This window comes from Coffea arabica, chromosome 5c, assembly GCF_036785885.1.
Source record: "Coffea arabica cultivar ET-39 chromosome 5c, Coffea Arabica ET-39 HiFi, whole genome shotgun sequence".
NCBI lineage: Eukaryota > Viridiplantae > Streptophyta > Magnoliopsida > Gentianales > Rubiaceae > Coffea > Coffea arabica.
In genome coordinates this window covers 31446589-31518677 of record NC_092319.1, presented here as the reverse complement: position 1 = coordinate 31518677, position 72089 = coordinate 31446589, and the positions used below count along the sequence as shown (strand labels likewise).

The following is a 72089-nucleotide window of genomic DNA, read 5'->3' as shown; positions in this document are numbered from 1 at the left end:
GTCGGCTCTCAAGAGCCCTTATCCCTACTTGCCGTACTTGATCTCGTCTCATTGACCCTCCGTCAACGCTTAAGGAGTAACCAATACCGTAGACTCCACTTTCACCGATTCTTTCCACCTCACATACTCCTACCGGACCCGAACTCCAAACAGTTCAGAAATGGTAATACTCGAGTATACCGGAATCAAGAGTCTCATACTCAAGGATTCCACATAAACAGTTCCTATGGCTTGTCAATTTTCTCGACCAAGCCCTTGCCAACTCGATTCAATTGACCACCAATGGGGTTGAACTCAGTGATAACAGTAATGGTCGTTGGATAATCGTCCAAATGACCCCAATTCAAGTATATTCAAGTAGAATTCAATTAATGCAGTAAACAGTCAATAAGCCATAGAGCGCGAGAGTGATAAAGTACACCCTTGTCTCAAACAATTTCATTCATATACATAAGCATTCAAGTCATAAATTTCAAGTATAACCAAGCCATGAAGCAACAATCACGTGAGTAGTACACTCACCAAGCAAACACAGAGTGAAATCACAAATTTCTGCCCAATGAGCGCTCCGCGTCACCGGTACGTCCTAAAATATTCAATAAAATACAATGAGACTCGAATACGAGTCATAAATCGAATCCACGTACTACTAGAGTAAGACCAAATAGAACATATAAGTGCAAAATCAAGCCAGGACATGTGCGGAAATGAAGTTTAGGTTGGAAAATAAAAGACAGATTTGATGTTGCTTAGCAGAACGAACACAACTGAAGCTACACTTATCGAATTGAGGTGCAATTTACACTGTTTTGAAGCTAAGATAAAGGGCTACAACTTTGATGAACACCACTCAGTCCAGTTCGTAGTGTAGCTAGGTCAAAATTTCAATGTACCAAACCAGAATCGCACAAATAGGTTAGTTAACTGCATTACGGTTAAATGACCATAACTCAGGCTACCGAAGTCCAATTGGGACGTTTCTAGGGCTGTTAGAAAACTAAGACACAGCACTACAACTTTCATGTTTTGGCCAAAATCAAAATCAGTACGCATCAGGGGGAACGGTCACGGTCCGTTTGGATGAACTGCCAACCCTGTCCACCGGACTCTTACCTAGGGCAGTCTGGGTATTTCCGTCTTTTCATGGGCTACAGAGCTCGGATAGGGCTGAAATTTTAAAAACAACTATAAAACATTATTTCCTACAACTTTTATGTTTTAATCTAAGGCTAATTCAGACTTTTTCCTATCCAAACAGTATCGGACAGAACAGGGTTAACTGAAACCCTAATCTGGAATTTTCCGTATAAAGTGGAAATTTTCCACAAATAGCTACAATTTACGCACTATAGCTTCATTCTAGACCATTCTAAGCCATCATCCATAGCCAAACAATATTAAACATATAAATCAGAAAAATCAAGAATAAATATAAAAATTTACCAAGCTCCACCAAAAGGCACAAAATCTTACACAAAATCACCTCTATGACTACCACAAGCCACTAATTAAACATTATTGAGAACAAAAGAGAGGTTCCTTAGCTACTCACCTTATCAACTCAAGAAAGGAGCCAACTTGGTACCACTCTCTTCCAAACCACTTCACATCCAATCTCACTACCACTAAACTAAAGGTTTTTATGGAGGAATTTCAAATTTAATCGGTTGGATTGCTAGGTTGAGCAAGATTGAAAGCAAGAAAGTTGAGAGTTTTCTTTTCTTTTCTTTTCTCTTAGAGAGATTCGGCCACAAGAAGCTTGAAATGAGGATGATTTTGGGTCAATTTTAATTAATTAGTAAAGTTGGTACAAATGTCAAAATCCAACTTAAATCACAAAGTGACATTTGTCACTCTCATTAATGCAAAGCTATCCTTTTGTCTCTCACACACCCATCCATTTGGGTAATCTCTAATTATCTCTTAACACCTAATAAATTAAATCCGGTATACACAACTTAACCTAACTGGCCGAATTTTTACCGAATTTTCTGCACTAACGGGTCCCACATCCGGTATACACTCCTAAAACCTCATAAACTAATTTATACTAGAAAAGTAATTTAAAACCATATTTACCCATAAAAATCATTTAGAAATTTTTCCTAGTCAAGAAAATGTATAAAAGGTGTATAATTAAATAAAATAAAGCCTGAAAAATAAGAAAATTATAGGTTCTCACACTCTCTCCCCCTTAAAAGAATTTCGCCCTCGAAATTTTCTCACCTTGATTCACGAATAGTTCAGGGTATTTCTTTTGCATCTCTTTTTCCACCTCCCAGGTAACTTCCTCTACCCCATGGTTTCTCTACAAGATCTTCACCAACGGAATATGTTTGTTTCTCAACTCCTTAACTTTTCGGTCAAGCAACTGTACAGGTTTTTCTTCATAGGTGAGCGATTCATCTATTTCGATTTCCTCCACCTGTAAGATATGAGACGGGTCGGGATAGTACTTCTTAAGTATCGAGACATGGAAGACGTCGTGAATTCTGGATAGACTGGAGGGTAGTTCAAGACGATACGCTACTTTACCAACCCTTTGGAGAATCTTGAAAGGTCCAACGAACCTCGGTTGGAGCTTCTTTCCTCTATCCGTCGTGATGCTCCGTAACGGTGTGACCTTGAGGAAAACACGATCCCCAATTTTGAATTCCAAGTTTTTTCTTCGATTTTCCGCATAGCTCTTTTGCCGGTTTTGAGTTGTTTGGAGCTTTTGTCGTATCAACTTGACTTTTTCTCGGGGCTCTTCCATCCACGGAATAGCTGTTGGATCCAGGACTTTCCTCTCGCCGACTTCATCCTAATAGATTGGTGACCGGCACTTCCTCCTGTACAGCGCTTCGTATGGTGCCATTTGAATGGACAAATGGTAGCTATTATTATACGTAAACTCCACTAAGGTCATGTGTTGACCCCAATTACCGTCAAAATCCAGAATACAGGTCCTTAGCATATCCTCGAGAGTTTGAATTGTTCGCTCCGATTATCCATCCGTCTGAGGGTGATAGGTGGAGCTTAAGTTGAGTTTAGTCCCTAGAGCCTTTTGGAATTTCTGCCAAAATCTAGATATGAAGCGGGGATCTCTGTCTGAAACGATGCTCACAGGAACTCCATGCAGTCTTATGATCTCATCCATGTACACCTGAGTCAATTTCTCCATGAAGTATTTCGTGTTTACCGGCAAGAAATGGGCCAATTTGGTTAATCGATCGAGAATCACCCAAACGGCATCGTGTTCTCGTTGCATTCGCGGCAAACCTGAAACGAAATCCATTGTGATGTTTTCCCACTTCCACTCAGGTATCTCAAGAGGTTGTAATAACCCCGATGGTTTTTTGATGTTCCGCCTTAACCTGTTGGCAAACGAGATATTTTTGCACATATAGAGCTATCTCCTTTTTCATGTTATCCCACCAATATGCTCCTTTTAGATCCTGATACATCTTGCTACTACCCGGATGGATCGTGTATTTGGATGGATGAGCCTTCTCTAAGATCTCCGTCTTTAACATTTCATCTTTAGACACCACTACGCGGTTTCAGTATTTTAGAATACCCTCGGGACTAAAGTTGAAGTCGGCCGATTCCCCTTTTACAATCTTCTCTCCCCATTTTCGCACCATCAAATCCTCCTTTTGAGCTTCTTTAATTCGCTCCAGTAGGGTGGATGTTACCTTAATATTATGAAAAACCACCTTATGACTCCCAAGGCAAGGTTTTTACTCGCAAACGGATTCTAACAAATTCCACTCTTTGATCATTAACCCTGCTACTTGAATCTTGCGACTTAAGGCATTGGCCACCATGTTCATCTTCCCCGAATGATAGTTGATAGTGCAGTCGTAATCCTCTAAAAATTTCATCCACCGTCGCTGCCTCATATTCAATTCCTTTTGTGAAAAGAGGTACCTAAGGTTCTTGAGATCTGAGTAAACCTTGAAGGTCACCCCGTACAGGTAGTATCTCTACTTTTTCAGAGCGAAAACAACCGTGGCTAACTCAAGATCGTGAGTTGGATAGTTGTGCTCGTGGGGTTTCAACATCCTAGAGGCAAAAGATATCACATTCCGGTTCTGCATCAGGACATACCCCAGACCTTCCCGCGACACATCGGTATAAACAGTAAACCATCTACTCCATTAGGCAAGACTAGAACTGGCGCCATAGTTAATCTTTTCTTTAGCTCTTAAAAAGTCGCTTCGCATTTGGCATCCCACACAAACCGACCATGGATTTTCGTCAAGTCGGTTAAAGGACCGTCCAGTTTGAAAAAATCTTTAATAAAACGCCAGTAATATCCAGCCAACCCTAGAAAACTACGAATTTTCGTAGGATTTTCTGGCCGCTTCTAATTCGTCACAGCCTCTACTTTCTCTGAGTCAACCGAGACGTCCTTTTGGGAAATTACGTGCCCTAAGAAAAAAATTTTCTCCAACAAAAACTTGCACTTACTGAACTTGGAGTATAACCGATGCTCTCTTAGGGTTTGCAAAACGATTCTTAGGTGCTGTTCATGTTTCTCGTGAGTCTTGGAGCAGACCAAGATGTCCTCAATGAAAACAATGACAAATCGGTCCAAGTAGGGTTCAAAAATCCTATGCATTAGATCCATGAAAACGGCAGGGGCATTGGTCAGTCCAAAAGGCATAACTGCGAATTCGTAGTGCCCATATCTCGAATTGAAAGCAGTTTTCGAGATATCCTCTTTCCTAATCAACAACTGATAATATTCCTGGCGGAGATTCAATTTCGAAAAGATTACTGCTCCTTGCAACTGGTTGAACAACTCATCAATATGGGACAGTGGATACTTATTTTTAATCGTTACATTGTTTAGCCTCCGATAGTTTATACACATCCGCAGACTCCTATCCTTCTTCTTCACAAACAGTACAGGGGCTCCCCAAGGAGACCTACTCTCTTGGATGAACCCCCGCTTCAAAAGGTCTTGTAACTGTAATTTCAGCTCCTTAAGTTCGGCAGGGACCATCCGATACGGAGTTTTCGAGATGGGTGACGTTCCCGGTAACAGGTCGATTTTGAATTCGATCTCTCTTTCCAGAGGCAGAGCTACTAACTCATCAGGAAACACATCCGGATATTCCTTTACTATGTGCACATCCTCTACCTTCACTTTGTCGGTGGGGGTATTGATTAGAAAGGCTAAGAATTCTTGCGCCTTTCTACTTAGCAGTTTCCTAATCCGGATGCCCGAGATCAAGGCGGATGAGGCTAACTTGCCCCTTATATCTAACCTTAATGTTGCCTCACTAGAAATGCGGAATTGTACCACTTTCTTCTTACAATCTAGTTGGGCATTATACCTGGCTAACCAGTCCATGCCCAAGATCACGTCATACCCCTTAATGGACAAACTTATCAAATTTTTCAATAATCTCCTCTCTCCTATCCAAACCTCACAGTCCTTATAAACCAGGCTAATAATCAAACGATGATCCCCCGTAGGCGTACTAACTTCTAGGTCGTAAGGTAAACTAGCAGGTTTTATATCAATGCCACACATGAAATTGGGATTAACGAAGGAATAGGTGGCACCGGGATCTACTAAAACCTTTGCAAAGCGGTGGAATATAGGGATCGTACCTTCTACGATCTCGGAGGAATCTGGGACCTGCTGTGACTCTAGCGAGTACACTCGAGCCGCGACCTTGGGTTTCATCCCGTCTCCCTTAGCTGATCCAGTGTTGGTCCTCGGTGATTGTTGACTTCCCTTTCCATCTTGTTTTAAAATTGGGCATATGGCAAACTGATGGTCTGCGCTTCCGCAATGCAGACACTTTCCCTCCTTCTTCCAGCAGTTGTTCTCTGAGTGGTTTGGCTTTCCGCAATACCCACAGGGTCCACGGGAGGCCGAACCCGAACCTCTCTGGAAACCTCCTCCCTGGCCTCTCCCGGCTGGACCACCCCTAGACTGAGCCCCTCTGCCTACGCCCGACTGCCTTCTTCCTCCGGCTCCCTATCCGAACTTGGGAGGGGCACTTTTATTTCCCTGCCCTGAACTGCTCCCAGGAAAGTCTCGTTTCTTTGCTTGGAAGTTTCTTACCTGTAGCCTAGTGCTTTCTACCCGTTGAGCTTTCTCTACGGCCTTACTAAAAGCGTTAATCGGGGCCACCGGGAGGTCCTTTTGTATTTCCACGGTCAAGTTCTGGATAAAGTACCTTATCCGCCGTTGCTCGGTCATGATTAGCTCGGGAGCAAATTTGGATATGCGGGTGAACTGGCTCTCATACTTTGCTACGGACTGAGCCCCCTGACGAAGTCGAATAAATTTATCTTCCTTCCGTTCCTGAACTAGAGGAGGGAAGAATTTTGCGTTGAATTCTCGCATAAATTTCACCCAGGTCCCAGGCGTTTGCTCCCGTTCCCACTTTTGCATAATAACATTCCACCAGGAATGGGCAGCTCCTTCTAGCTGAAAAACGGCGAAGGTCACCCGCCTTTCCTCGGTGTAGTGCAGGGCAGCAAAAATATCTACCATTTTCTCTAACCACCTTTCGGTTACAACTGGATCGGGCCCCCCAATGAACTTTGGTGGGGCAAACTTCTGAAATCTCTCGAGAGCCTTGTTCTCGCTCTCCACGTGGTTGCCAGGGTTCCCAGGGTTGGGGTTAGGGTTTTGACCCTGTTAATGCACCATTTGGGCTAGTAAATTAGTCATTTGTTGCATAGCGGCAGCTATTTGGACATTAGGGTCAACCTTAGGTTCAGGGTTTGGTCCAAATGAGATTTCCCCAGCTTCCCTTTCCGACGTGGGTTGTCTACTCCCTCGTTCACGTCCCCGACCACTACGTGTCCCTTCCATAAAGTCTAATCGATCTAGGTAAACGTAGCTATATATAAAAAAAAAATAACAATACATGTAAGTAAGGAACCAAAGACTTTTCACAATAAAGCATATATACTTACAAAACAAAGTCAAACAAGTCATATATTAACAGTCAGTCAAGTACAAACAAAGACAGTCCATAAGGAAACGGCATCATCAAAAGTAATATATACATAGCTAGTCCAAACGTACAAAAACGACTAACTGAAGTTCTTTCCCTGGTCTACCATTCCCTATCCTTCCTATATACGGTAATCAAAACCATCCAAAATAACCTAAGGTAACGGCTTAGTCCATCGTCGGACTAGTGGGCCACCCCGACTGGGCGGGTTCATCTCCAACCCCCCCTCCCGTACATGAAGACTCGTTGCTCTCCTCCTCGACCAAAATCATCGCAAATGTACAAGATCCACTCGGCTCTAACCCTCGCTTTCCTAGCCCTCTTGACCATGGGCTCACGCGCCTCCCCAAGTTAGGCACAAAGGTCGTCTACTCTATCCTAACCCTCAACCACGTCGTACTCAAGTTCCTTGATTCGCTCAGCTTGCCTCTTGTTGGCTTCCCTCAGTTGGTTTACTTCAACCTTAAACCTAGCGTTATCTTTCGCCAACTCCTTTCTTTCCTCTACCACGGCTAACACGACTGCGTTGGGGTAGGCATAGGTGTGGCGGCACTCACAACGTCGAAAGCGGTTAGCCAGACTCCAACGTACGATGGTCCCTCTCGGCTGGATCTGGTACTTAATCATCGGAAGTACTCCGCGGGGGCGCTCACCAGCAGCGCTACCACTAGGCTCACTATGTCCGTCCATCCTACACCAAAAGCGCAGTTAAACTTAAGTTAACTACCCTTAAAGAAATAATCAAATATAATCCTCAAGTCGAGCATTTCTAACACGCCCAAGTTGATTCAAACCTAGACTCTGATACCACCTGTGGCAGCTCCACTTTCCCTTAAGGCGTACCAAAGGGGTTAGCAGACTGCCTGCCCAACTCTCGCCAGGACTAACGAGGCAGTTACATACAATCTAAAACGTTCCGAAAAGTAGTAGTGCGCTCAATCTATTCAAAATTTCAAAATGGCAAAACGAAAATCGAAACCGCCAATGAATAGTGGTTGCCACGTCATATAACTCAGAAAAATATTTCTAAACCCAATAGGATACATGAACAGGGTTAAACAGTGTTATACACATAAGTTTGTAATTTACAAAACAAAAAGAAGATAATTAGATCAAAGTACATTTAGGATTTTTCCAACTATCGAGGAGCTTTACAAAATTATATTAAAACTAGCTCAACTCGTGCTTCAAAACATCATAGTCCCCAAAAGTGAATCCCTGTAAGGAAAACAAAATTTAATGGAGTAAACTTTCGCCCAATGAGGTACCATCACCCAAGTAACGAAGTTCACATAAGCACAAAACTAGTCAATCCAAACACATCCAATAAGTGAGTCAATTAGCATTACGTTTCAATAAAAATATTTAAAAGGATACGGTCGGCTCTCAAGAGCCCTTATCCCTGCTTGCCGTACTTGATCTCGTCCCGTTGACTCTCCGTCAACGTTTAAGGAGTAACCAATACCGTATACTCCATTTTCACCGATTCCTTCCACCTCACATACCCCTATCAGGTCCGAACTCCAATCAGTTCAGATGATAATACTCGAGTATACCGGAATCAAGAGTCTCAGACTCAAGGATTCCACATAAACAGTCCCCATGGCTTGTCAATTTTCTCGACCAAGCCCTTGCCGGCTCGATTCAATTAACCACCAATAGGGTTGAGCTCAGTGATAACAATAATGGTCGTTGGATACTCGTCCAAACGACCTCAGTTCAAGTATATTCAAGTAGAATTCAATTAATGCAGTAAACAGTCACATAAGCCATAGAGCGCGAGAGTGATAAAGTGCACCTTCGTTTCAAACAATTTCATCCATATACATAAGCATTCAAGTCATAAATTTCAAGTATAACAAGCCATAAAGCAACAATCACGTGAGTAGTACACCCACCAAGCAAACATAGAGTGAAATCACAAATTTCTGCCCAACGAGCGCTCCGCGTCACCGGCACATCCTAAAACATTCAATAAAATACAATGAAACTCGAATACGAGTCATAAATCGAATCCACATACTATTAGAGTAAGACCAAATAGAACGTATAAGTGTAAAATCAAGCTAGGACATGTGCGGAAATGAAGTTTAGGTTGGAAAACAAAAGACAGATTTGACGTTGTTTAGCGGAACGAACACAACTGAAGCTACACTTATCAGATTGAGGTGCAATTTGCACCATTTCGAAACTAAGATAAAGGGCTACAACTTTTATGAAGACTACTTAGTCCAGTTCATAGTGTAGCTAGGTCAAAATTTCAATGTATCAAACCAGAATCGCACAAACAGGTTAGCTAACCGCATTACGGTTAAACGACCATAACTCAGGCTACCGAAGTCCAATTGGGCCGTTTCTAGGGCCGTTAGAAAGCTAAGACACAGCACTACAACTTTTATGTTTTGGCCAAATCAAACTCAGTATGCATCGGGGGCAATGGTCGCGGTCAGTTTGGGTGAACTGCCAACCCTGTCCACCGGACTCTTACCTAGGGCAGTCTGGCTATTTCCGTCTTTTCACAGGCTACCGAGCTCGGATTAGACTGAAATTTTATAAGCAACTATAAAATATTATTTCCTACAACTTTCATGTTTTAACCTAAGGCTAATTTGGCCCTCTTCCTATCCAAACAGTACCGGGCAGAACAGGGTTAATTGAAACCCTAATCTGAAATTTTCCGTATAAAGTGAAAATTTTCCACAAATAGCTACAATTAACGCACTATAGCTTCATTCTAGACCATTCTAAGCCATCATCCATGGCCAAACAATATTAAACATATAAATCAGAAAAATCAAGAATAAATATAAAAATTCACCAATCTCCACCAAAAGGCACAAAATCACTTCTATGACTACCACAAGCCACTAATTAAACATTATTGAGAACAAAAGAGAGGTTTCTTAGCTACTCACCTTACCAATTCAAGAAAGGAGCCCATTTGGTACCACTCTCTTCCAAACCACTTCACAACCAATCTCACTACCACTAAACTAAAGGTTTTTATGGAAGAATTTCAAGTTTAATCGATTGGATTGCTAGGTTGAGCAAGATTGAAAGCAAGAAAGTTAAGAGTTTTCTTTTCTTTTCTCTTAGAGAGAGTCGGCCACAAGAAGCTTGAAATGAGGATGATTTTGGGTCAATTTTAATTAATTGGTAAAGTTGATACAAAGATCAAAGTCCAACTTAAATCACAAAGTGACACTTGTCACTCTCATTAATACAAAGCTATCCTTTTGTCTCTCACATACCCATCCATTTGGGTAACCTCTAATTATCTCTTAACGCCTGGTAAATTAAACCCAGTATATACAACTTAATCTAACTGTCCAAATTTTTACCGAACTTTCCGCACTAGTAGGTCTCACGCCCGGTATACACTCCTAAAACCTCATAAACTAATTTATACTAGAAAAATAATTTAAAAACCATATTTATCCATAAAAATTATCTAGAAATTTTTCCTAGTCAAGAAAATGTATAAAAGGCGTATAATTAAATAAAATAAAGCCTAAAAATAAGAAAATTACGAGTTTTCACACTTGTTCCTTGATGTAACTGAAAAAGCATTGAGCAAAATTCCTGGGAATGTTAACATGATTATGCATATGAGATGTGAAATTCCGAGAAAAAATTGTATGATAGATGTTAATGATGACTATGGAAATTTGCACAGCAATCTAAACTAGTGATAAATTTGCGTCTCTGATATGGAAATTATCCCTGCTGATGAGAAGAATAGCTTAATGAATTCAACTGGTGTGAACAAGTGATACGAGACGCGAAAGCTACTTGGGATCTTAGAGGGCACGTTGACGACTTGACGGAGTCGAACCCAAACTTGGACCACTCAAGAACGGATTTAACAGTAGAGGACGCCACAATCAAGTGTATGTGCTTGATTGATAAGTCAAGGAAACCACCTAGGATCAACTCTAGGAAGTTCAAACTAGTTTTCACAAGCTAAAGGAATTTGCTTCAATGGAAGACGAAATTCTGGAATTTTATTAATAATATCGCAAAACTGAATGTAAACAATGACTTGGGGCTATTTATAGCCTTGTCTAACCCTAATAGAAGTTGGGAAATATTAAGGAAATTCGGCCAGCCCTTTGGGTCTCTCTTGGCCGAAAGCTAACCTACTAATTAATTAACTTAATGACTAACTAAAGTACTATTGGATCTAAGGACTACATGGCCGAAGCCAAACACAACAAGAGCTACTTAATCGAGACCCAATCCTCCCTTTGAGCCTTGATCACTTGCACCTTCAATTGTAAGCAATATCTTGGTAATCTTGCAAGGATCTTCCATGTTGATTCCTTCAATGGGCGGTTTCTCTTAGGCTTGGATGGCATGAACTAAGGCTTGAAGTGACTCCTTGAATCTCTTAACTCGTGCTCGTGTCACTGGGTCTTGAGGGACCTTCACGGGGTCTATTTGAACACCATGGGCCTCTTGCTCATTCGCATCATTCCCCTCCTTTTGAAAAGGATTTGTCCTCAAATCTTGGAAAAAAGTAGAACTCTATATTGGTGCGCTTATAGGATAGCAATGTGGGGACTAGATGAATGAGCACCGCCATGTCACATGTCACTTGGACAGCCTTATGATACTTTCGAACAATGACATTCTCCAAGACAAGAAACATCTTGTATAAAGCTTGTGATAATTCCAGGTTCCACTCCAAAGCTCTCTAATCAGCCTTTTGTCATGAATGGTTGAATTTGGACCTACATAATAAATCACACAATTAGCATTTGTAGGTATAAAATCACTTGACAGCTTACCATTCACATTCACAAGATAAGGATCTTCATAGTGATGCTCAATCAGGTTAGAAAAGTCTCGAATATGATTGCACAAAGTTACGAAATACATTGCAAGTTGTTGTTGGTATGGCCTATCTTGTACAAATGGAGCAAGATCGAGATAGGTAGCTTTTGTATCTTCAAATTGAAGAATAAATTTTGGTTGTAAGGAATCAGAATTTGGAACAATGAGGAAAGAATTATCACCAACGGAATAAGAAGGAAGTTTATAACAAGTTTCAAGTGTAGAAACTCCCTTTGAAACTTCATTCAAATCACCAACAAACAAATCAACTCTAAGTGAGAGATTGGTCACTTGTTGATAACAAAGAGATACCACACTTAAAGCACAAACTCCATGAAAGCTCTTCAATTCTCTAAAGGATGTAGGAATGGAGCACTTTAAGACCAAGGCAATTGCACTTTGCTTCACTTGCACAAAACAAGAAACACTAGATGATGCAAAGTTAAGATGGTTAGTACAATAAGAAGTCCCCTTCACATCCTTAGATTGTACAATAGATGTCGGCTTTCTCTCTTGTTTTTCCACTATGGCAGAATCATGCATGAAATTTTTCACACTCAACTCTTTTAAATGTTCATTATCTCTCTCTTTGACACTTTCCTCAACTTTTACTTTAAGTGCATGCTCACCACCATACTCAACTCGCTCTTTTTCAAGTTTTTGTTGGAGGAGTTGTTGATATGTCTCCCACACTCTACTAACTCCTTCATCTATGGATAATGTATTGACATGTTTTGTTGTCGAATGAACCTCCTCCCTTCTCCTTGAATATACTGACTTGGAAGAGGTAGGTTGGATGTTGGGGTGAAATTGTAGAGAACCCCTCCTCTTGACATCCTTATTCACCATTCGGTCAAGACGTCTATGAAGAGGCTCGAAAGTTTCATCCAGGCTCTGCTTGAATTCTTCCATCATGGCCTCCATGTGTAGTTTTAGGCCCATGGTTTGGTCTCCAATTCCACTTGATATGCTTAGGTATACCTACCAAAACAAACAAAACAACTACCTCTCTCCTTTTTTTTTTGTATACAATATATAGGTCACTCACGCTCGTGTTTCACTCAAGTGCATCACTCTCTAATAATCTCACCAACAATTCCTTAGGCTCGCTAGTTGCTCGGGTTGAACAAACTAGGAATCACCGTCAGGTTTGTTCTTGACTAGTCAACAAGTGACACAAGATAGTAGCAATGAATGGACAATAATGGATGACGTAAGATGGGACCTAAAACTCAGATTAGGACTGACTACGACTCAAAAGAAAGCAAGAAAGATGACTTCAAGGCTGAAATTTTGAAAATCCTAGTAGTACCCTACCCGACAACCAAAATTCTAGAATTTGTCGAGCTGCTGATCTTCAGTCTTTTGGTTAGATTTTTGGGGTATTTTGGGTGCTGTTTTGGTGTATGGGTCAGCCCTTAAATTGCAGTCCAATCAGATCACAAAGTGATGCTCAACCGATTTAACATTGCGGGCTGGTTTAGCGTGGCACAGTGTAGCGGTTGGCTTTTGGATTTTGGAAACGGAATTGGGTGTAAAGTGGGCTGTTTTAGGTCGGTTGGAGGGGAACTTGGGCCTTTAGCCGATGGGTTCTTGGCTGCTATTAATCCCAACAGAATTAGGATTAGTCGGAGTCAAGGTGGGACTTGGTGCACATTTAGGAAACTAGATCCAATATCTTTCTTCCCTTTTTTTTTCTTTCCTTTTTTCGTTTCTTTTCTTTCTTTCTTTTGTTTCTTTTGTGGCTCAACAGATTATTTTAAGCACGTAATTCCAATCCCAAAAATTTCCTTGACTTCGGTTCTAGCTTCAAGATTCGCCAAGACAAGATTGAAGATTGTTTCAAGTATCAAGAACCCCACAATTTGGTTTCAAGAATCTCCCCAAATCAGCCTTTGGTGGTTCAAGAACTTCAAGAAATTCGTTCAAGAAACTCAAGAACTTCCCCAAATATGTTTTGGTATTCAAGTTTTGCAAGAAACAACACAAAAGTTCAAGAAATAAGGGCAAAACAGGTTCGGCAGCCTCCCAAGAAAAAATTCCAGCAACGACTCAAGAACAATGAGGTATGTGAAACTTTTTTTTTGTGACCCTTTGCTGAGTTGTTTTCACGCCCCAAGCAACACAATAATCAACTAGAATTAGACCACAATCTAGACAAACTAACAGCAAATATTGGATGAAAACAATGTGGGCAGATTACAACACAAGGAACAAACCTACTTGATATGCGGCAATAAGAGCAAAAACCCTTGTCGTCGCAAAAATTTTTTTTTTTTTTTACTCTAATCCAACACAAGACTTCAAGAACAATATAACAAGACACCAAAATAAGAAAGAAACACAAGTTATGCAAAGAAAAAAAAATTTCGGATGAACAGTGTCGCTACAGTACTTCGGATGAACAGTATGCCCGCGGTGAATAGTATCGCTACAGTAGCGATGAACAGTACTGATGCTACAGTACTTTTTTTTTTGGGTGACTCTCAATGATTTCAAGATTCAAAAACAAGAAAAAGGGATATACGTGATACCTCAACCTAACTCTGATTACCAGATGATACGAGATGCGGAAGTTACTTAGGATCTTAAAGGGCACGTTGACGATTTGACGAAGTCGAACCCAAATTTGGACCACTTAAGAACGGATTCAACGGTAGAGGATGCCACAATCAAGTGTTTGTGCTTGATTGATAAGTCAAGGAAACCACCTAAGATCAACTCTAGGAAGTTTAAACTAGCTTTCACAAGTTAAAGGAATTTGCTTCAATGGAAGATGAAATTCTGGAATTTTATTAATAATATCGCAAAACTGAATGTAAACAATGACTTGGGGCTATTTATGGCCTTGTCTAACCCTAATAGAACTTGGGAAATATTAAGGAAATTCGGCCAGCCCATTGCTGACCTTTTGCTGAGTTGTTTTCACGCCCCAAGCAACACAATAACCAACTAGAATTAGACCACAATCTAGACAAACTAACAGCAAATATTGGATGAAAACAATCTGGGCAAATTACAACACAAGGAACAAACCTACTTGATATGCGGCAATAAGAGCAAAAACCCCAGCCATCGCAAAATTTTTTTTTTTTTTTTACTCTAAACCAGCACAAGACTTCAAGAACAATATAACAAGACACCAAAATAAGAAAGAAACACAAGTTATGCAAAGAAAAAAAATTTTCGGATGAACAGTGTCGCTACAGTACTTCGGATGAACGTGCCCGCGATGAATAGTATCGCTACAGTAGCGATGAATAGTACTAATGCTACAGTACTTTTTTTTTGGGTGACTCTCAACGATTTCAAGACTCAAAAACAAGAAAAAGGGATATACGTGATACCTCAACCTAACTCTGATTACCAGATGATACGAGATACGGAAGTTACTTGGGATCTTAGAGGGCACGTTGACGATTTGACGAAATCGAACCCAAACTTGGGCCACTCAAGAACGGATTCAACGATAGAGGACGCCACAATCAAGTATGTGTGCTTGATTGATAAGTCAAGGAAACCACCTAGGATTAACTCTAGGAAGTTCAAACTAGCTTTCACAAGATAAAGGAATTTGCTTCAATGGAAGATGAAATTCTAGAATTTTATTAATAATATCGTAAAACTGAATGTAAACAATGACTTGGGGCTATTTATAGCCTTGTCTAACCCTAATAGAACTTGGGAAATATTAAGGAAATTCGGCCAGCCCATTGCTGACCTTTTGCTGAGTTGTTTTCACGCCCCAAGCAACACAATAACCAACTAGAATTAGACCACAATCTAGACAAACTAACAGCAAATATTGGATGAAAACAATCTAGGCAAATTACAACACAAGGAACAAACCTACTTGATATGCGGCAATAAGAGCAAAAACCCTAGCCGTCGCAAATTTATTTATTTATTTTTTTTTACTCTAAACCAGCACAAGACTTCAAGAATAATATAACAAGACACCAAAATAAGAAAGAAACACAAGTTATGCAAAGAAAAAAAAAATTTTCGGATGAACAGTGTCGCTACAGTACTTCGGATGAACAGTACACCCGCGGTGAATAGTATCGCTACAATAGCGATGAACAGTACTGATGCTACAGTACTTTTTTTTTTGGGTGACTCTCAACGATTTCAAGACTCAAAAACAAGAAAAAGGGATATACGTGATACCTCAACCTAGCTCTGATTACCAGATGATACGAGATGCGGAAGTTACTTGGGATCTTAGAGGGTACGTTGACGATTTGACGGAGTCAAACCCAAACTTGAACCACTCAAGAACGGATTCAACGGTAGAGGACGCCACAATCAAGTGTGTGTGCTTGATTGATAAGTCAAGAAAATCACCTAGGATCAACTCTAGGAAGTTCAAACTAGCTTTCACAAGCTAAAGGAATTTGCTTCAATGGAAGACGAAATTCTGGAATTTTATTAATAATATCGCAAAACTGAATGTAAACAATGACTTGGGGCTATTTATAACCTTATCTAACCCTAATAGAACTTGGAAAATATTAAGGAAATTCGGCCAATCCATTGTGTCTCTCTTGGCCGAAAGCTAACCTACTAATTAATTAACTTAATGACTAACTAAAGTACTATTAGATCTAAGGCCCACATGGCCAAAGCCAAGCTCAACAAGAGCTACTTAATCGAGGCTCAATCCTCCCTTTGAGGCTTGATCACTTGTACCTTCAATTGTAAGCAATATCTTAGTAGTCTTGTAAGGATCTTCCATATTGATTCCTTCAATAGGCAGTTTCTCTTGGGTTTGGACGGCATGAACTAAGGTTTGAAGCGATTCCTTGAATCTCTTAACTCATGCTCGTGTCACTGGGTCTTGAGGGACCTTCACGGGATCTACTTGAACACCATGGGTCTCTTGCTCATTCGCATCAACATACAAGATAATTTAGGCATTGAACAGAATACTAGGATAGCATGTATAGACCTTGGAGTCTCAGATGAAGAGTATGGGGACTCTAGCTCTGATTCTTCATGGAAACACAATCTACATAGTGACTCTGAGGATAAAGTAGTTCTAGAAAGGGTCTCAAATGATGACTGTGAGGATAGTGATACCAATTTTTCTGAATTTGAGGATAATGAGACAGATATTGTGGTTCCTGATTCTGAAAGTGAGGAAGAGGATGACCTTATGAGACAAGTAATGAGATAAAAATGTGACTTTATTACCCTAAAGATGACATAAGAGTTTGAGAAAGGTCAATTATTCACCAAGATGGATGCATTTAGAGCTACTTGAAAGATTAATTCAAAAAGACTTTCCAATCTAAGGTTGAAAATGGGAAGGGTAGAGTGACTGCTATCTGTGGTGCTGAGGGATGCCAATAGAGAATACATGCATCACCAGTGGCTAATAATGTCACTTTTCAGATTAAAACTTAACAACCACAGCACACTTGTGGGATGGACAAACACTATGCTGAAGCTATTTTTGACTGGAATGGCCAAGAAACTGGTTTGTGTAATAAGAGATCATCCTAATATGACCAGCAAAGGTGTAAAGGTAGAGTTGAGGAAGTATGGTGTGAAGCCAAGTAAAATGCAGGTTTTTAGAGATAAGAACAAAGCACTTGCTGAGATAGAAGGCACAAATGTTGAATCTTATTCTAAACTTCCATGATATGTTGAACTGTTAAGGAACAACAATCCCAATAGCATTTGCAAAATACATTATGATAGGCCAAATCTTTTAGTTGAGCCTAAGTTTTTGAGAATATTCATCAGCTTCACAATTCAAAAGCAGGGATTCATGGAAGGTTGCAGGCCTTTTTTGGGGTTTAATGGATGTTTCTTGAAGGGTCCATTTGGAAGTGTACTTCTCACAGCAGTTGCTTTCGATGCAAACAACAACATATTTCCAATAGCCTTTGCTGTAACTAAATGTGAGAACAAGGAAACCTGGAGGTGGTTCTTCTACTACTTTCAAGAGTTCTTTGGACCATTTGACAACAACATCCCTTTAATTTTCATGAGTATAGGCAGAAGGTACACAAAATTTTGATTTAAGCCTTCAACTTAGTAATTAGAATTTGTTATTAAATTATACTTTGCTAATGTAGGGATTAAATCTAGCTTATGAGGAGATATTTACTGATGCAACTGGAAGCCATTGTTGTAGGCATATATGCAGCAATTTCAAGGTTCAATTTCCAGATATCATAGCAGTTTCTTTTGGAAGGCAGCTAAAAGTTATGATGTAGTTGGCCATAATAAAGAAATGGCAAGTATTAAAGATATTAACATAGATGCTTGGAAATATCTGGATAAAATTCCAAGAAGTGCTTGGTGTAGGCATGTCTTCTCACCTGAACTTAAGTGTAATCATGTGACAAATAATTTCACTGAGACCTTTAATAATTGGGTTGGTGATCTAAGAGGAAAGCCTATACTCACTTTGGTGGATGGATTGAGAAGAAAGTTAATGAAAAAACTGCACAAGAGATACCAAAAAGGTTGTACATTGACTAGTAATGTCACTCCTAGAATTGCTGAGAAACTCAAAGAAATTAGCCAAGCATCAAGAAAATGTGAGATGCATTTGGCTAGTGAAGACACATTCGAGATTGGTGATCTGGACAGAAGCTACATAGTCAATCTCACCCAAAGAATCTACGACTGTGGTGCTTTTTAGATATCTGGAATTCCATGCAAACATACAACACCAGGAATTATGTACAGGACAGAAGTTGGAGTCTTACTGTGAAACTTGGTTCACAAAGAACATGTACTTGAAGGCATACTCTGCAATGATTCATCCTATTCTTCATGTAAAAAGGTGGCCTCCTATACTTGAAGTGCTCCCAAAAACAGCGTTGCCACCTCCTTTGAGAAGAGCTCCTGGTAGACCAAGAGTGAATCGAATGAGGGAAGCTAATGAAGGAGCTTCTTCTTCACAAGCAAAAAGGTCAAGTACTCTCAAGTGTGGAAATTGTGGAGCTTTTGGTCATAATAAAAGGACTTGCAAATGAGCACCTGTGCAAAAAAGGACTGCAAAAAGAACTCCTGCTGAACTAGTAGAATTATTGCATAGTCCTAACTATTATTAACTTAACATTGAATTCTAACTATTACTTACAGTTCATTTGAATTTGTTATCATAGATGACAAATAGAAGAGGCAGACCAAGTAGAGGACTAGCTAGCACAGGCTTATCAGGAGCTGTTATTTGGATAAACTATTAGCTTTGTCTATCATTCCTTGACTATTCGAATTATTTATAAGAAGTTTCCAGTGCATTACTAACTCATTTTTCAGGATCATGCACAAGGAAATGTACCTATAGTACACTCCAGTCAAGGAAGCAATCCCAGTCCTACAAATCATAATGGAATTTTTATTTTTTTTTTACATATAAACCGTAAAATTTTTTTTTTTAACTTAATAGATTTTTATTAATCAAAGGCTGAAAGCAAAGCCGAGGTTAAAGCAAACGCCTTAACCTCGAAAAGAAAACCGAAAGTTACAAAAATTCTGCAGATCCAAAGCCAAAAGTCCCCTAGTACGAGTCGGTAACTGTGAGCCCTTAGTGAAAATAACTCGAGTGCCTGACATAGCCCCATATGCTGCTAGCGAATCCGCCACTGTATTCCCCTCCCGGTAGCAATGACAGAAGCGGTGAGAACTTGACTCACCCATCCAAATGGCACGAACAATAGGCCGAATCCCCGCGGGAACTCCCCATTCCTTCCTTAAACAATTAATTAGAACTAGACAGTCAGATTCTACGATTAGCCAAGAGACCCCTACTTGGCGCCCCAATTGCAGGCCCAAAAGGAGAGCGCGAGCCTCCGCCTGCAAAGAGTCCACACCGCCAAATGAATCCACAAAAGCAACAATAAACCTTTCACACAAATCCCTAATCACCCCACCGCCCCCAGTACCACGCTCCGTGGCACAACCATCAGTGTTTAACTTGTAGCAGCCCGTCGGAGGGAAAGCCCACCTGACCACCGTTGCAGTTAAAGCCCTCCGAACCCCAGACAGAGCCTCAAGAAGTTCATCCCATTGACAAGGCACCATAATACCTGGAAAATGGGCTCTGACTAGCATTCTTACCTCTTGTATGATAAGAGTCCGAACATGCAAACTGGAAATCTTGCGACTCTCGAACCTGGACATATTCCTGGCCCGCCATAGAAACCATAATATCAGGATTGGGAGAATCCGCATTAACCAGCGTAACGTCTTACCTTTCACAGGGCGTAACCACCAAGTGGTACACCGGGAGCGAACCGTGGCAGCCAATGTCGAAAGTCCAAGAGAATACTCAAAAAACGCCCATGTCGCAGAAGCTAACTGGCCAATCGAAAAAACATGTTCCATCGCCTCAAACTAGCTAAGCACACAGCAATGACATTTAGAAGGACCATGAATGTGAAACTTTTCGAGCACGTCATCCATCGGCAGCTGGCCATTCACTAGACGCCACATAAAGAAAGACAATTTACGCGGGATGAAGGAGTGCCAAACGAAAGAGAAAGTCCAGGAGAGAGCCCTAGCCGGTCGAACAAGTTGATATGCCGACCTAGTCCAGAAGACTCCCGAAGGATCCCGCCGCAAAACAAGGGTATCCGAATCCAACCCAAAACAGAAAAAAGACCCCTGGGCGACGTCCCTAATCATTGCAGGCACCGATGCCAAAGCCGAATAATCCCATCTCCCTTCCCGTATAAAATCCGAGACCGTCGCATCCGACCCCTCTTCAGGAAACCTCCACGCCAAAGGGCCTAGCCCACTCTAGTTATCCCACCAGAAAGCCACCTCTCTTCTCGAGAGATCCCACTGCAACCAATGCTCCATGGTTGTACGGACACTGAGCATGCGTTTACACGTAGCAGTCAATTGAACATGAGCCGGACCTTGATTTGGATGCAGAGTTCCGAAATACCTAGCCCTCATGAACTGCGCCCAGAGAGATTGACCATGTCTAAACATCCACCAAAGTTTACAGGAGAAAGCCTCCACAATCGTCTGAAGTGACCGAAAACCAACCCCTCCTTCCTCCACCGGAAAACATAAATTCTCCCACTTCGACTAGTGCCGCTTAGCTCCAAACTCCGACTCACCCCAAAAGAACCTCGCCAAAATCCGCTCCAGCTCAGAAATCACCCCCTTAGGTGGCTCTATTACCGCAAGAATATGAATAGGCATGGATGACAATACATGCTTAACCAATAGAGCCCGAGCACTCATAGATAACCACCGACTATGCCAAGAGGCAATCCGTTGGGAAACCTTAGTCAGCAAGTCAGAAAATAAAACTTTCACTCATCTCCCCTCAAACAACGGGCATCCCAAGTACGTGACCGGTAAAGATCTAGGACAGAAACCAGTGACGTGTGCAATTATCCTCCTACGAGCCACCGAAGTCTTCTTGCCAACCAAAAAACAACTCTTCTCCACGTTCACCAGCTGCCCTGACACCTCCTGATAACCCTGTAGCACCTCCCTGACCCACTCCAAGGACCGCTTACCACCATTGCAGAAAACGATGATGTCATCAGCATAGGCCAGATGTGTCAGCGGCGGAGAGTCCCGCGACACCAAGAATGGGACAAACCTCGAATCTCGAAGTAGCTCATTCAAGCGCCTAGACAAAACCTCTGCTGCAACATAATGGAATACTTCATGTTCAGGACAATTGTCAAACTATTGCAGCCGCTTCTAATAGAAAGGTGTTAACATGTACAACATAACTTATCTAACATAACAAGTTTTGGATGTAGTATTTTTAATTGAACTTCATTTTTGTTGCTTAATGTTTACATAGAGAAAGGCCTATTTCAAACATCCCTTCTATTTCAACAACAAGAGGTGTTGGTAGGACCAAAAGAACTAGAAATGGTCACTGCAATCCTCAGGTCCTAGTTCAACCTACTTCTGAATCTACAAATGCTACATCTGTTAGCATGAATGCATCAAAAATTTTTACTCCAACAACATTATTAGTACCAGTACTTTCAGCATATGGTTTTGAGTAACTAGTCAAACTAGTTAGTTAATGGTGTTGTAGATGCAATCCTTACCATCTGCATTACTCTTTGTTGTAGATGGTGTATTGTACTTGTGGATTGCATTGATGGAAATGTGGATCAGCTACTGATATATAACTGGCATTTTAGCAAGAGTAATGTCCCTGATAGTGTCTTGAATGTGCCTTATCATTTCATGGATCATAAATGACTGGTTTGTATGTTGACATTCTGCGCTTAGATCTAGGAGCAGTTGTAAATCATGCTGTAACTATTCATTACTTCATACTTGAGTCTATACTGCTGCATACATGATTTTACATTGGTTTATGAAGAATTCACATTGACATAACCTGCATACATGAATTGCCTTTCACCAGAAAGGCATACTACAATTGCTAGAATGTTGCAGCAGAGTTACATGAGTGCAGCCAATTGATTTGACTATTTGAATGAAAATAAATATAGCTAACAGTATGAGGTTAATGATGAGTAGCATGTTTCCTAAGCCACTTGGTAGTGGAAAATGTCTTTGCTGTTCCACTGCAACATCAGTTTGCCTTTCTGAAATGCCAAATACTCTTCTACTAATGACTCCTTCCCTCTCTGTGTCTCGATTGCTTCTTCTGCTATTAACTTCTTCTTCTTCTCCTCCATCATACCACTTAAAGAACCTGCATTTTGAACAGTATAAATACAACTTGTCCAGATTCTTTTCACTCTCCGATATTTTCATTGTGCAATTACAATAGCAATATCTATTTTTAATAGTGAAAGATGTTGGTGAATTACACGATTCTCCCCTTTGGTTTGAAGGGGCCATAATTGCTACAAAATTTTTTCACTATATCCTATAAATGCACTACAAAATAGTGAGGATTAATGAACCAAAACTCTTGCTCCTCCCAATCATAAACTTGATGGTGTACTTGCACTTCAGATGTTTATATAGTTGGAGCTCATCAAAAAGCTGGCCGTTGGAAGGTTGCAAGTACCCATTGCTGTTCCTGTTAAAGCAATGCTTATGTATCCATGTAGTGCTTCAAAATTTTTGAATTGTTTTTACACCACCTCAATTTTGATAATCATTTCAACCTTTTTAATAACTTGCAATCTTGTACTAATATAGGGAGGAAAAGGGGCATTGATGGAATACAAATGTCATCTCTGTCATGACAATAATATTTTAATCATAGTTGAGCTGAATTGTTACCAAAATCTCAAAAGCAAGGGAGCTCAGTAAAATTTTTAAAACCTTGAGAGCTGTCAGTGCAAGTGTCAGAAACCTCATGGGAGGTTTGTGAAATTTTCCTTAACTAAAATAAATGTGTAAAAATTTTATTCAAGATTTTCCTCAAAAAAATGCCAAAAGTACACAAATTTTATGCTTCTATGGGCTGAAAATTGTGTGCTTTGATTTAAGTTTGTAACGTTTAGATTTTAGTTCTCAGTAATTCCCTTTTTATATTTCCTTGGACCAAGCTTACATTAGACTTGTTTAAACAAATCTTTTCTACAAAATAAACATAACGACATGACCAGAAACACAGAAAAAATGTAGACCCAATCTGATAAGATGCACGTTTTTGAGTTTTCATTTTTTAGCGGAACAAATTGAAACACCTACAACCCCTATATTGAAACACTTGCAAACCCTATATTTTTTTAACCCCATCTTATCCCCACCTTTCCCACTCCCTACAACCGGATCTAGGATTCAAACCTTGAACTTGTAAATTTTCTATAATTCACAATAAACTAAAAAGTCTAGTTCACTGGACAATATCATTTCAATTTTTTTTTGGATGAATTTGATTTTTTTGTCAAAGTCACTTTTTCTTTACCAATTTGCGGCTCGTAAGAAATCTCTCTTTTCATGCATTTTCTATCAACATTGTGATTTCAAACTGTTTAAAGCTAGAAAGCCACGATAACGTGGAACGTCCATGCATTAGTCGTTCCCTGACCCTATTATAATGATGCAGCCAAAAAGTAACGATGATACAAATGATTCAGAGAATTAAATTACAACGTCTAACCACTATTCTGGACCATATTGTATAATGTTTAAAAAGCAAAAAAATCATGTTATAAACTGATCATAAAGCTCAATTCCTCAAAAAAAAAAAAAGACATAAAGCTCAAAAAGCAACTTTTTCCCCTCTTTGAGGGAGAGGATTGATTAATGTAAAAATCTCGACTCCCAGCAACACCGGAAAGCACCCAGCCACTGGGACACCCTGTGCCAGCCCAAGAGGTAGACAGCAAAATGAATTACTCTCCACTAGACAAAGGTTTCAGACAGCAAAATGAATTACTTGTACACTGAAGAACAGTACAAATATTGAACCCTTGTCACCTGCTTACACAATTTACGTTTAAACTGCACAGCCAACCATCAGCAGCTGGAAATTGTCATTTACAGCTCACACTTATAACATAAATACAAACTTATGTGTGTGTGTGCAATTTACATTCAAACAGATTTTGCTCGACATAACCCTTGATAAAGCCAACATTGAATTCTATGCTGAGGTCCTGTCTAACAACTTAACCTCACCTCAGATATAACAAATATTGCTTTCAAGTAGTGGAGCTCTCAAGAGAGCTTTTAACCAACCACAGTAACCCAGGGTCATTACGCTTTAAAGCCAAATAAGTTTCTGCCTTCCCTGTTACGTCAAAGATTACATCGTCACTGAACCCAACCAATTGTAAGATTTCTGTAGCAGCTGTAAAAGCAAAAAACAAGAAAATAAGATTAGAGCACAAGCAACTAATAAGAGCTACAAATAAACAAAATTGTTTCATGAAAGCTTACTTTAAGTTTCTAACAGACACATTAAAACCCAGTCATCTAACAAATAGTCTATGATTCTTAATTTTCTATCAGAACTTCTCAATTTCTGATCTGCAATGTGTTAAAATTTCTTGATGAAAAGTCAGGCCCCAGTTTTGCAATTGGGAATTGTCAAATTTTAGTCTGTAAAGAATAATCATCCGCAGAACCCAAGAAAGTCATAAGGACGTGATGGAGGGAGTAGTGACTACTTAGAAAATGAAACCAAAACAGAAGGATATCCTTGTCGAACTCCACATGATGACTATTTATTAGACCCCTGCAGCCACCCTCCCCTGCCACCACTTCACCACCTCCTCCTACAGCCGTGGGGGACGGGAGGGAGGAAGACCTCTCCTTACCCTGCAGCCCCCTCCCCCGTAATGACCAGATCTGGTCAACAGGGGAGAATGGTGCTGTATTTGTTTCTATATACCATGTAATCACGTGCATATCACTGTGTATATGTATCTATACATATAGAGAATGCTGTTGCATGTATACATGTGCATAGATATGTGTACCTCCATGTACATGAATTCCCAATAGTGCATTTTGTACACATACGCATAAATATATGAACATATATAATATATTTCTTCTCAGCATCTAATTTCTGCTCTTTTACTTCCAAGAGTCAAACTTTGTGCACACTGCTTATGCAATATAACATTAAAAAAAAAAACCACACTTAATAGACAAATTTACTGACCCAAGCTTAAAACGCCACCAGTAAATCAGGGTTTCTATAAAACCAGACCTTGCAACAAGGAATAGCTATTGTGTGGCCTAGTTTTGTTAATGAAATTGCAGATTATGCCCATCTAGCATCATTAAAGAATCTAACTCGGAGGTTTCCCTCAACTTCCAGACTATGTCTATTCGATGCTTCATGCAACAAGACTTATGGTTTCACAGTAATGAAGACATGGAGCCCCAAACTAACAAAAATACAACTATTGTACCTTGGGATGTGTGTGTGTGTCTATACATATGCATATGTGTGGGTGTGTGCGGGCAGTGTGTATAGAGAGAGAGAGAGAGAGAGACTTAACATAAACTAAAAACCAGCAAAATTTGCAGAAAACAGATCTGGTAATGTATAATAAATTTGAGGCCCTTGAAAGGAAAGACTTCTTCACACACACTGTATTTCAGTTCAACTACTAACTGTATTAATTAAACAAAACCTGTAAGCAGCCCCATGCTCCCATAAAACCAAATAATGTCTGTGATTAAGAAAACCTCAACATCTGAATTTTTTAAATGTCAAAGATTACATTCACTTGATTCTCCAGAAAACCAAACAAAACCAAAAAACCACCACCACAAATAAGTATGAAAAAACCAAAAACAGGGAGAAAAAACAACAAATGTCAAAATAGAGACAGGTAGTGAGAATTCTAGCAATTAAGGGCAACTTACCCTTGTTACCATCTTAAACATAGATAAAAATAAATTAAAAGCAATGTTCATACCTCCATATTGAAGAATATTCCTCTGAATAATAGCATTAGCCTGCAGCAACCATCTATTACAAATGAGAGAAAAACTCGTGGCCAAAACCCTCAGTATAGATAATCAAAATCCATGATAAAATGACATTACCTTGCGTATTCTTCGAAATTTCATTTCATCAGGGTGTTCAACAATATTCCTGAAAGCAAGAACAGTCAATGCACCATCATGAACAAGTTCATGCCAAACTACTATTTAATCGAATTTACTAAATTAAATGCAAAGAGTATACCTTATTATCTTGCACAGGGTTTGCAAGACACCACCAGCATCCGAGTGATTTACTTCAGTTATTAGCTTCCCAACTGCCTTCTGTATACGACCATAAACAGCAGTGACAGGGTCTTTAATTCTCTTTAGCTCCAGGTCATCTGGATCAGGCTCATCTCCCTGCCCCATTGACATTCTCTCTGCAATCACTATCATCTTGTCATCACTGTCTCCTGCTTGAGAATCGTCTGGATCAGGTTCCACATGTATAACATCTAGCTGATTCAAATTTCCAGTGCCCTCCTTTGCTCCAAAGAAATTTGGTCCAACCACACTATGATCTGTCAATGGAACCTTCAAATTGCACAGAACAGATTCTTTATCTGCAGCACTTGTCAAAACTTCCAGATCATCAGGATCTGGCTCAATTGTTATCTGACTTCCACCAGATACCAAATAGGATTCGGATTCCATGGCACCCATGCTCTCACTATCATCAGGATCAGGTTCAGCCTCATTATCATGAATCTCGTGTTCATCAACAAGCTTCATTGAACTGGCTATATTAGAATGGCCATCTTTAGTTTCCCCTTCAGCATGCAAGCTGTCAGGTTCACAACAGTTAGTAAATCCAGAATCATCAGGGTCAGGTTCGTCACGCTTATTTACTGCTGCTGAGACATTTGTACACGCATTTGCAACTCGATGATATGCAGCAGCCACTGCAGACACACGGGCATTAGAAAAATGTGATTCATTGCCTCCAAGTTTTCGTGACAAGCTTACATGACCATCAAACTCATCCTCAGCATGTAGTCCATGTCTGAATCCATTCAGAGTGTAGCCTGTTGATTTTGTCCAATCCAAGGCAACAGCTTCTTTATTCAACTGTCACAGAGAGATTCAAAGTTAACATCATCGGATTGCAGCTAATGTCTAATAACGCAGTCATACCCTGCATTAATAGATAGATAGCTAGATAAGATTTATATATATCATCAGTCTGTAATAACCCAATATTGGTTCACAGTCAAATACAGATACTTTTGTGTATGTGCATGTGAATAATATAAATACATAAGTAAAAACATACACATAAATTATAAACATATGTCATACTTGTTGTGTGTAAATATAAGTCCATACTTACATATGAAAATATGCATATAAATGTGTGTGTGCGAGCGTGTGTTTGAGAGAGAGAGAGACAGAAACAGAGAGAATTACCTGTTTGTCTAAAGCATAAAAATTTGCATCATGTTCAGAGTACACCATATGTGCCTGAAGAGGGAAACAAAGCAAGTGGCAAAAGCAATTGCATGTAAATACCAGCCAACAATGATACAGCATATGTGCATATGAAAAAGCACAACTTGGTACCAATTTCCTAGTTGGAGGAAGGTGATCGATACATAGAACTTACAAGTTCATGCAGGAGAGTCTTCTTAATGCTTTCATATTTCCTAAAACCATTGAGGTCATCAGTTCGAAGTCGCAAAGAAATTTCCTCTCCGTGATTCTGTACATGATTCAAGAATATGAATTTTAAAAACCAAAAAGCAAAGAATACTAATATCAGACTGTTACAAAACTAAGCTTACTAAAATCAAAAGCCACAAGATAACAAACTAATAAAAAATATAAACAAGCATTTGATAGAATTCACAGCATTCTGTTTCTGTATTGATAAGGAAAAAAATATATAATATCTCATTAAAAGAAAGGACAATTTTTAAAAAAAACCAATAAATTTGCCAGTTCTCCCTGCTGTTTTAGTCATATATTTGTGTACTTTTCCATATTCTTTTGATAGAAAAGTAATACATTAGACAGAGTATGTCGATAAAGGTTGAATTTGCAATAACAGTTGCACTTGCAGTACCAGATTTGTCTTCCTGAGAACAGGGTATACTGGACATTAATGCAACAGAAAAGTATAGAGATTCAAATTTTGACCAGTATTATGCAAATTTCGATCTTCAAACTTTTCATGAGATCCTGTTTAATCATAACAAGAAGAAGACTGTCAGTAATGCTATTGAAATAACAAAAAGATTCGGTCAGAGGGGTAGAATAGAAAAAGCTGCCGAGCAGAAGTTGCAAAAAGGGGAAAACTTGGTGTAGGAGTATGATAAAGAGGAAAAGCGACTGTTATTCAGCAGACAGGAGAGTTTTGGGTCAAAACCATCTTGTTTCTGCAGGGAACTGAAGCCCAGACCTCAACAATTTTAATGTTCAGGCACTAGAAAAAAGTTGCCAAGAACCACTGGGCCAAGAATCACTGGGCCTCCTTTTTTCGCCAAGGATTTGTTCAGAGGTTCCATATTGCCAAGATGACAGGCAGCTTTTTAATGATTTTTTTTAACATATGTCGGCACAAGAAATTGATAGAGCTAGAGGAGTGAGGAGAAATGATTGGCTAGATCATTCTAGTCAATGCCTCTATTATTTATATTGAATCCAAGTAAAGGGGTATCAATCCAGCCCCTCCCATTGAGATTCTCTCATATGTCGCAATATCTGCTGTTTGGATTAGATAGTTTGTCCCAAAGCAACTTTCAATAGGCATGGTACGAACCAGGCTGTAAGAATAAGAAGGAAATTGGCATTAGCCAATCCCAAGAAAGGTAGAAAACTAGGGCTTGGGGTTGGGGATAAAGGTCTCAAATTAAAAGGAGAAAGGGATTGTACTTCCTTCAAACCCAAGACAGAGTAGAGCATTAGATGAGCAAAGTGGCTCCCCTAGTCTAGTGCTATAGAATAAGAATAAGTAAGAAAAGTGACTAGGAAAGTGGCAGTGTGGCCAGTTTTGTTCCCCACTCTCAGGGAAGATTTTCTTATACTATACAATAAGTTTCAGTTTTTGGTTCTCAAATCAACTTTTGTTTAGGAAGAATATTCCTGAAACTATGATCTCGATTTGGAAATAGCAGGAATTTGAATCCTAATATGGACTTTGGCGTGTTATATATATATATATATATATTTTTTTTTTTTTTTTTTGGGGGGGGGGGGGGGGGGGGGGGGAGGGGAGGGGAGGGGAGAGGAAAAGATACAGGCAGATTACAAAGCATAAGAACAAAAGCCACTTCACCAGTTGCTTTCATGGACAATGGGACATCTAGAAATGTCTTCTTTTGTTTAGTTTTTTTTTTTTTGGGGGGGGGGGGGGGGGGGGGAAGGTTTGTACAGAGGGGGAAGAAAAATTAGTCATCAAGGATGGATCGGATACAACAATTTCAAACTCAAGTTCAAGAATACCCTGGCTAGTACACTATCATGGGGAATCATAGCATACATTCAACTCTAATATGGAATTCTTTCCAAGTGACTTGAAACTAATCAGGCCTACAACTAGAGAAACGTTGCACTACATGAACAGGCTAATTATTTCATCACCAATAATCACTTCAAGCAGAAATCAACAAGAAATCAGTTTGCGAGCACATTTCTGTAATTTCTCCCGTATCCACAACCTTCTCGTAGTTTCAGCTCGATGGCTTTATGCCATTATTCATTTTGAATGGTGTTGGCAAATTTATTGAAGAGTAGTTTAAATGTATTTTAGGTTCTAAGCTGAATTAACTTCACCAATAACCACAAGTACGCCAACACTACAATGTGATCCTATTAGATTGAAATTTAGAGGGATCAGATGCTGGAAATGTGATTCCTACTTGAATTCCTTTACTTCCAAACTAACCAGCACTTTCTAGCTTAGGAGTTTCAGCTTCATATTCTAAAATTTCCTCAGAAAACAACAACAGAAATGGATATTAACCTAATTTTATTTTAAAAAAAGCTTTGCAAACATAAATGGAGGAAAAATAAAACACTTAATACACAAAAGTAACCAAACCAGATGTTCTCTATTGAAATTCACCTTGTTGAAACCAAGGATGCATTTAGGACTGACTCCAACATAACCAACTGGAGCCATCTCTGACATTATCCCCACCTGCCACCGATGCTTTAGGAAACCAATCAAAGGGAATGAATAAGAGTTGTGAATATCATAATTGTATTTGATGAGCAAAGAAAGCACATCATGATATCAATACCTTATTCATGATTGCAACAATTCCAGGATCTGCAGCAAGCCTATGCATTAATTTCAAAGCCTCCGAAGCAGGAGGACTCAACTGCAGATCAAGAAACAAGGTCAGTAATCAATCACCTCTACTATCTCTTTCTATTTTTTCCCCTTCCCCACCTCCCTACATTTCATATCACCATTCAAAATTTGTGTTTTGAAACATTATACTCCATATGATTTTTGATATCAGAAACTTTTGACTAGCAGTACCCCAAGAGATTAACACTAGGCTTGCATATTCAACACCCACCAAACAATATCCATGATTTAAGCATTCAAGTGATATGGTATTGTTATTCACCATTTCAATCATAGGTAATCTAGACTTAATTCTGCATTTATAAATGAAAAGAAAAGAGGGAACAAGAAGAGCAAAAGCAAATGGATCTAACAAGGTTCATAGTACCTCAATTCCTGGAATACTAAGTGTGTGGAACTCAGAGAATATGTAAGTCCCTTGTGGAAGTCTTACAAATGAATTGTGTCCATCAAGAGTTCGCTGCCTCATTCTTTTCTCCTCTTCATCAAATCCAGCTATTCGAGGGTCTTTCTTTGCATTTTCTAGAACCTCTTCCACTTCATTTTCAGGCACTCCCATCATCCTTATAGGTTTTCCCTGAGGGAGATCAGATCTAACCATTAAAAGATATAATAAATTTGAACCGTATGCTTTCATGTACACTCATTTTGCAAGGAATATTTTTCTTTTGCTAAACAACAGGGCCAAGGTTATTTCCATACTTCAAGGAAACCTGAAGGTTTATGATGCAGTCAACAAAGAGCTCCACAAATCTAAAAATGAAAGCCTTTTTATTTTCCTCAAGCTTAAACTAGGAACAGGAACAGTGTCCTTTATATAACTTCATTGTAGTTCTGTTTTCTCAGTTTTACTAATTATACTATTTAGGTCTTTTAGTCATGGCTGGAAATTTCCAGAATTCCAGAATTGTGTCATTGAGTCTTTATTACGTTAGGTAAGTAGTTGGAGTCTCTGTCAGAAAGCAACTTCCTAAAAGTTCTACAGTTCTACATCTAGTTAGCTTTCCTATTTAGGATATGGAAATAGGAGAAGCTTTAGAAAGCTTTCGTTATACAACGTTATTATTTACAGAGAATTTGATGAACAAAGATTGAGTTTTAGTTTCTTAGTTTTTCCCCCCCAAAGATTACTGTCCATGGATATTGTTCACAATCCCCTCACTCTTCCATTCGTGCTAGTATGCAAGGTCGTAAACATCTTGTCCTACATTAGTTTAGCTCGTGACAGCTGAGATATTATTTAACCAAAAGACAAGGCACATTCAGTGGACTAATAATATCAAGAATTATCTGAAACCTGAAACTGCACATTCAGGAAACCTAAATTTATTTTCATTCATCTAATATTTGTTTATTTTAGATCTAATGAAATGATGAAGTAATTTGCAAAAGTAGAATTAGATAAACTCCTATTTACCAAGAAAACAGGAGAAAATTTAGTTTCCACACCTCAATAGCAGATGCAGCTTCCAATGAGAGATAAGAGTGCTCATCTGAGAAAGGGTATAGCATTTTAGAACCTTTATTGGTAGGAACAATCAGCCGCAATGTATCAACTTTGACATTGGTGAGTTGTTGTAATTTGTCCCCCAACTCTTTTAGATTAGCACCATGTTTCATCTCAAGGATAAATTTCTTCCCCCTCCATGTAACTGATAACTGCTTCTCAGGTGGCTGCATCATCTGCTTTGTGAAAAAATTATTGCTTTCAAAAATACTTTACCAAACAAATTACATTTTTATATTTTAAGACATTCAGAGCTAAGAAAGAAACAAGAAATGGCTAGGGTGATAGCTAGAAACTGCAACTCCAAAAAAATATAATATTAAGGGCCGAAAACTCATACCCATATACTTGTCCAACAAAACCAATAGCATTGACTAACAATATGACCCAGGAGTTTCATATACAAGTCAAGTTAGTGATACTCAAAGTGAAATAGAGCTCCATAAGAAAACTACTCGAGCTTAGAACATATAAAGTGCAATGGCTGACTAAAGGGGGTTTTCCTGTATAAAGATGTCAGCAAATAAAAGTTCAATCTTCAATATGTTTGCTCTACACTGTGGCATTGCAGTTGTTGAACCATACAATATCATCAGCAAGCTTTTAAAAAGGATACAAGCACTCTTGGCAACCAATTAAAGGCAAGTTTTCCCATCTTTCATATGCATTTATCTTTCACACCCTAAAGCTGATATCAGCTCACCATTTTGAGTTCTCCATACTCCATACATTCCCCTGTTACGACCTAACAAAGGTAAAATCCCTTTTCTGTTCCCGTACCTTCAAAAGTATCAACATTTAGGTAGAAAACTTCTTTCTCAATATGAAACAAATAACCACTGCTCCTACCAATTCTGTAGACAACTCATCTAGTCTTACCAGTACTTTCATTAAACAATACGTGAATCTGATTGCTTTCCCGTGACAGGTGATGATACTTAGACATGTAAAAGATGCATCTTATTCGCCTCGAGTGAGCTCCCCCTACAAGTTTGTACTTTGTACAAAAATGACTTTTACAACAAATAGCTCAAAATTAAGCCCTCGTTATCAATTAATACCTCTCTATGGCACCTATCTCGCTAAGTTACCTCTTTATTTTCCCCGTACGAGAGCAAATAGACGAACAAAATATCCCCAAATCGGAAAAAATTCTAACAGTCAGTTCTAGTAATACCATATCTTCTTGAACAAGAAATCAACAACAGCAGGCCTCAAAATCGTAAAACTTTTCTTTCTCCACTAAATTTACAATTACAATTCAACAGATGATGGAAAGATAAATTTTTTGTCCAATTCCTTGTTTCAAATGCTCCTGAACTCATCAATCAATTATGACTATTGACTACTTAAAACCACAACTTCAAAAAAATACAAGTAGGAATTGAATTCGAGAAAACTTCTATAATCAGGGTCCTTAAAACCTCAATTTCACAGCTAAAATTATCAGTAAGTCATAAGATAATCAGAATATCATAATTGAATAGAATCAGGATCATTGAATTTCAGGAAAATTTACCTCGAATTAAGCAGTTTTGATTTCGCCGGGGAACGGAATTTTATTTGACTTTTGTTTTATTGTCCCTTTTTCCCTGAGAGAGTATATGCTTGCAGCTTGCTTGCTCGGAATATTAATCAGACGACTGACAGATTACAAAACGCCCTTGTATTTATAGCATCCCGGAAGAGGTAGCGTAATCAGATAGGCGTACCTGCATATTGTACGTATGGACTGACGTAAGCACAGAGACGGAAACTTCTACCCACTAATGACTAATGTGTAAGATTTTGTTGGAAAAAATTGAAATTTGAAATCTAACGTCTGAATTCATTAAAATATTTAATATTAAATATCACATATTTGAGTGCATATTATATTAAATAATAGATAAATAATTTATCATATATTTTTTAGAGTAAGTTTTGACTAAAAAATTTAATGTCATTTAATTAATTTATACGTTTTATTTTTTATTATCAAACGCGTCTAAACATATTAAAATTTAAATTTATTAATTTTAAGTGTTAAATTAGATTATCAAATAGTACTGATCCTAATGAAGTGGTCTCTGTATTAATCATGGCCAAATAAAGGCAAATATTTTAGTGTAAAATGGATAGATGCTTAGTACATGATCGGTCTTAGTAGTTCTTGGGGAATTTCGTTTTTGGCGAATTGAGTATTATTGTCATTTGTTTACTTATTTGGTTTGTAATCTTATTCCGATTGTGGCTTAGGATTTTTGCAAGTTTTTGATACTATCAATAAATAATGCATTCACATGAAATGTTCATGTTTATACAAATATTAAAAAGAAATAATTTTAGAAACCTTCCTTGAGATTTTTTATAATATCACTCCGTTATCCTAAGGTTTTTAAAATCTCACATTTTAACAACTCCCTTATCACAGTGATTAAAAAGCTACCTCCCTTATCTCACTTTTTAATCTCACTTAAAAAGAAATGTTACAAGAAAAATCTCACTTACCTCCCTTACAAGAAAATCACTCAGCTCTCCTCAGGTTTCTAAAATCTCACTTTAAAATCTCCAAAGGTTTTTTATAATATCACTCAGTTCTCCTAAAGTTTTTTATAATTTTTTGTAACATTTTAATCCCTTTGGAGGAAATATAAAAAAAATAAAACTTTTATTCCAATATTATCCTTATGTTATCCTACTTATAGAATTTATAACCAAAAAAAAATAAGATAAGGTTAAATTTTTATAAGGTGTAAATTTCTTGACGTAAACTATTTTATTTCAGTTGTATTAGAATAAAGCAAAATTTACACATTGAAAAATTCACACATATGAAGAGATTATTTTAGTTTTTAATACAACTTAAACTACACCATGAATTAAAACATATTTCTCCAAAAAAAAAATATCTTTACTTCCTCAATTTTAACTGTGCATGAAATTTTTTAAAGCGTTGATTACTCTTCAAAAGCCTCCTAAGTGGTTGATCTTGATTAGATTTAATTTATCCACATCCTTTGCTATCCAACATGACTTCAATGTAAAGAAATATGGACCATCATTAGCTAGCAATTTGTATTTTTAATTTACATTTTTTGCTATTAAAATTTTATTTTGTTTTGGCTTTTTGATTAAATAGTTATTAAGAGCAAGGGTAATGTTGTTAATTTATGACCTTTGATAGGAATATTTAGTCTTGTCAATTGGACAAGGGAGGTAAGTGAAAATTTAAAAACTTAAGGAAAGCTGAGTGATATTATGACAAACCTCAAGGAGCTTTCTGAAATTATCCCATACAAAAAATATGGCGATACTAAATACATTAAAAAATATGCTCACCCAATTTGTATTCAGTCAAAAATGAAATAATAACCAATAGATATATTAGCATCAACAATAGTAGGCATGGAGCAACGGTTCGTTGAATAGTTTACGGCAATATTTTTAGAGCCAGTAATCTTAGCGTTCTTTCTACACATTCTTGCATTTCACCAATCCCGATTCCATAGGACCGCCTTCTGAACGCGGGGCACGCATGTGATCGGCGGAGTTAACTGCTGATGTTCAAGGTCCACCTGATGCATATGTAACGGACGAGTTTGCTAGCACAGAAGCTTGAACCTGTGCCGTTTGTTTGCACCGTCTGTTAGTCTTCATGCGTGAATAGCTAACAGTGGGAGTATTTTTATTTCATTATTTTTCTCTTCTCTATTGAGGCAAGGTATAATGGGAACAGTGACGGAGCCAGGATTTTTTTTTAGGGGGGGCCAAAATTTTCACCTAATAAAATTATCTTAATATATTATGTTCAAAATAATTTTCTTCTATTTTAAATATATGACATCTAAAAATATCAAATATTAAATTTAATTATAAAGGTACGTCTATTCATAAATATGCGATACAGTCATAAAAAAAATTAACAAAAAAGATAACCTTTGATTAAATATTTTATAACATCACAAACCATCCAATTTGCACATTATAAGAAGTTGCTCTCCAATATGTCACCTATGCAATATATATATATATATATATATATATATATATATATATATATAACCATGTAATATAAATGTAACTATTTTCAATTGAAAAAAGATAAAAGTTATGTTAACATACTTTGAAATTTCAACATCTTTTTTTAGAAGTAAATTGAGTTCTACGCTCTTTCATAGAACTAAATTCATCTATGATTGAATCACTGCTAAATTTTTCAGCAACTTCCTTTTCTATATACACAATTAGACAATCATTGAAGAAATTATCTTCCATATTGTTTTGGAGCTTTGTCTTGATTATTTTCATAATTGAAAATGCCCGCTCTGTAGTTGTAATTGATACAGAAAAAGTAAGAACAAGTCTAATCAATCTATTAATAAAAGGATATATCACTAATTTTCTTGTTTTCACCAAATCTTGACATAACTCATTAATATAATTCTTACAATTCAGGATGATTTGGAATGTCGAGCTCAAAATGTTGAAGTTCTATTCTTAGATGTACTAGTTCTTACTCTATAAAATCATTCGGATAGAACTTCTCTGCAAGTTTACAAATATCATCAATCTTGAATAGTATAAATCCATTTCTAGGATCTAAAGCAGTAATCAAAACAAACAATTCCACGATATAATCATTAAACCTGCTATGTAACTTTTGCAATTGATAATCAATTGTTGCAAGAAATATATCCACTCGATAATAATGCTTCACACTAATCTCATCATGATTACTTCGAGATTTACCACATCTTGCAATATATTGAGCATTCATACATGGGATGTCAATTTGATGTTGCTTACAAAATAATTTAACTTTCACTAAGAAATCATCCCATCCCGAATCTCGAAAATTCTTCAGTAGCTTTGTTGTGCTTGAGACAAGATGCATTGCATTCAAAATATCTTGAGATTTACGTTGCAATGCTATACAAAGAAGATGAGTAACTTCCATAATGTCTTTCATAAGATGCAAAGTGAAAACAAACGTTGAGAGTATGGATCTCCATCTACTGCAATGTTACTTAAAACCACACAAGTAGCATTGAACATTTTCAGTAAACTAGAAATAGAATCCAAATGAGAACCCAAACGAGTATCTCCAACTCATTTTAAAGTGCCAATTTGATTAATCCCCCTCCCAGTTTCAAGTTCATCATTAGCAATCTTAGTAGCAACTTCAATCGCTTGAACCTTCTTTAATTCGTCATTACGTTTGCTAGATGCAGTAACAATGTTGATAATGAAAACTAAATTGGAGAAGAATTGGTGAACAGAAGCTACTTCTCTAGAAGCTGCAAATAAAGCAAGTTGAAACCTATGAGCCAAACAATGAATGTAATAGGCAAATGGACATTTATGTCAAATTAAAAGCTTGCAAGCCATTCCATTCAAAAATGACTAATTCATATATATATATATATATATATATATATATATATATATATATATCAACTCTCATAATATAAACTAAAATTGTAAAAATTTTGGGGGGGGGGCCAATTTTATTTTACACATATATTTACATATTATGAATTAAAATTCTCAAAACTTAGGGGGGGCCATGCCCCCCTCTGCCCCCCTTGGCTCCATCATTGAATGGGAAGAGGGAAAATAAATTATAGGTGTTACCAAAAATTATTAAGCACTGAAAGGAAATGAAAGACCAATCAGCTGCAGAAAATAATAATGAGAAATACATACCAGAATAGCAGAATTACCAGAGAATGAAGAGACAAAGAAGGGCTTACGATGATGATGATGAATTTGGGGCTACTCTATTCTTATGGCACGACACCATAGAGAAGAGAAGAGAAGGTTTTCGTCATTTCTTTTATTTGGTTTTTATTTATTTTTTAGGTAAATGGATATATATGATTTTTGTGGATAATCCATGTAAGTCCATTTATATGCTATATTTAACCAACTTTGTTTCAAAGGCTAAAAATTTTTCTGAAAGAAGAGGTAAGACAAGTTCTGTGGAAAGATGATGCAAAGCTGGGAGCCTTTGTGCTGGCAGAGAGCCAAAAAGAGATGAAGGGGGAGAGTTCATTGAGAGTTCCACAATGCTCCTACATACTTCGAACATGTACAATTCTTCCCCATCAAAACATGTCCAAACATCATAGCAGTGATGATACAAGAAATACATGACCAATTATACATACCAAATACAGCTAAAGGGTACATGCCCATTGAACTTATTGAGGCCAACTTGTCAAAAATTTCGTTAGCTCTACAGTATTATTGATTGAAGTGCAAAGGTTAGTTCATTTTACACTCTCCTAAAGACGAATTTCTATTTTTATATTCGAATTAGTCTCTCCAAGTCTAAGTACTGATTTAAGTAGCCTATTGTCTATTTGAATTTGTAAAAGGTAATTGGACACTTCCTTCAGGGTATATTCGAGGAAATTAAATATTACTGCTCCAACAAGACCAAGAACTTTAGCCATTATACATTGATGCTCCAACGAGAATTCATCTGCCATCCGGAACTTGCTCAATTTTTAGAATGAACATTTGGTGCTGTCTGCGGGAATTGAACCCGTGACCACGCAATAGGTTCAGGAACAGATTAAAGGAAAAATGAACTCCAAGTAGTGAATTCAAGAAATCCTACTCGAGCCTCCAAGTCAAGTATACTCTTTTGTCGTAAACATGAACTCAAAGTAATAGGTTTAAGAAATCCTGCTTGGGCATCTGAGTTGAGTATACTCTTTCCATGGTGAAAATGAATTAAAATAATGAGTTCAAAAAATCCTACTCGAGACTTTGGATTGAGTATAGTCTTCTAAAGATAAGAAGGAACTCAACGTAAAAAAAAAAAAAATTAAAAATTAAATCTTGCTCGAGCTTCCAGATAAAGCCTACTCTTCTAAGGTCAAAAGCAAACTCAAGTTACTGAGTTTAAAAAACCAAACTTTAAGACTAAGAGCCATCTAGTGAAAATGAGCTCGAAATGGTGAGTACTATTAACCTCACACTCGAGCAGCTCTCTAATCCCGCTCAAGTTCCTAGGAATAACGAGCTTTTAAAGATATTGTTGGAGTATTTTAATAAAATAGTTATATTCTCAATTAAATGTGTAAGTTACAAGGAGAATAAATTGGTAAATGTTTTCAAATTTATTGGTGTTTGAATGATTTTTGATTGAAGATTTATTATATCAAATTATAGCTTTTCAATTATAATAAATTTTGTAACTTACAATACAAATTAGAATGTCTTGAATAGCCAATAATTTTCAGCATTTACTTAGCATATTATTAGTGTATGTTTTGTTTGACTAATTTTTCTTCACCTATAAATATGTATAGTTGAGATAGAAAAAGATGCTACAACAACAACTTATATTTTGTGAGTTACAGTTTATAGGAGAAAAACTATCTATTCATTTATTATTTTCTATCTCATAGATTGGTAAGAAAAATCGGTGTTGGTGAAGTATACTCTCTTAGTATACTCTTAGTTGTGCAGACTAATGAGAGTGACAGCAAGTGTGGTTGGATTGTTGTATCTTGGGGATGACAAGCCAGAGATTCTACTGCACCGGAGTTGATTCTTCAGCAGAGGATTGAATCACCTTAAAGAAATCAAAATATCCGTATTTCAACCCTCCACATTTGTTCATGATTATATTATTATTTTAACTATTTTATTATAGTTAATTTTATAATTATTAAAATTATTATTATAACTATTGTTGATTTTGTTATTTAACATTTGTATTTTTATTCTAGCGGAACAATTATGAAGTTGGAGAAGGTAAAGGAGACAAGCGGTATTTTGGATAAATCCAACTTAATAGGGGCCTAGGGGGGCAACAGAGTTGAATTTCAATATGATGACCAGATGATTATCTACTCAAAAAAAGAAAAAGAAAAAAAGAAGTCAAGTGGGGGACAAAATGTAGAGGAAGGAATTTTTATTGGAGATAGTAAAAAATATTTCGTTTTGAAAAGCATTCTCGTGGTTCGCCCTGGGGCGTGCCTTGAGGCAGGCGTATGCAAAATGCCCTGGGGCTATGGAAGGAGGCGATAGTGTTGTGTACGCCTCAATTGAGTAGAAAGTTTATGCCTGAGAAAGAGGGAGACTTACTCAAAGTAGGAACCAACCGCAAAAGATTTATGAGTAGAAAGAACGCAAACCCAGCTGAGAAGGAGGACAATGGGAGAACGCAAAAACGGACCTTCAGTCAAAATTCAAAACTCACAGGAAAATAAAGAAACATCGAATATTGAGACACGAGACTTCTTTTAGTTCCTTTGACTTCAACTTGTATGCGGCAATTAGAAGACTTTTTTGGAGTGAAGCTAGTTTTGAACCCATTTTGACTAATGTAGACTAATGTAGGCTTAGATGAGTGTTTTCTGTTTGTATTTTTTCAGGGTATATATCTCTACTAGTAATCTAAGCCATTGTAGTGGTTATTCACAAGTTAGGTAATTATAAAATTTTGAAAATTTTCTTTATCTTACCCAATTCTTTATTATATTTATATGCGTTTTTGTAATATTGTTTATATTTTTTATACTTTTTATATATTAAAAAAATTCAAATTTTATGAGACTTACAGCCTAAGTCTCGGGGCTTTTGCCCCATTTGGATGGACATAAAATGCTCCGCCCAACGTTCTCGCATTTTAAAACATTCTAAAAATACAACATGGTAGAGCTGGTACATGAGGAGGCCTTAGCTCAAAGCCTTCATAGACAAAAGCATCTACATCTATATTATGAAGCTAGTAAAAGAACTAGTGCTGCCACTGTAATTACTAAGTCAAAGAAAGTGCTTCGACAGAAAAACACTCTTGTTCGAAGCCTTCTAAGTATCAGGTGCTAAAATAACTAAGTATCATTTCTAGGGGCATTGGTCGTCTCAGCTGCATTAGCACCTCTAGCAATCATGGTTCGTCATTGCGGGTCTCGGTCGCGTCGCGGTTTTGGTTGATCCACATCCATCGCGGCATATTGATTGAATATCGAGTGATATGCATATTATAGCATATGAAAGTTTTCAAAAATTTTGAAAAAATTATTAAAATTAGAAAATATCAAAAAATGCACAATTTTAAAAAAATATCTGAGTCGACTCTGAATTGACTCGAATATATCGGTTGATATCATGCATCACGGATTCGAATCGGCCAATATCGGCCGAGTCAGAACGAATCGTCGCGAATATAGTAATATCCACGATCTAGAGACTAGTATCGTACCGGTCCCCTCCGTTCCGGTTACAACTCGACCAATACGTATCGGTATTGACCGATATTGCGAACCATGGTAGCAACAGTGTCAATACTCAAGAGTAGGAGGATCTCTCTCCAACACCAGCAAATCCAATGCCACCATCGTCCTCTGCTCCTCTAGCTGGCTCAGCTTGAAAAGGGGTATCTTCATTGTCATCTACAATCTCAATCATGCCTAAGTTTAAGTGTGGGTAGACATGCTTGGCCTTAGCAGTATAGCTTCATCAAAACCAATGTGTAATATTGGACTCTGCTGTATCGCACCATGTCTTTGAACTCCTTTGTTTTCTTGAAGTCCTTCACAGCTTTCTCCATTAAGCCTTTTAACTCCTCGGAGCTCTCAAATTCTTTCATGGCTTTCTTATCAGCTTTCATATCCAGATGTTTTAGCTCTTTGTTCGTTGAAACTTTAGCCATCTCCAAGGTTGCCTGTATCTTGCTTTGCTCTGCACGAGCTTCAATAACTTGCTCAACTGCTTCAGTTTTTTCCTTCGCAAGCTCCTTTATATGAGCTTTCAAATTATCCTCGATGGCTTGAAGGTACAGCTAAAGCAAGAATGATGTTGAAAATTCCTTTACGGCTGGAGCAAGAATGATGCTGCTGCTTCCTTGTAATTTTTGAGAAGACACAAGATTTGATCTCACAGGTGGATTAGGCTTACATTTGTAGTTCTGGTTTCAGCCCAAGTCAATGCAAGTTCACGTGACGTGGACACTCGAGTCTATTTATTCAAGTACTTTTTTTTTTTTTTTTCCGAAACGATAAGTACTATTTATTCAAGTACTTGCTAGAGCAACTGCAAATTATTAACATTCGAGTCTTTCTCCTGGCTTTAGTAGTACTAGTTTAGGTGTGTACTTGCGTTGCACGTCACAAGTATTATTATTTCTTTTGATGCTTAGAAAACAATCAATTGATGTAAATGTGTAAATTTAGTTTGTTGCACTAATCAACATTTATGTGTGTCCAAACATATTAATAAATGGCTAAAATCGTGCTACATTAGTACGAAGTAGGCCCTCTTTTTCTATCTTGTTTTAGCACGCAAGTTTTTTTTTTTTCATAATTTGTTTTCTTACACGTAAAATTGTCATTGCTATTGCAATATATCTTACACAAGAACTTGATTTTATTTCTTCTACATAACTCTCTAGATTTTTTTAATCTTGTGGATAAAATAAGCACGATAAAAGCCATTACAAATATTACAATATTAAAAAAGTTATTGTGTTTGGTTGGAGAAAATTACCCGTCATGGAATTTTTCTAAACAAAGTCTGTATCCATTTTTTTAAAACTCAAATACATAATAATTACTTCTAAGAAAATTTTTCCTTTCCTATTTTTGTTTCTAAAAGTCATCGTAGCAAAGAAATATTATCTATTTTTGTTTAATTATTTTCTAATAAGTAATTACTAATATTTCTTTTCCAAAGTAATTCTTTGATAAGGGAAATTATTTCTTCCTAAAATCAACTTCAAAATTTATCTTATTCGTGCCAAAATTCACACATATAAAATAAATTTAAAAAATGTTAGAAACTTTCGTAGGATCTATGGGGTGGCCCATACTTAGTAGGATACTCAGAGGCGTGCAAGCATATCATAGTATGAGCAACTTTCTAGCATCAACCTAACTTATCAAAGATAATTTAGGCACCAAAAGAGATTTAGAATTATGTTCAAACTATAGGTTTAGAGTTCAAATCTCACACCATATAGTTAAAAAACTCCAGAAGTGTCTATATGAGCGTTTCCTCTAACTCCTGATATAATCCGATTGGGAGCTCTCTTCCCTTTAGACTATCATTATATATATATATATATATATATATATATATATATAGCTATTGCTCACAGATGAAAAAAATATACTCCCTCCATCCCATTTTATATATTATGATCAATTTTACACACAATTTAAGAAAAGTAAAATTTGATCAAGAAACATAAATTACCAAAGAATGCTTTTCCATTATTTCCCCTGAATTAAATTTCAACATTTTGTTAGTTGGGTTTGAAATTTTAAAGAACCCACAACTACCCAAATCAAAGATTATTTGTAGGGAAAATCGTTCAAAAAGTCTCTCACATTTTGTACAATAACTTTTTTCGTCCCTTACTTTTAAAAGTATATTTTTACGTCCCTTACAAATTCACATTAGTCAAATTTGGTCCCTACCTAGGTTTTCGACTAGTTTTTGGTCGAAATTCATCACGTGCCTTGCAGATGATCATTTTTTAGAGGCAAAATTGCCAAATTAAAATTTACATAATCCGATTTATAGTTCCTTACATTTCACCAAATGAATTGTTTCATCCCTCATATTTCACAAAATTAATCTCTCACATTTCACAAAATGAATTTTTTCATCCCTCATTGACCATGTATACAAATAGTTTTTTTTTAAATCCATGTATATACTTATTTGATTTCACCTGAACAGTACGAATAGTATGTATTATATTTCTATTTGATTTCACTTAAATAGACTAATTGTAATTGTATACATGCTATTCAATAGATATATATATATATATATATATGGGTTTAAATCTAACAATTTTATTTTAAACCCATATATATTTATTTATTTAAATCTTACAATTTTACCATGTGAATCTATTCAATATTTGTAGCCTTTCTCTTTTGGTAATAATTCATTTATTGAGTTGTGTAATAAGGCCATCTAATTAATCGGTTCTAATTCAAATTCTATAATCATGCTAACAAATTATAGTTTAAATCTGAAATTTTTACTCGCCACCTTTAAGACTGACAGTTGAATTTTCTACCTTATGTTGTCTTAAAATTTGAAAGCGTCAATTACTTACTTCTTTTTGTCATACTTTTCCTTTATTTATTTTTTCTATCCAAATTTAATTTGATATAAACACTTGATAATGTTTAGGATTAAATGTCTTCTTTATTTTCAATTTTTGAGTAAAACAAAATGAACATGAGTGAAAATCTTACAAAATTTTTAAATCCCTGTATATATCTATTTAATTTCATCTGAACAATACGTTCAAGCGAAATCAAATAGAAATATATTATGTACTATTCATATTATTTATACTATTCATATATTACGTCGGAGCATATCTTTTTGGAGGGACAAATTGTGACGGAGGTGTGGAAGTTTTTTTACTAGCATGTGTGGCCTCAAGGATGAAGGGTCATCACTGCGGGCTCGGGTAGTGGCTTGGTGGATGTTGGTTCCGAGGACAGAGACGAAGCGCCTGATCTTCACGATGTTGCCTAGTTTTATTTGTAGGCACATTTGGAGGGCAAGGAACAAAGTAATGTTTGAAGGGGTTCGGATGTGCCCGGCTACTATCCGCCAAGCCATTATTTCTGACATTACGTCAGGGATGGAAATTCACTTTAATCAGCGGCTTGGAGTGGTCACATTCTCCCAGCTGTATGACTAGTTTGGTCACCAAGCTAGCGGCGTTAGATACCAGATTGTGCGGTGGAAGGCAAAGGAGATGGGGGGTCTAATGCTGAATATGGATGGGTGTTCCAAGGGCAATCCAGGTTGGAGTGGTGGGGGAGGGGTCTTGCGTGATTCTTCAAGCAAGCCTATATTGGCTTACTCAGCGTTCTTTGGGAGGAGATCAAGTTTGCATGCGGAAGCTTTGGCAATGTTCATTGGACTTCGGATGTGTATAGAGAAGGGATTCGTCAATGTCGAGATTCAATCGGACTCTCAAGTATTGGTGGGAATTCTTCAACGACGCTTTCGGTGCCCGTGGCAGATTCGTCGCAAGATAGAGCAGCTCTGGAAACTGGAGGAAAATGTGGCGAGGTTCTCTCATTGTTTCAGAGAGGCTAACTGTGTGGCGGATATATTGGCTAATGTGGGTGTTTCTCACCAGCAGCATTCTTGTATTATCTATGATCATATAAACTTGTTCCCAAAACTGGCAAGGGGGGAGATTCGACTAGATAGGCTAAGCATGTCATCTGTTAGGAGGATAAAAAGGGAAGAGAAGGCGGTAGTGTGTGTTGGGAAATTCCGTACTCCTGGTTTATTTTCTCGTCAATAAAGATCAAGTAATTTAAAAAAAAAAAGTATCTGAAAAAAAAAGATCAATGAGAGATGAAAAATTTTATTTTGTAAAATATGAAGGATGAAAAAATTTATTTTATGAAATTTGAGGGACAAAACAATTTATTTTGTGAAATGTGAGGAACAAAAAAATCATTTTGTGAAATGTGAGGGACTATGGATCGGATTATGTAAATTATGCCCTTAAAAAATGATCACATGCAAGGCACGTGGTGGATTCCAACCAAAAACTAGTCGAAACCTAGATAGGGACTAAATTTGACCAATGTGAATTTGTAAGGGACGTAAAAGTACACCTTTAAAAGTGAGAAACGAAAAAAGTTATTTTGTAAAATGTGAAAAACGTTTTGAACTATTTTTCCTTATTTGTAGCATGATTTATTAGAAGAGGATGACTTAAATGCTTCTCCTTGAAAATTGTATTAAGGGCACAATAGAAAAGTTGTACTTCATTTATTTCTATTTTAAGCCATGGCAAATATTTGGAACGAATCAAAATAGAAACTAAAATATATAAAAAAGCAAAAAAAAAAAACTGAATGGCTGTCAAACTGTATGGTTGGTTGACTTTTAGTCCTTCAACCATTAAGTGCATACTTTGCCCCTCGAATTTGTAGAAGGGAATAGTTCACCCTTTTGGCCAGAGATAATTTCAGAAACCTTCCCTAAGATTTTTTATAATATCACTTAGCACTTTTAAAGATTCAAAAATATCACTCAACTCCCATATTAGTGAGATGGGACCATTAATCACTATCATAACACATGAATTGACAAAATTATCTTTAGTACTTTAATAATTTTTAGGCAAAGCATTATAGAAAATAAAAGTTTTAGGCAAAACATTTATATATTATATTCTAGTCAAGTTGGTAGAAAAATTCAATATAAGACAACACAAAAGGATAGAATTGGAAGAAAAATATATATCTCTCATGAAATGACTATTATATGAATATTTTAATGATACAAGGTGAAATTGTTACAAAATGTATGATTTTAGGGAAGGTTAGTAATATTTTTAAAACTTTAGAGATTCCAAGTAATATTAACATAAATCTCGAGGAGGTTTCTAAAATTATATTTAGCCAAAATGGTGGAAAATATACCTTTTTACATGTTCAAGGAGTAAAAATATGCACTTAATAGTTGGGGGCTAAAAGTCAACTAATTCAATAGTTTGAGGGCCATCCAAATTTTTTGCCCTATATAACGGAGGGAGTAATAAAAGTAAGCTTCCTAGCATCCAAGATCTTTGGCTTCCCTTTGTCCACAATGTTATATATTGAAAATAGATGAATTTCATACTCTCATTTAATTTGGCTTTTTTTTTCAATTTTTGTTTGATTTCTTTCTTTCGCTTATTATTGGCACTTGTTTCTTTCATGTATATAGTCAGGAGTCTTTTTCTTTTTCTCAAGAGTTGACAAAAACATTTTCATGCGCTAAGTAACTATGTTTCATTTTACTATTCATGTTTAGAATCTAAGTTTATCCCACTAAAGTTTCTTTCCTGTTCCTCGCTAATTTTTTAACTCATTCCTCAAATTCTATTCAAGATGGAATTTTATTTTAATAAGTTGGTGTTAGAAGCGTAAAACTTAATAGTACATGAGTTACGTCTAAATGAATTAAAAAGCTCCTTCCTAAAGAAATATTATATGTTATGGTTCATATAATGTTGTATTCTAGTAATATCAAGTTAGAATTATTTCTTGCCCCTTGCATTTGGAACCTTGACATAAATTAACTTGATGCAAAAGCAAAAAAAAAAAAAAAAAAAAAAAAAAAAGGTGCATCGCTATGAAATTAAAACTCTAGTTCCCTTCTCATTCATATTTAATGTTCTATACCCTTAAACTAGAGAATAGGTATATATCTTTTCTTCAATTTTTTATGACCAAAATATTAGCTTTTCGAATAAGAGTGTGAGATTTTTCTGTGTGAGTCAGATCAAGGACATAGTAAAAGTAAAGTGTGATATTTTTCCTTAAGATTCCAAAACTAAATGCATAAGAATAACTCTTCAAATTTGATTTTTTTAATTTCTAGATGCTATCCCAAGGAAGGTTTTGGTTCAATCTTGATTTAGTTTCAAAAATCATCTTGAAGTAATTTTAACCTGCATTGGACTCTATTGAAGAGAAATTTTACCACAAATATTTCAAAATAAAACAAAACCTTGAGTTGTCATTATTTACATAGCCCCCAAACCATATATCCTTTGAACACTTTCAGTGACAATGTATAGACTAATTGGTTCTAAAGATTTTGTTATATATTTGTATTGTACTTAATATCACGATGTTTATAAATGTATGTCTAATATTATTTTTCTGTACAAAGATTATGTCCATCAATAATAATGAAAGATTCATTACTATTTTTTTTTTGTTTTCTTGGTTATTTCACTTCTGTTTTGTAGAAAAACACTAGCGTAACTTCATTCCGAATTTAGTTCTATTCCATAAGGAAATTAAGTGCAATACAAAATCAGAAATACTTTCAATAATGTTAGAAGGGGCATTCTAATTTTGAGAGAAAACAAATTTTTTTGGAGTAAGAGATAAGAAATTTGGGAGGGCAAAGAAATATATATTGTTTTATGGGAAAAAACACATTTCTAGTAATTTTTTTTCCATAAGTAAACTTACTTAGAATTATCCTAAGATAGAACCTCAAGCTCGTATTACTTCGATTTGAGATTTCTTTTCAAGAATTGAGTTCCATTGAAGAAAAACTTCATCATGCGTTTTTTAACACTGTTTTCATTATCCTACATAGTTTTCTCACAGGTTAGCAAGAAATTGGAATAAAATATTGGCAACTTACTTTAATTTTTCTTTCTTTTTTTTTTTTATTGGGGGTAGGATGTTGTTTGTTTTAGTTTTCTTGTTCAATCGTATCTTTTCCTATCTTGCACTGAGATATTCATCCTTCTAATGAAGGAATTCTATCCTATGAGAAATTTTGATTTCCCATTGTAATTTTTATGATAGTCTAAGACTTGTTTTATGTGCTGTTTTAGTCTCAGAAGAGTGTTTTACATAAATACCCTCAATATTTATAAAAATGCAATTCAGCTTTGGAGAATAATATTATCACTAAGTTTTGTAATAAGTATAATAAAGAGGTTTGTTATTGAACTATACTTGTACCAGCAGATTGGTGGATCATAAACTTTTGCCCCATCAAGAAAAATCCCAAAGTTTTTAATTAATTAAAAGCAACTTTTTTTTTTTATCCTCTAACCGCCTCCCACATCCTTTTCACCCCCAACTACCAGTCACACGATTAAAACTCTGAATCTGATGGCGGAGAAGATTCTAAAAGTCCTTACCTAATAGTAAAATATTACTATTAAAACTTGATTCCATTACATCCTTACTAATTAATTAAAAGCAATTTTTTTATCCCATCAAGAAAAATCTCAAAGTTTTTAATTAATTAAAAGCAACTTTTTTTTTATCCTCTAACCGCTTCCCACATCCTTTTCACCCCCCAACTACCAGTCACACGATTAAAACTCTGAATCTGATGTTAGAGCAGATTGTAAAAGTCATTACCTAATAGTAAAATATTACTATTAAAACTCGATTCGAATACATCCTTACTATTTGAATATATAAGAAAGTAAAAAAAAATACTTGTAGTAAAGATATTCCAGGAAAAAAAAACTAAATCACTGAATCATATTGATCCTTTTAATGTAATATAATATAAAAACAGATCAAGTGACTTAATTAATGGGTTCCATTTGTAAGAAGGCCGGAAAAAGACTCGTACAAATGACCTATGCCCTTTCAAATATTATTGCATGAAGTACATTTGCTTCCTGCAGCAGCCGGCAACGGAGGGACCGCTACCCTCCCAAAACTTTTGAAAATCCTATTTTGACACATGCTCATTTATGACAAGTTAATAACATCTCCCCGTCTTGCCGCATCCCCCAGATGTAATTAACAGCAATATTTTATGCCCCTTTTCTACTTAACTTTCACATAATATACTAATCTTTAGTATCCTAAATAAAATAATATATCAACTGAATTACGGTATCACTTAAAAATGATGTAAAATATAAAAAAGAAAATACAATCAACATAAAAAATTCAAAATGTCATGGTAAGTCATTGCAACAAACACCACTCACAAAAATATTACAAACACAAAAAGTCAGAGCGTCTTGTTTTCAACGTTAATTATCAATCTCCATACTCCAATTTTAAGTAGTCTAAGGTAAGTACTATTGTTAAGATTCTTTTCCCTCAGAAATTCCCCTATTATATTTTTAATCTTCAGTAATTCTTTATTTGAATCATTATTCTTAATCATTCATTATTCTTCCTAACATCCAACTTTAAAGCAATCTATAAGTAATTTTTAAAAAAAAAATGTTATCTTACTTTAATATCAAATCATGTAATATCCTTGAATTCTAAGATAATTTTTGTAGAAATAAATTCAATCATAAGTTTCACTACAGTGAGTGATAATAAAGTAACATTTTTCATCGTACAACACTCGTATTGATGAAGAGTAGAATCAGAGTAAGTTTTATTTTAATTATTTTGTTTTAGATCTATTGTTGCACTAAAATACTAGTTATAAATATAATATTTTGAATTTGAAAGCTCTCATAAATGTTATTTTATGTGAATAGTACATGGCAATGACGTGATGCCGAGGGTAGAAATCGTCAGCTTCTTGTTACATAAGCCTGAGTATCGTGCTGCAGCCTGCAGCACGGCAATAAAAGGGGTCGCTACTCGGTGTATTTTTCTTTAGCGCACTTATATAGTGTCGACTCAATTTTCCTCAATGCGCAGGACCATGTAGCTTTAAGATTGTTAAAAAGCGCATTAGCTCTCCAGTATAAATAGTTAAAAGGTTTATCTAACAGGTGTTAAATGAACACTCGTTTAGATATATTTCAAGTATCATATTTTTAAAAATATAAGATTAATTAGAAAAAGTAAATAAATACAAGAAAAGATATGTAAGATTATATTGAAAAAGTCTACAAATGTAAAAAAAGATAGTAATTTTTGATATGTGTATATGTATGATAAGTTTTGGAGTGGTAATAAGGCGGGAAACCCCTTCCCTGCCCTCGACCCTGTTGCCCATTAATTCTCCCAACCCTCGCCCCGCCCAGCTTCCCTCGCAGGTGACCGCCGGGACTAATAAAAATTTGTCATATAATTTTATTATAGTCAAATTTTAATAAATAATCAAGTACTAAAATATCAATACATTACCAAATTATTATCCATTGTAATTTCACAATTGAAATCCATAAAAACTATCAAATAAAAGTTATTTGAATACGATCCCATGTGATGAAACAAATACAACTAAAGTAGTCACGTTTTTACTTTTGACACAAATTCAATTACTAAGTCATTATTGTATTTTTTTGAGAAAAAGTGTTATTGTGTTCAATGTAATTAGGAATTTTGTACAAATGTATTAGTAAATCTAGTATAACTAATTAATAATTTCTATTAGTAGATATGTATAATTATTAGTATAATTAACAATATCAATTATATTACATATACTAATATCCATTATATAATACATATAACTAATAATATTATTATCATAAATTTGTATCTAATTAAATTAAATATTATATATGTATATATAATTATATACATACACACACAAATATATATGTATTAATTTTTTTTAATGGGTGACGGGGTGGGGGCTGGGGCGGCCGTATACTCTCCCACCTCGTCCCACCACCTGCCCCAACCCTCCCCTCGTTAGTGCCCCAATTGCCATCCCAAGATAGGTTAGTATGTATATATACAAGTTAATCAATCTATTCAACAGTTCTTTAACATACATTACTACTTATGTATTTGAATTATCCTCTCCAAGAAGAAGTAGTGGCTAATCATCCGATGCTTTCCCCGAGGATAAATTGTTATTTGATTTGTGCTAAGTATTTAGACACACTTACCCCAAGGTCGATTCAACCAAATCAGTATTTCTTCAAGGAAATTGAAAATTACCGCTCCAGGAGACCAAGAACACTAGTCATTACACATTGGCAGCTCATCAGTCATTTTGAAACTAGCTCATTTTTAGGCTAACATGTTGCATTTTTTTCCCTTAAAATGAATATCTAGGAAACAAAATCAGAATGCTAGTAAAGCAGGTTAATACTCTGAACGCTACATGGAAGCAAAGCACAACTCTACCAGCACTTCCCCACCCCAGTAAAAATACAGATGCAACTACAACAAAATTCTTGCTGATCTTGCCATAAGAAAGACGCCTGTGCACCACCAAAGAATACAGCCATCTACGGACAACAAGCAAGGTTCTTACTGTGACAATGGGAAATTAACACGAGGAGCCAGAAAGGGATTATTATCAACTGAATATGAACTGAGAACTCGCTGGCTTGGTAAAACTTCTGATGTTATGTATAAAATCAGAAAGGGTAAACAACAAAAAAATCCCCGATGTTATAACTTTCTTAAAGAAAAGCCCCCTATAGTTTCAAATAAAATGTGTTGGTACCTCATTGTTTGAAGTAATTTAAATATTGACGGAAATCGTTAAAACAAACGATTTTGAGTGAAATGACAAAAATGCCCTAATAATATAAGCAAAAATTAGCCTAAAACGAACGGTTTTGATTCATGTGTTGGTACCTCATTGTTTGAAATAATTTGAACATTGACGAAAATCGTTAAAACAAACGATTTTGAGTGAACTGACAAAAATACCCTAATAATATAAGCAAAAAATAGCCTAAAACAAACGATTTTGATTCATTAGTTTTATTCACTAATAATATAAGCAAAAAATGTTGATTTCTACAAGTTTGAAGCAAATTGAAAAAGAATCATGGTTGTTTTATTAAGGTATAAGGGACAAAATAGGCATTTCATGTCAAAATTTGCCTCAAAAAACTATTTTTTGGAAGAACCACGCGCATTTCCAACGCGTTTACATCGCACGCATTAAATTTAACAATTTCCATTGATTTTTCACTTTACTTCAAACTATGACGTACCGATGTGTATGATTTAAAACCACAGGAGGCTTTTCTATAACATAGCTATACTACAGGGGGCTTTTTTGTTATTTACCCAATCAGAAATGAGTTCCTAGCACTTTTGGACAAAAATTCAACAAAATGTAAGGTACAATAACTAAGAATCCAACTTACATCCATATAATCCTTTTGACCTAATTTACATCCAAATATCACAACAACCTCTCTATCCCAACAAATCTGATTTGATTCTCGCCCATGTTGGTGCTATGAAACACAAGTTTAGAATTCAATGCTCATCATGAACCACCCATGGGAATATCCTTGCTGTTTTGATCAGGAGGGTGGGTATCAAAACAACTTGCAGAAGTACTTTGCTGAGCCTGGTCAGCTCCAAAAATGAACTCCTGAGGTGGGATGTCAAAAGCTGGGCGGGCAAGAACAGACGAAGCACCGGCCTTACTGAAAGCAGGAGCAAGAACTGGATTATTTGGCTTTGGAAAACCAAAGCTAAAAGATGGCACACCTGGACTGAAGGTAGGCCATGTTGCGCTGCAATTATCAACTGAGCCAAAAATCTTCTGCTCAAACTCCAGTAGTTGTTGGTAGACGGCTACAAATTATGGAAATAGGAGATCAGAAGCTTATTCAACCTGGGAAAACAGCAATAATCCCAGCAGGACAACTCTAACATCTAAGGATAATAGTGTCTGGAGATAATAACATGCAAATACAACAGAAACAGGATAACAACTTTGGACAGAACAAAGATACGAACAATTGTAGCGTAGTTATGATAGGATCCTCTGACTATAACATCCTAGATGACAAAAGTTTTGCTAGGTAAATTATTTATTGCTTCAAGCCTCTATTCCCTCATGCAAGAAATATCTGAGATCCAACTGTTCACTTGCATAGACATGTTCAATTCAGTCCTTTAATCTCCCCCCCCCCCTCCCAAAAAAAAAAAAACCAATTCAATTCTCAGAATTTGAACTTTTTTCTTGGGGCTGTGGTGGATAAAGATCAGGGGCTTTTCCCAAGTATCATGTGCAGATACACAGATACTTCAGCCGCTTTATAGTACATACTGAAAAAGACAGACATTCAGTTGAAAGAATCACATATCTACAGCCAAGATTAGACTATTTTCAACTTTACAAGTAGAAGTTCCACGAGCAAAAGCAGTAAAATGATAAACCTTGAGTTATGTCAACTGAAGCTCTCCGTTCCTTCACCCACTGATAACTCTGTGCTAATCTCCATCCTTTGCTTTTCATCAAGTAAGCTATTACAATAGCTGGCGACCTGCAAGAGAAGCATAATTATAAATCAAAAGTTCCAGCCAACAAAAGATTATAAAAGTAATAATCATTTACTAAAACTCTCAGGCCAAGAAGTAGAAACAGTCAGAAGTAGAAACAGTCATTAGCAGCCTGCAAAACTGTACAATATCTTTTTATTTTAATTAAGCCCATTCAAGGATCTTCAAAATGAAAATCAGGGAGCCTTTCTAGCAGACTGTATAAACCCAGATGTCCAGAAGAAATCTAGTTAACCTAACCTACCTGTTTTTTCCAGACATGCAGTGTACAAGAACACGAGCATTTTCCTTTTCACATTTTTCTGCACATGTAACAAGTATGTCAGATATGCAAAACCAGGAAAAACAAATACAAAAAATAGAATGATGCAATTGCACACATCCATCATAACAGAGCCATTGAGAATGTATAAAAAGATATTTACCATTGCTTGACAGTAGCATACCTACACCATCCACATCAAAACTACTGAGTTTAAAATAATTAATGCCTCAAACCCATCTAAAAAGGCATAGTAAATTATTTGCTCAAAATGTTAAAAAAGTTGCCTGATTTCATTCAAAAGCATATGATGATCACCTAATGATGTGGTAAAATTTTCTGTACAGGTTTTTTTGTAAACCAAAATTTCTATCTATAGATTCAAACATCACAGTTGCATTCATGGAATTTTTGAAGCACAAAAAATCCTGTAATAGGTAAGAAACTACATACATGATAGCAAGGATATATGCTGTACTGTAACGTGAACCCATCCACTGTAAACTTTACACCTTAACTCAGAACCATGCAGCCAAGTTGCCATCACTGGCTACTTATTATTATTATTATTATGTTGGTTAACCATAACATTGCCACCTGGGCTAAATGAATAAATCAATGACAACTTAACCTAAACAAATATTTGTGTGCACATAGGCATACACATGTTAATAAATACATATCTACAAACAATCAATTCCAGGTTGTTCACTTTAATTATCAGTTACCAGGCCAAGGAACGGAATCATTTTACAAACCCAATTAAAACTCAACACCACAATCAAATTCTCAACTCTCAAGCGCCTTCATGCAGCATTAATTCCCCCAAAAAAAACACGCACACGCAATCTTCGAATTGATCCTGTCAAAGTTTTTGCTCAACACCAATGGAAGCTCTTCATATGCTCCATATTCACATCAGAAAAGAACATGCAAGTTTCCGACACAAATTCCGTTACTTGACTTCCTACATAAATATCAACTCCGCCAAAGATACATATCTACTGTATCACACAACACTCTAGGGAGGGAGAAAGGATTAATTAAGAACCACAATAATGTAAAGTGCAGACCAAATGTCCAAACATTTTTAACTACTTAAAACAATTTCATTAAATCCAACTCCAAGTTCGCAATTTTACGGCCAGAAGTAATTAGCAAAGCAGCAAGGGAAAATATATGATACCAGTTAGATGAACTAGTACAATGCGCACTTAAAATAAATAAGGCTAGAATCTCATATAGTAATGCCATCTTCCCCCCCCCCCCCCTTTTTTTCAAAGCAACTGAAACCAGGCAATCCCAGGGAAATCTGAGGAAATTCCACAATTTCCTCCCTCTCCTCTTCCTGCACTCGTGGTGGTGCTTTTAGATTTAATTTCATCAGATTAATCCAGGAAAAATTGACAGCTCAAAACCCAGGGCTTTAATAACCTCAATTCCAGGGAGAGGAACTGTACAGACAGTATCTCAGATTTCAAGAAGACACACAAAAGCTGCATTTTAGATGCTGTTCATAATAAATGGGCAAGACTATAAAATCCTTGATCCTAATAAATACAGTTAAGCTAAATGGTTGCCGCCAATCTAGATAAAGAAACAGAGATCGCCATGGCAGTGAATGAAACTTAGTCCCCTCACTTCGTAGCGCTTAGTTCTCTCACCATTTTAAGTGATTTAAAAGAAGCACAACAACATATGTGTAACATGTAAATGCAGATACTGAAGAGAGAATGCCATTTATTTGCTCCTTGAAAGGAGAACTTTGAAATGGAAGAAGAATGCTTCCATTCATCCAATTTTCTCCTTTCTCATCTAGTGAATTCCAGCTTAAAGTAGGACCGTGTGTTTTTTAACATTAATTTGTAATCTGACAATAAGGTTTTCATAAGAAGAGCCCTGGATACTCACCTAAGAATTGAATTGCATCCTCGAAGGGCAAATTTTGGTTGTCTGGAAGGCAATGATATGTAAAAGAATTCTTGTATAAATTTTGACAAGCAGGTACAGTCTGCACATGGAACAGAATGCATGAGCATACCAAAGAAGGAAAAAAAAGAGGGAAGAAATGCAGGATTATATCATCAAACTCTTTAACCAGTTCACTAATGATGGAAGGCTAATATTGTTACCTACGATATTTAAAGATACAACAGACCACCAAGAACATTATGAGCATATATAAATAGAAAACAAACAGCTCGTAGTGCGACATATAAGGGAAGATAGAGGCAGACCACCAGAATATCTATTAGATTGAAATCCACGATAAGGATTCCACTAAAAAAATTTCTATGCTAATATCTCATGAAAATAACATGAGTTTCAATTGGCAAGGGCACTATAAGAAATCAAAAGTACACTGTTTGACACTATGTTACTCCCTTTGTTTTATCCCAACAAGCCCTCTCAACGTGACATGACAGTAGTAATGGTATGGGATCCATATGGGACACTTTAAAAGTTTTTTGGGTACTTTGACTTTCTTGTCTGGTGTATGTTGATAGTGGAGGCGGAGGAGGAGGAGAAATGGAAAGCGAAGTGGAAAACTATAGGACTTTCAGATTAGAAAGAAAGATGATCAGGTGAAAAAGAAGATGAAAAGTAGAAAGAAGTGGAGAACTGTGACCTATCTTAAATTCTAAATTTCCCTTGCATATTTGAAATCTCAAAAATTCCAAGGGAAAAAATCCCTGTTCGATAATAAATAAACAACAATCCATATACATAATTTGTATATTTGCTAGAATCTTCCCTGTACCCACATACCAGTATGTGACCCTTAGAAGTGTCACCATATCCTAATTCTATATGATTGACAAACTAGACACTTAGACACGTACCCGTATCCAGCTCCCATACCCAAGTCCAAGTACCATAGGTTCAACAAATTACTTGTGTGCTAGACAGACATTCGTAGAAGAAAACCACTAAAAGTATGCTTTAACACTAAGCTAGTGTATCTGCTGTCAAGGACACTTTTACAGTCTCAGAGCTTCTTAGCCCCATATTTTCCTTTTATAATGCAAGTTTAATATAAAAGTGGACATCCTACCAGAGCTAGGCTCTTGGACTGGGGACTCTTTAATGATGCATCTTGTATTATTTCTAAAAGGAATATGGATACTACTGACCATCTGTTTTCTGACTTCCCTTTTTCTTTTGCACTGTGGAGACAGGTGATGAGCCTTGATTCTACATATCGGGCTTACTTTTGGTCCTCTCAATCACCACAATCTGTTTAATTTTGGACCGCCATCCTTAGGCGATCAAACAATGCTTACCACCTTCAGAGAGTAAGGTATCATTGACAGTACAATAACATCACTTCATCTTTTACCATGGTTCTTGACAGAATTATTCATGATATGAGACTTGCTGCTGTTAGCTGGAGAGGTGTTAAAAAGTATAGGGAAAATTGTCAGTTCTGTACTCCATGGAATTTTGACTAATGAATTTGTTTGCCAAACCAGGTTGAAGTACGGTCCAATATGTACTTAATCTTGTTTATTATAAATACACTTGTTAAAGCTGTAGCATTAGAATTAGAAAAATTACCTAAAAACAAAGTAATCAAGTGAAATACTAAACTACAATTATGTGCTCCTTTTGAAATAGTTAAGTTATAAGAAGTATTCTTCCACTACCACAGCAAGTAGTCAGCTTCCAACCATATCAATCTAGGTTTAAACATAATGCTTTAAATATGTAGGACCACCTTAGAAGTTAAATATAACTAGATCACTCATTCTTTTTCCAAAAAAAAAAAAAGGAACACAGTCCATGTCCATGGACATGTTCCTGAGCTAACTAATCTAGCAGATGAACAGTCATCCACTGAACGTTGAGCTTCACTTTCCTTCTTTTCACCTTCAGTATCTTTCTTTTTCCCATCTGTATTTAAGGAGATGGTGGTTTGCATGGTGGCTTCCCGTCTGTATTTAAGGAGATGGTGGTTTGTATGGTGGTAGGAATAACCTTCTTTTTCATATTTGCAGTTTAATTAGAAATTTTACTCAACTCTTGGAACTTTCTATGCACAACTGAAGAAACAAGCTACGAACCACTTGTATGTTTTCCTTTATCAAAGAATCTGAAAATCAATCTACAGAGCACTTGCATGTTTTCCTTTAACAAAGCTTTCGAATTCATTCTCTACCTCTTCTTCCAGGATAAATGACCAGTATCCCAAGCTTCTCTAGGCAAGTTTTTTCAGACCATGACGCTTCTCCTTTTATTTATTCTCCAGAAGGCCCTTTTATTCGTCTCCATTCTTCACATCCTTCTATGATTCCAACCATTCCAATCATGTACCATTTTTCAAATGCATTTTCAAAAATAATTTGTATGTCGGAGCATTTTAAAAAAATGATAATAAGAGAACTAAAAGCCTTTAGGAATCGCTATCTTACAGTATTTTTATTATTTATCTTAATTTATTATATATTCTAATTCATGCTTAACTCACATGTCACCCATTTATAGTAAAAGTGAAAGGCAAGTTGTGAGGAGAAGGCAGTGGGGGAAATGGTTGAGAAGACGAGCAAGCAGTTATATGGGGCAGTGTAGCGTTGATGTAGCAATAGTAATTGAACAGGACAACAGATGAACAATATCAAAGCCAAATGAAATCCCCCCCCCCCCCCCAAAAAAAAAAAATTTCACCTTAGGAGTGTGAGACTGCCTCATTTAGGATATAAAATAGGCAAGTTTGTAATCAGTCAACTTGATCACAGATTTCGTTGTTACCATGTCCTTCATCTCCTTGTCTAACTGCTTGTGCACTTTTTTGTTATACTTGCATGAGATTTCATGTATTTCTGTCAGACCAAGTACAGACATTATATGAAAAGATCCGATTTTAGCACTCACATGACCACCAATGTATCAAACCTTTCAAAAACCAAACTTTTTACAACCCCATCTGCATGATGCTGTCACACTATCACAAAATTATTGTCAATGCCAAAAGTGGAAACTCTGATTTCCAATTTCTACTCCCCAACCAGCAAATAAGAGTCATTGTAGAAGCTGGTCCACCAGTTGTTAACAACGCTTACAAACTGGATCTTGTACAAACATGCGCAGGCAACATCACCATCAGATGTTCAAGGTAAGGACAATATGCCTCACTTACCACCTAATAACACCTCTCTCAGAGAATTCCACATATAGGCCCTAAAAACAATTTTTGGAACTATAGAATTGGAAAGAAAGAAAAGTTGGAGCACTATATCTATCGATTAACCTATGAATAATTGTTGCACTCTCCAGAAGTGAAGGGCTTTAGGGGATGGAGGAAACATAGAACCTCACCAAATACATATCAGATGTAATTCTTTTATTCAAATACTCAGCCAAAGCTGTCCCTTGCAGTAAATGAGTTGCAGCTAATTATGTTTGTGCAAGCATTTAGAAGATTATCTATTTTTCTTCCCGTAAGTTTCAGCTCTAAAATAAATAAACTTTAATGGATGCTGCGAGGAGTAGGTTGTAAGCATAAGCACGTGTCAAGCAGGACAAGAAGCAATCCAAGTTTTCCTACATTGTCAATATTGGATCCGAAATATGGTACTAATTCAGAAGCTACCATTATATGCTCCAAACAATTATGGAACCCCAACACAACATTACCCTTGATATTTTACCTCTAGTGTCAGATACTAAGTAAAATCTTTCATGGAATTGTGGAATAAAGAACATTTAGCTGTATTAGACCAAAAAATTTAGCACCAAAACTACATTATATGCATTCTGGTTACGGATCAAGAACATACCTAAACTTGTGACAAACTAAGGTTCGGTTCAAGTTCATTGAGACGATATCTTACAAGATCTCAACAGAGGTTAATACTGTGTAAATCTTGCATCTTACTGTATCTAAACCGATATCTAAGCCCATTAAACATGAATTTGAAATACTTCACCCCAAGTATCCAATTGAAAAGCTATAAAAAGAATCGATTCAATACATTTCTTATGTACCCATAGGTACTAGATTGTATTTGAATCAGATTCCGGAAAAGTATTCAATTGAATCAGATTGTATTCAATAACCTAGCCTCCCCCACCCCCACAGGTATAAACACACTAGATCAAGGGCAGAACGGACAGTAATGTGCTGAATCACATGCTCACTGACCTAAACAAAGATTCAGCATTGATTTCCACCGTTGCAACATAATTCGGCAAAGTCCTTATCATAGTAAATCAATCAGCATTTATTGAAAACTTCAGATTACACGTGGCAGGAAAAAAAAATATTGAGCAAGGACATTGATTGTCGATGGGTTCTTCTTAGAACAAACTGAAATTTTACAAATCCAACTAGGAGATTGGTAACGAACAAAATTGCAGTTGTCATCTTTATCCTTTTCCTTGATATCAGTGGATCTTTCTTCTCATCTTTCCTCCAAATACATTAAATCTTTTTACAAAGTTTCAACAAAATCATGACCAGTGATAGTGGCACGCATGCCACAACCTGATTGCCTAACCCTAATCTTTCGACTTCCAATGCAGAGACTGCAATAAAAGCCACGTCTCAAATTTCCCAATTCAAGTCGCAAACCGAAAGGGACAAACACACTTGACTGCAATATCACCATTTCACATTAAAAAGACAAATCCCCAAAATCAAATCAAGTATAAACTATAAAGAAAACACTATCACAACCATCAAACAAAGTACAAGCACTGAAGTAGATCGTCCACCAATCAAGCTCCAATCAAGGCACAACAAGGCAAAATTCTTTCATCAAAATAAAAAAGAGAGAGTTCATCAACTGACATTGAGAATACGAGAAATCCCTTGAGTCTTGAGAAGCTCGGCCCTGGACGCGTTGTCGTAGCTACCCAAGTAGAGAAACTCCGGCAGGATCTCGGAAGGGAAAGCACTGACTTGGAAGGAGGAAGACTTCTCGGCAACGGCGGGCATCCGGTGACCACAAACGCCGCAGACTTCGCCTTCCTCGTACTTGTGGTAATGCCCACAAACCGCACATGGATTCTCTCGCTCTCTCTTCCTCATATTCGTATCAATTTCTTCTCTTTTACTTCTAATTTCTGTTGTTTCACTCCGCTTTATAGGATTCGACTACTGATCGATTGAATTAGGGCGAGAGGAGAAAACCTCACAGAGGGCTTAATTTGATTTGGGGGAATGGGGATTTGGGAATTGGGATCGGTTCTTATATAGCTAACGGTTTGAGAGTGGCCCGAGAGGGTGAGGAAGATCATAAATCCGTAATAATACTCCAATAGTTAATAGCGATCCCATCCTAGAAGTACTACGTAATGTCAGGCTATGGGCTAGATTATTGGAATCCTCCCCTAATTTTTTTTTGAATCTCAATGTAGTCCTTGAATATTTTCTATAGAAGCTCTTCCATTGGGAAATTAATTTGTGTTTGTGTTTTTGGTGCTTTTGTATTAGGTGTTTTTGAAAAAATTCATTATAACATTTTATTTAAAAAACTTTGCACGGTAAGAGGTTCGTACAAATTAAATGTTTTCAAGATCTATTTCAGGGTATTTTTAAAATTTAAATTTTATTGAATATTTTTTAAATTTTGTTAATTTTTCAATGCCGTCAACCACCACCACAGCTCCTCCCTCTTCCTCTTCCTCTCCCTCATTCATCCGTCTTCCCTTCCTTCCCCTCCTTCCTCCTTCTCCCTCCTCCCCTTCCTCTTCCCTCCCTTTTCCTTTCTTTTGCAACCAACCTTCCCCCCCTCTCCTTTTTTAGTCATGCCGGCCATGATCAGAGAGGGGAGAGAGGAGAGATGGGTTGTGGGGAAAGGGAATGGAGGAGATAAGAGAAGAGGAAGAGAGAGGAAAGGGGATAATAAAAGGTTGATGGTGGCGATAGTGGAGGAGGCAAGAGCAATAGTGGGTTTAATTTTTTGGCCAATCAATTTAGCAAAATTTGTGATCTTTGAAGAAATTACCCATTTAAATGAGAAATTAAATATAAGCACCAAATTCCATTTATAAAGAGAGAAAATTTCACCAAAAATTTGGCCTATTTTTTATTACAATTTTCTATCGATTTTAAGGGTATAACGGTATCAGATTGTGGCTCTCAATGCAAGTTAAGTATAATATGGTATAACATACAATAACCTACATTCCATTGTGTTTATCTTATGTATTCTTGTTTAAAGGGAAATCCAACAATAGCCATGTAAAGGAATCAAGTATGCATTCACAACAAAAAATATAAAATTTTTATTTGACTAAATAAATTCCGTATTATCAAGAGTTGGTTATGAAATTAACTTCAAATTTGAAGTAGTTCTTCTTAATTTGCAAGATAGTACATGTGAAGTCTTTGGTCTACTTGAAACTATTACGTGTTTAGCCTCTAATAACGATCCTTACAACCCTCTTTGTAGAAACCTCCTACATTCGAGATACTTAAACTATATATATGCTAGTTTCCTCCAAGAATAAACTTCTCTAGTTAATTGAGGATGAGAAGCCAAAATGCTATTTTTATTAGCTACAAATTTTGGCCAACTTGAAGAGAGAGAGAGAGAGAGAGAGAGAGACTATGTGTCTTCTCTCTATGGCTAGCCAAACATCTATATTGTTTTTCTTTGAATGGGTTAGATGGTGTGTTTTTTGAGATATTTGCTTAAAAATTATTGCAAACCACTCTAGTTGTTTTAGAAAGATGTATTTTCATAATACTCTAATGTGCTTTAAAACATGATGGTAAAACTCCCTCCCCCCTCCATTGCCTATTATTGTCACATTTTTTCTCCTCATCCCCTTTTTTCCTCCAACCCCTAGCTTTGCCTCCCTTTCCTTTCCTTACCCCTCTTCTCTTTGTTCTCCCCTTCACTTCATCCTTCCCCTCCCTCTTTCCTCAATTTTCTCCTTTATATCCCCTTCCTCCTTCTTGATGTAGTAGCATCCAAGGCTGTTTGGGTTGATTCAAGTACTCAAGTCAGGTTCATGATAGTTCCAATGGGTCCCATGATGCGAGCTCGGGCCAAGCACCTCAATGAGTCACTACAAGCGATGGTTCGAGTTGTTCAAGACTCAATTGGAGTGTCTACCGTAGGCCATGAGAAAAATTCTAGCTTTGTTAATTGTTTAGATGTCATTAGTGACGACGGGCCTTGTTAGGCCGCATTTCCAGCTTGAGTTTTATTAGTTTAGTTGTTACTTGGGTCGTTTTTTCGTTAAGAAGTGGACCAGCTCATATAGCTTCGACCGTCTTTGTTAGTTAGGGTTTTGGGCCACGTGTTAAGGTCCAAAGTTGCTGAGTCATTTGTTAAGCCCATGTTTGGGTACATTTGTGTCACGACATTAAAACATCGCTGTTACATCGTTAATAACAGAATACAATAATTTAAGAATATTGTTCTTGAGAGATTTGAATAACTAGAATCGTCTAGTGTTCATATTCAGCTTATCAATCAAGGATTCCATCCTTGATTGTGGCGCTTTCTAATAATTCCTAGGGTTCGTCAGTTTGTTTGACTGTGGGTCAAGAAGGTTCGTAATCACAAGGATTAGAGGGGTTTGGAGTAGGAAAATTTCTGCCAATTCAAGCTTGAGAACATCACCTTCGATTCGGGGTTCGTCATCACGATTCTGGTCATCGACAGGATTCGTATTAGATGACATCAGAGCTAGTTGATGATTTTTTCAGGTTATATCCCTTTCTTATTTTGTGTTTTGTGTTATTCTTGTGTTTTCCATTCAATTTCTGAGTAAAAAAAAATTGTATAGTTGATAGTTACTGTAACGATTACTGTTCATCATTATTGTAGCGATGTTGTTCATCATTACAGTTCATCCCGAAGTTACTGTTCATTGTTTATTTTTTTCTTGATTTCTGCCAGTTTTTTTTTGTGTTAAATTGTGTGGGTTGTTTGCATTTTGCTCCAGAAAAAAATCGACAAAATTCTAGGCGCTAGGGTTTGTTCTTCGTCGCGTCTTTATTATGTGTGTCGTTAGTTGTTTCTTGTTATATTTTGTCCTGAAATTTCAGTCATGTGTCTTGTTAGTTTTTGTCTAGAATTGCATGTTAAAATTGTGTTAATTCTCATTGGTATCTATTCCAGAAAATTAGACAAAAAAATACATCCATTAGGGTTTATCGTAGTCTATCACATTTTGGTTCTTGTGTCTATCATTTGCTACAAACTGGCCAAAACTTGGAGTCGCTATTCTCTATTGATTCTGTCTAGATTATAGTGTTAATTCTTGTTGTTAATTCATGCCATTTTGGTCGCAAACAGTCAAGCAAAAAAACAGAAAAGTTTTCCAGCCGTTTGGTTCTTTTTAGCCATGACCAAATTAGGGTTTCATGTTCCTTGTTGCTGTCCAACAATAATCTTGCTATTTTCTTCATTTCTTGTGTTCAAAATTTGGTATTATTGTTGTTTCTTGATTATAGTTAGGGTTCAAGTTGTTACAAGAGAATCCAGCCGTTATTTTGATCAACAAAACAATTTTGTGGTTGTAACTCTTAAGGAACCCGAAGCTGTCCTAGAATTCTTGATTGTTTTGTTTATGGTTCTGGAATTTGTGAACAAAGTGGACTGACCTTGTAAAAATCCTTGGAACCTGAGTCGAAATACCAGAATTCTTGAAGTTCTTGATTGTTCAAGTGACAATCTTGAAGTTCTTGAAGCAACAATCACAATTCTTGAACTTGTTCATCTCTAAACCCGTTCTTGTTTGGGAACCAAAGCTGTTTTCCTGAAACCGCGGGTTGTTTGGGCTGAATCTTCAAAACTTTCTTCATTCTTGAATTTTGGAACACCTTCATATAATCTTATGTAAAAATTCTAGAAATTTTCTGGGTTTTTGAGGTTGAAAACCCGTTCATACCCAAACCTGAAAAAAAAAAAATTCCAGCAGCTAAGCCTCTTGTTCTTGAGTTCTTGACTGGTTTGATTTTAACCAAAATTTGAGCCACAAAATCTTGTTGTTACAGCCATGAAGCTTGATCAATTATCACAACAAAAATACACCAAATTTGTGTTTTTTGGAAGGTGATCAATACAACTAAACAGAAAATAATCAAAACAGCAGCAACTACAAATCCAAATCCAATTCGGATTATGAGTTGTCTTGAATCCGAATTCTGTTTTGATCCATCCTAGTTATCCAAACTGTGCAACAAGCTTTAGCAAGCCTTATACCAGTGGAAATATGGTTCATTCCACATTTTCTTCAAGTAAACAGTCCAATAAAATTCCAGATTTGCACCATTCTTGAACTAGTGTCAGGTAACCATTGTACCAATTGCTTTGTGTTTAGTCTTTAGCCTTTCTTTGTGTCGAGTCTTTAGCCTTTCTTTGTGTCGTTAGTTAGCGTTCCTTTCCAATAGTTCCAGCCATCAAATTTCATTCTTAAGTCTAGAAATTTCATTCAAATTTCTAGTAGTTTAGTTCCGTAAGTTCAACACAAATTTCTAGATTTTTTAAGTGTCGATAATTTTAGCTTAGTTGTAGTCGCGTCACTAGTAATTGTGTCACATCTTTACCAGAATCTTGAGTCAAGTTTATTCTAGATTCTCTCGTCATTAGTCTGTCCCATACTCTGGTGGTTTTTAGCCAAAAAATTCCAGCAGCTTGCGGTCTTAAACATATCTCCAAAATTTGGATTCACTCAAGTGCTAAAATTTCCAGATTCGCGAGTAATCTCTTGAACTAGTTTGTAGAGTTGTGTCCATTAGTTGCTCAATTATGCTATCCAGCTTTATTCAAGTAGAATTTCCAGCCTCCTTATTGTCCCAAAAGTCGAGTTTTTTATCCCAAATTTCCAAAAATTCATGTCTTTTCTTTGATTTACCAAGTACAATCATTAATTGGCTACACCAAGGGACTTGATAGTAGAGGTTGAATTCGAACATTTTGAGGGAATTCTACACTATTCAAAAGAAGCAGCAAAGAGTTATTAGAGAGTTTGGTAAGATTATGAGAGGAAAATTTGAGTGTTGAGTGCATACACGTGAGGGAGCAAGAAAGGATATATTTGCTTTATACTAACTTTTCTTATAGGGTACCTAAGCGATAGAGGGACAAGAGCCTAAAACTGACATTGTTCTTAAGTTAGAGGCATTATTTGGAGATTTCTCTAGAAGAATCTCCAATGATATGGAGGCTTGATATGAACGAATGGACCGGATGGAGTTATCACAAATACCATCCAAGGGATGACAAGACAAAGCCAAAAATTGAAGAATCTGAAAGCTCCAATGACGGAGGGTTCGAACAAAGGCCAAGGCAGAAGTGACGAGAGATGAATCAATGAGGTGATCCTACTAAAGGGATAAAAATGAAGATTCCAGTATTCCAAGAGAGGTCCGATCCAGGGGCATACCTTGAGTGGGAATGAAAGGGGGAGATGATTTTCGAATGTCACAACTACCCCAAGGAGCAGAAGAACAAACTCATGAATATCGAATTTACCGAATATGCAATCGTTTGGTGGGACCAATTGTGCACTAGCAAGAGATGAGGTGGAGAGTCTACCATTATCATTTGGATCAAGCTAAGGGGAATTATGAGGAAAAGATTCGTCTCGAGCAACTACTATAGAGACTGTCGCGCCCCATTTTTTGATAAGAAAAATATATGGTTTGAGAAAGATGTTTTTGTGATTCAATTTTGATTGGAAAATGATTTTTGTGAGTTGAAAAAGATATGGGTCTAATATGTGACTTGAAGAAAGCGACGATTTGACCCAAAAAATAGTTTTTTAAAAAGGGTTTTTGAATGAGAAATTGGAGTCGCCACTTGGTAATGATTAAGGTGTACCAAGTCACCTAAAAAATAAATTTTTAAAGACAAAGTAGTAAAACCCTTTTAAAAACGACTTCTAGTCCACGTAAGCCAAAGAAAAAGGTTCGGGAGTCACGTTTGACAAAGGGGAAGGCAAGGATAGAATCCAAGGCACCCCTTTGACCTAGCCAAGGCTAGTTGCGCGACTTAACCTTACCTTTCCTAATCTTCTACCCAATGTATGTATTGTATGTTGGATATGACTATATGAATGCAAAACGGAAAGGAAAATGCAATCCTAAATTCTACGATGTCTCTTGTGAGGCTTTTGGTCCCAAACCACATGAATTGTGGCGGCCAACAAAGGAAAACCTCATAGAGGTCGATTAATGCAAGTGAGAGTTCAAATTCAAGTGTGCAAGTGTGAAAGTGTATGAAAGATGCAAGAAATGTAAGTGCAAGTGTGCGAATGTATAAAAAGGTGCATGTGTGAAATTGTATAAAATTCAAGTGTTTTTTGTGTGCAAGTGTGTGAAAATAGAATAATAGATATATAAGGTAAAGTGGAATTCCATGTGTGAGGTGGAAATGAGCACGTGATAGGAAAAATGTAGTGAGAAAGTATGGTTTGAGAAATGTGAAAAAATGTGGTTAAAAGAGTATGTAGGTAATAAAAATGAAAGTATGACCCTAGAGGAATGCAACAAATCGGGTACAGGGGGTTGACTCCTAACTTTTCGACTTCTATTTTCCCTTTGATTAGAAGGCGAAACTAGCGTGCTAAGGCTATCGAGTAGCCACACTCGCTCGTTTCCCTTATCGGAAGGGGACACTCAAGCAAAATGAACCCTATAGCTAGTGTGGGATGCAAAATCTAAAATGAGAGGAAAAGGGGTTCGAGGATCATGCCAAATGATAAAACTAAGGAAAATGCGTGATATGTGGTGAACAAGCAAATGATGTACTAACGAGGGAAAATCCCTAAGGGTCTAGCGTTGGACTAGCCCATTCTATGAATTCCGACTAGCGTTGGACTAGTGGAAACGATAAAAGAAGCCACAACTAGCGTTGGACTAGTGTGGTGACGTACATTCATCCATTCCATTCATCCACACTATGGAAAGCAAGTAGACATACTAAATACTCATAAACACGTAGCACGTAACATTTAGCATGCTCGGCTAGATGCAAGGACCTAATAAAGCGATTAAACACTTAACACGTAGGCATGCAACCAACTAATGAACCTATTACATTCACTAACTAAAACAAAAAGGGGAAGGGGAAAATGGACCAAATTGCTCGCCACAGCCCTATCTATTACAAGCCAAGAGGTGTACACATACCCCATTAAAAGAATAACTTAATGAAAACAAAAAGTAAATGACATAAGTAAAAGGCATTAAAGAAAAGCTAGGAAAGCAAAGTAGACATGCAATTCACTTAGCACGTTGAGTCACATAAGAGAAACAAAAAAGATAAAAGGAATTATACCGCTCCCTTTTGTAGTGTTAAATGGACGAGACTTAAACTGGGCTAAGTCACCAACTAACGGGATAACATGTGCTAAAACCATTCAAAGCAAAGGATTAACGCACCAATTTAGTTATAAGATATAAACAAAACAATTGGAATCCACCAAATCATCAAATTTTCCCCCAATTGCAACTTAATGAAGTAAAAAGCTAATTAAAGACCAAGCAAAGATATGATCATCCAACCTCCAAGCATAACGTCCACTAAAGACCCAAATGCAAGCACTACTCAAATCATTTGAACCTAATTGAAGCATTTAAAAACTCAAAGGTCCCCAAGTAAAAAATAAAGTCCAAGCAAACATCATATCTCAAGAATCCAAGAGTGAATGAAGGTCCATGAATGGTTTAAACTTGCATTTCTAGGACCCAATAACGACCACTAATCAATCACAATCAACGTCAAAATGAATCATCAAAGAGCTTCAAAGGTCCCCAAAATAATAAAGATCAATTAATGATTCAAATGCAAACACCTTAGGACCTAATTGCAAGAACATGGAATGTAATTGGGCCATAATGCATTGCTGCAAAAATCTCAGGGACCCAATTGATTAGTTTTCTCAATTTTGGGGTCATAGTAGAACAAGGGGAGACTTGGGGGGTTGGAATGCAATTTTTCTGGAAAATATTCATGCAATATTCATGCAAGCTACGTAGACATTCTGCAACAAAACTTCAACAACATATGAAACTCTCGGCAAGGTTTTGCAGCAACATTTTTCATGCACAAGGCTCCACAATTTCAGCGAAGCAAATTCATACAACAGCTTTGAAATTACATAAATTGAAACATAGCTAAACATCTCTTATCAAGGCAAATAGTTTGAAAGAAATTCATGCAAAGTTTTCATGAAGATACAAAGGAAACAAGTTTCTGCTATAACAACAGAAACTTTCGGCCACTAATGGAGCTATCGCAAGCTCCACACCATAGTTCAAACAACCAAATGACACAGCTGAAACCAACTTCCCCCACCCCTTGGCACCTAGACAATAAACAAACAAACAAAACTCAGCAAAGTATCATGCGAAAATTCTGAAAAAACATGCGTGCAACACTGGTTTGACAACCTGAATCATTCATTTTCCAGCAAGCATTAGATTTTAAATCAGATACTCCAACCCCCAAACATGCAAATCCAACGCCCCTTATCTAATTTTCCTTTCTAACATAGGGTCAACCAGTAAACTGGATGACCGAAGCTTTTGGGTGAACAAGTGCAGGTAAGAAAAACCGCAAAAGAGCATGCGAGAACCTTTCCATTTCTGCTGCAAATATTTTAGAAGCTCCAACTCATAAACAAAATGCACAAAAACTGATTCTTTAGCGATTCAACTCACAGATATTACCAATCATCAGTCTTAGCATGGATCAAACAAAATTTGTCTAACTTCAGCAAATTCCACAGAAAGGATCCAGGCAAAGGAAACAAAATGACCAACTTTTAATAAAAATGTTTTGCAATGTCGGTTCCACACCAAGCAAACCCAATCGACCAAAACAGGAGATGAGAACTGCAAAACTTTGCTACGTTTCAACCTTAGCCGACATGACACAAACCAAACAAACATATCAGTTCCACTGTGAATTCTAATCCCAAAAACCAAACTTAAACCAACCCATAGAAACGAAAAGAAAGGTGGCGAAGGACCACCGACCGGCATGTTGCAAGAAAAGAGTATCAACCCACGATTAAAGAAGACAGCTTCTAAATCTAAAGGGTAAAGGTGTTACCTTTAACTACAAGATGAGCCGGAAAATGACCGTGAAAGGATTGGGATGACTCTGCTAGGTCTTCGAAGGATCACCAATGAAGGAAGGTGGTGATCGTTGGTTCCCCCACGCCTCTGGTTTCTTTCGCAGGCTTGTTCTCTTTTTCTTTCTTTTGCCGTTTTCCAGATTTCAGCCGTCACTTTCTTTGGTCTCTGCCTCTTCCCGTTTTGTCCTCCTTTCCTCGCTAAGAAGCCCCGTAGCTTGCTTACTATCCTTTTTCTCCCTAGCCACCAACTCTGTTTTTCCTTCAATCCTTTGCCAGATTTTTTTAGCCGTCCATTCACTCTCCCTCTCTCTGGTTTTTTTCTTTTGCCGTTCACTCCCTTCTCTCAAAACTCCCCCCTTGCGGCTCCCCTTTCTCTTGGCTTTTATATGAGCAAACCCCAACCCTAAAACTCCAGCAACTTTCCCTGTATTTGCCACTAAGGAGCCGCTCGATGATCCCTTTGCAAGCTGCGGCAAAATGCAGCTTGCATGCCAAACAACTTGATAATTACAGAAATGATAAAATAAAATATAAATAATAATAACAAAAATGCACAAACCAGGTAATAATAATAATAACAAACAAAAATAATTTTAAACAAGAAACTGAAAAAAAATGGCCATTTTTTAATTTTTTAATTTTTAATTTTTCATCATTTTCTTTTTCTCAAAATAACTTAATAAAAATAACTAAAGTGCCCAAAAATTGAATTTAAAGAAATAAACATATTTTTGTGAACAAATTTTCCTTTTTCTTTCTTTCCATTTTTCCAAGCCAACTAAAGCCTTTTTTTTTTGAATTTTTCTTCTTTTTCCTCTTTTTCTTTAATTTTCTCTTTTCTCTCTTTTTTTTTATGATTTTTCATTTTCATTTTTCTTCAAGAAAGCATTGAATAAAAACAAAATGACTAAAACATATTTTTGATGTTTTCCCTTTCTTTTCCTAAAAACTCTATGCTAATCTTAAACTTAAAAGCTAAAACTAAAAACTAAAACTAAAAGTAAATAAGAATAAATAGCAAATGAAATAGGTCAACTAAAAGGGCGAAAATGAATAAAACTAAAATATCATAACAACTAATAGTGCAAAACACACAATAACGAACTAAAATGCAAGCAATCTAAAATGAAAATCATGAAATAGATGATACATACAAATTATTCAAAATTTGGTGTCTACAGTTTGCCCCTCTTTGTCTGAGTTTTGAAAAAACTTGAGACAAAGAAATAGACACCAAATACCTACCTGTGTTATTGGGCTGCAAAAGATTCCAACGAACAGAAATTCTAACATGGGACTGACCCGAACATGAAAAATAAAACAGGACTGACCCGAACAAGAATTGAAAACGGGACTGACCCGAACAGAATTTAAACGGGACTGACTCGAACAGAATTTAAAACGGGACTGACCCGAACAGAATTTAAACGGGACTGACCCGAACAGAAATTAAACGGGACTGACCCAAACAGAATTTAAACGGGACTGACCCGAACAGAATTTAAAACGGGACTGACCCGAACAGAAATTTAAACGGGACTGACCCGAACAGAATTTAAACGGGACTGACCCGAACCGAAATTTAAACGGGACTGACCCAAACAAAAATTTAAACGGGACTGACCCGAACAGAATTTAAACGGGACTGACCCGAACAGAATTTAAACGGGGCTGACCCGAACAGAAATTTAAACGGGAAATTTAAACGGGACTGACCCGAACAGAAATTTAAACGGGACTGACCCGAACAGAATTTAAACGGGACTGACCTGAACAGAAATTTAAACGGGACTGACCCGAACAGGAATTTAAACGGGACTGACCCGAACAGAATTTTAAACAGGAATTGACCCGAACAATGAAGTTTAAACGGGCACTGAGGAAGTTTAAACAATGAATTGAGTCTTTACCTGAGAGTGTTTCAAACTTTCGTACCAAGAAAAGGATTCGGATCTCTGTGGCCGAAGCGATGGCTGATGTTGTTTCTTATGATCGAGCTTTTGCAAATAACATCGATCCTTGCTTACTGGGAAGCTTTGCCTGTCATTGATTCAGGTGCCAAAAAGGAGAGTGGTTTCTTTTGTTTGTCAATGCAACGTTCCTGCAA

General features: G+C 36.7%; 4 protein-coding genes across 9 annotated transcripts; 1 reads left to right on the top strand and 3 right to left on the bottom strand.

Annotated features, from left to right (window-relative positions):
• Positions 1-17274: 17274 nt before the first annotated feature.
• LOC113689265 (uncharacterized) lies at positions 17275-18802 on the top strand. The gene is made up of 4 exons (XM_027207061.1): positions 17275-17427; positions 17578-17706; positions 17894-18030; positions 18466-18802. Exons 1-4 carry the CDS (start codon positions 17275-17277, stop codon positions 18800-18802), a joined length of 756 nt encoding a protein of 251 aa, XP_027062862.1.
• A 5298-nt stretch (positions 18803-24100) lies between these two features.
• Positions 24101-33673, bottom strand: LOC113690741 (uncharacterized). Of its 6 annotated transcripts, none has more exons than XM_027208764.2 (11): positions 33534-33673; positions 31957-32190; positions 30875-31084; positions 30434-30514; positions 30256-30342; positions 27796-27891; positions 27600-27653; positions 26395-27260; positions 26253-26301; positions 26123-26175; positions 24101-24537 (listed from the first exon to the last, which is right to left on the bottom strand). In XM_027208764.2, exons 2-10 carry the CDS (start codon positions 32188-32190, stop codon positions 26158-26160), a joined length of 1695 nt encoding a protein of 564 aa, XP_027064565.2. In that variant the 5' UTR covers positions 33534-33673; the 3' UTR covers positions 24101-24537; positions 26123-26157. The 6 variants fall into 6 exon arrangements, with proteins under 6 accessions (XP_027064565.2, XP_027064561.2, XP_027064562.2 ...); XM_027208760.2 differs by having other exon boundaries at positions 26123-26162; XM_027208761.2 differs by having other exon boundaries at positions 26123-26162; positions 30256-30330.
• A 2836-nt stretch (positions 33674-36509) lies between these two features.
• LOC113689264 (uncharacterized) lies at positions 36510-36953 on the bottom strand. The gene has a single exon (XM_027207060.1). The coding sequence runs from the start codon at positions 36951-36953 to the stop codon at positions 36510-36512; it is 444 nt and encodes a 147-aa protein (XP_027062861.1).
• A 15423-nt stretch (positions 36954-52376) lies between these two features.
• LOC113688796 (protein-tyrosine-phosphatase IBR5-like) lies at positions 52377-61166 on the bottom strand. The gene is made up of 5 exons (XM_027206594.2): positions 60726-61166; positions 55847-55946; positions 53918-53975; positions 53551-53657; positions 52377-52962 (listed from the first exon to the last, which is right to left on the bottom strand). The coding sequence occupies exons 1-5, from the start codon at positions 60963-60965 to the stop codon at positions 52649-52651; spliced, it is 819 nt and encodes a 272-aa protein (XP_027062395.1). The 5' UTR covers positions 60966-61166; the 3' UTR covers positions 52377-52648.
• Positions 61167-72089: the final 10923 nt, after the last annotated feature.

Bases quoted from the DNA above. Each gene is read 5' to 3' on its own strand.
- LOC113689265 (XM_027207061.1), top strand. From the start codon at position 17,275: ATGGCCAAGAAACTGGTTTGTGTAATAAGAGATCATCCTAATATGACC. The intron at 17,428-17,577 runs GTTGAATCTTAT...ATTCAAAAGCAG, and splicing joins CTGAGATAGAAGGCACAAAT to GGATTCATGGAAGGTTGCAG. The intron at 17,707-17,893 runs GTAACTAAATGT...TTGCTAATGTAG, and splicing joins TATTTCCAATAGCCTTTGCT to GGATTAAATCTAGCTTATGA.
- LOC113690741 (XM_027208760.2), bottom strand. From the start codon at position 32,190: ATGATGCAGCCACCTGAGAAGCAGTTATCAGTTACATGGAGGGGGAAG. The intron at 27,892-30,255 runs GTGAATTTCAAT...AATCATGTACAG, and splicing joins GCATCCTTGGTTTCAACAAG to AATCACGGAGAGGAAATTTC. The intron at 27,654-27,795 runs GTAAGTTCTATG...TTCCCTCTTCAG, and splicing joins AGACTCTCCTGCATGAACTT to GCACATATGGTGTACTCTGA.
- LOC113689264 (XM_027207060.1), bottom strand. From the start codon at position 36,953: ATGGAAGTTACTCATCTTCTTTGTATAGCATTGCAACGTAAATCTCAA.
- LOC113688796 (XM_027206594.2), bottom strand. From the start codon at position 60,965: ATGAGGAAGAGAGAGCGAGAGAATCCATGTGCGGTTTGTGGGCATTAC. The intron at 53,976-55,846 runs GTGAGTATCCAG...TTACATGTGCAG, and splicing joins GGATGCAATTCAATTCTTAG to AAAAATGTGAAAAGGAAAAT. The intron at 52,963-53,550 runs GTTTATCATTTT...CATAATTTGTAG, and splicing joins TTCAGTTGACATAACTCAAG to CCGTCTACCAACAACTACTG.